Source organism: Silene latifolia, chromosome 2 (assembly GCF_048544455.1).
Source record: "Silene latifolia isolate original U9 population chromosome 2, ASM4854445v1, whole genome shotgun sequence".
Taxonomy (NCBI): Eukaryota; Viridiplantae; Streptophyta; class Magnoliopsida; order Caryophyllales; family Caryophyllaceae; genus Silene; species Silene latifolia.
This window is the reverse complement of record NC_133527.1, coordinates 47,697,744-47,769,832: the sequence shown is the minus strand read 5'-3', so window position 1 is coordinate 47,769,832 and position 72,089 is coordinate 47,697,744. Positions and strand designations below refer to the sequence as shown.

The 72,089-nt window shown below is 38.6% G+C and overlaps 1 protein-coding gene and 1 long non-coding RNA gene across 2 annotated transcripts in view; one reads left to right on the top strand and one right to left on the bottom strand.

Moving 5' to 3' along the window:
* Nucleotides 1–59,509: 59,509 nt before the first annotated feature.
* On the bottom strand, nt 59,510–60,636 carry LOC141640738 (uncharacterized). Its single transcript, XM_074449421.1, has 2 exons — nt 60,091–60,636; nt 59,510–59,992 (listed from the first exon to the last, which is right to left on the bottom strand). The coding sequence occupies exons 1-2, from the start codon at nt 60,634–60,636 to the stop codon at nt 59,510–59,512; spliced, it is 1,029 nt and encodes a 342-aa protein (XP_074305522.1).
* Nucleotides 60,637–70,595: 9,959 nt separating this feature from the next.
* The window catches only part of LOC141642700 (uncharacterized), an 8,883-nt gene continuing 7,389 nt past the window's right edge, over nt 70,596–72,089 (top strand). The window contains exons 1-2 of the long non-coding RNA XR_012543393.1: nt 70,596–70,756; nt 70,854–70,961. This is a non-coding gene — a long non-coding RNA (uncharacterized LOC141642700). The remainder of the gene's footprint in view (nt 70,757–70,853; nt 70,962–72,089) is intronic.

The following is a 72,089-nucleotide window of genomic DNA, read 5'->3' as shown; positions in this document are numbered from 1 at the left end:
GTAGTCCTCACCAGGAAGAAGGAGGGCGTCGCCGTCGACGCCAGCCAAGTCAGCCTCCCTCTCAGCCTCAGAAGGCTCCCTAAACATCGTCCAAGGAGGATCGATGGGAACCGTCAAAACGTTCCGAGAGCACTGCCGAGTCAGGCGCTCGCCTAAGTACCACACAGGACCCATCGACGTCCTCAGCAGCAGCCGGCTCGAGCTCCTAGGTCGAAGGTCCTCAGCCACGAAAGGAGGAGCGCCAGCGTACTCCTCCCAAGGCCTAGGCACCCACTAGAAAAGCAAACGAAGGGTCATTCTTATGATCAGTTCTAAAAGTAGTAGAAAGAAACACAGACAAATGTAAGGTGAAATACTCATGCCGTCCAGCTGAAGAGCGTTCACCTCCCGCCGACAGACGTCGTGGAAGGAACGCCGACTCCTCGGGCGGACTTCTCGTGTGGCACATCACCCAATCTCTCACAATGGGATATGTCTTCTCCACCGGCTCCGTCCTCTTGGGCGCGAGGCCTGGAAAGTAGGAGTACACCCACGCCTGTAAATCAAGATAATCAACAACGATCTTTCGTGATTTGACAAGTAAAGGTAAAGATCTTTCATGAGAAGAAGCGAAGGTTCATACCTCCAGCAGTAGTCCTGGGCCGACAGCAGCAGGAGAAGTCCTCTTCTCCATCAACTCCGGACGAATTATGGCCCTCATAAAGCGGATGAGGACCGCAAAACCAGCAGTGACCCAATCCCAACGGCCTAGGGAGCTCAGGTCAGAAAGAAAGGGAAGAAGCTTTGTCGAAAGCCTTTCTCCCTTGTCTCCGAGGTAAATCGAAGACAAGAAACACCAGAGCCACAAGCGGACTCTCTACTCTGCAGTGCAGGGAGGAGGAACCGTCTCCCTCCCCTCGATCACCACCAACGCTGGGGTCTTTCCCGCGAAGTAGTCTCGAACGTAAGAACTAGGCACCAAGCCAGGTACCGCAGCCGCCTTCGGCGCTAAGTTCCAGCCGATCAACCTCCTAGCCTCCACTGAGTCAATCCTCATGGCTATCTTCGGCCACTCCACCACCTCAGTCCCACACGACAGACCAGAAATCATGCCGTAGTCCTCCAAAGTGGCCCCCACCTCACCAAAAGGCATGTGAAACATGGAGGTCGTGTCCCAAAACCAAGAAATGAGTGAGTTATGACCGTTTTATGAAAACTGGACAGTGCTGAGAAATGCGTAGGGTACTCGATCAAGTGGCCCTTACTCGATCGAGTGCACCTTGGTACTCGATCGAGTACCCCTTACTCGATCGAGTAGCCCTGGTAATTTTTATGTACGTGTCTCTGACTTTCACCTACTCGATCGAGTAAGTCATTTACTCGATCGAGTGGCCTGTACTCGATCTAGTGACCCCTGTTTTGAGTTATATGCTTACCTTTTGACTTTGTTGCATATTATGTTTAATTCAAAGTTGTTATATTGTTTCTTTATGCATTGTTTTATATTATCCTGATACGTAAGTTACCCAATCCTATGATGTAAGGAGTGGCACCTGTGGTGAGTATGAGTTCGGTGGGAGGACTTGAGTTATATGTGGTTGTGATAGATAGTGGAAAAAGAAAAGGAAGATCGTTATGGCTTAATTGAGACATAGAGCATGTTTTCTGAGATGAGATGAGTGATATGATTATGTGTTAAGTAACGTAAAAGCAAGTGAATATGGGCAAGGGATGATGTGAGTCTAAGGAGCATGAGAATGAAAAGATTGAAAGTAAGGATGTGGATAGTGGCAGCTTGAGATGTGTAAAGAATTATGGAGGGAGATGGTTAGGAGTCGTGTGGGTTAAGGATATATGTAGTGAAAGTTCGTTTTAAAGGGGTTGAGAAGAGTGGTATATAGTGAACTTAATGGAGATATGAAGCGACGTGGATTTGCAGATAGTGAGTGAGTTTGGGAATCTATGTTATCAAGAGGTGAAACTAATGTGTGATTTCCTTGGAAAATTTTGATTTCTAGAGATGTAAAAAGGAGATGTAATTGTTTGAACTTTAAACGTTGATTCTATGGACAGATTAGTGGCAAGGGTGAGTGATAGCATAATAAGAGAATATCTATGGTAAAAAAAAAGTGAGATGATATCGATATAAAATAATGGGATTTGAGTTTTGGAGCGATGAGAAGGTAATTGGAGCACTAAAGGGTTAGGTAGAAGTAATAAGGAGTTGAGCTATTAAATGGTATTGTTGAGTATAAAGAGAAAAGAAGGATAAAAGTAAGCTGAGAAAAATATTCACCGGAGTTATGTGACATAAAAGTAAGGAATCGTCGAGATGTATGATACTATTAAGAGTAAGTAATTTAATGGTTATACAGAAGTTTCAGGACAACATGATTAATTATGAGTTTCGAGGAATTAAGGGAGTATGAAGTTGGTGGAGTATTTGCACGATACGAGATTTTTGGTGGAGAGTTAGATGACGATACAAGTAAGGATAGTATTGGGAATAATGTTGAGGTAATTTTGGTTGATGGATCTGATGTTCGTTATTTGGGATGTTAACCAAAGATAGGAAAGAAACCGTGATGTTTAGAGATGAGTGTAAGAGGCTTGATGTCCGAACAATGGTGGTGTTGAGGTGTTGTCACTAGTGGTTAAGGGCGATGATGAGCAGGAAAGATAGCCATTCTAAAGAGGTTGATTTTGTAGAGACCAGATTGTTAGGTATGGTTGTGAGGAAGTATAAGATGTGGTTATTGGAGGCGGTTGCTAGTAGTTGAGTAGTAATGGTATGGTTATACTTGGGATGAGGTGATGGTTATTCAAATGGGAAATATGTTATGAGGGGCATATGAGTTAAGCTCGGAAGACAAGTAACCTTGATCGAATGGTAACTTACATGACCAGGATTGACTAGTTGGATGTGATTACGGGTCTATGATGTGTATTAATGTTTGTGTGAGGTTCTGACCTCACAAGAAGTGGTATGGTATGATAATTATAAAGTTGTTATCTGAATGTTCTATATGTTGAGTACGGTAACCAAATTGAATAATATTCAAAAGGTAATAGTTTGATTGATCTGGCATGAATAGTTAAAATCGTATGTGTATTGATGATACATGTTTATTCCGTAAAAAGGTATGGATGATATGCATGAGATTCTTGTATGTTTATTCCGTATAATATGTTGTATTATGATCTAGTAAAGCAGTTTTGAGTAAAATTTCTTGTCCGGATAGTTATTCCAAGTCAGTGTTTATGGGAAGTGTATGTGTTTGTGATGTCTATCGATGTGGTTGTTTTGCCTCGGGTGGTGATCCGGGCACGATACTTCGTGTTGTGATGCAGGTGTTTTCGCGCTGCGGTACGGCTGTTGGTGGCGGTGTTGCGATGCCGTCACCGGTTGTGGTGGAGTAGGTGGGATGATTATGATACGAGTTTTCAAAAGTACATACCAGCTATACATAGATTGTTGTTTTGTTTGCTGTTGTTCCTTGTGAGTTCGGTTGGACATGTAGACTGTTGTTTTGTTTGTTGATGTTTCTTACCAGTTTCAGCTTGGGTGTGAGGGTACAGTATGATATGGAAGGGAGTGGTATATGTTTTTGTTGGCGGCATGGTATAACGATATTCTGTTGATGGGACACCGTATGAGTGGTTGTTACAGTAATTTTGATCTTGTTTTAAGATGAGGCATTGGTAGACATAGTCATGGTAAGTGATTTGTGGAACATGTGTTGTACTGATATGGACGCTGCAGGTGGTTCATAATCAGATTTTGGGACAGTGAGTCTAGGGTGTTGGGAATTAATGTCATGATAAGTTATGTATGAGTTTTGCGGTAATGAAAGAAAAGAACTTGAGGATCTAGAATGAGTGTAAGTAACAAGTGTGAATCGTGAGCTACGCTTTTGACGATAGGAGTTTATATAGTTTATATAGAGAGGTATGCCGTGTTACGGTAATGTGGAAGAGTTGGAGTATTGGTTATGTTAAAGATTTTGTGGTATAGGTTAGGTGGTGTGCCGAGTGAGTTGAGGTGGGAGAACTATTTAAGTAAGAGAGCCTTTAAAATAGGAATGGTTATAGGTGTTGAGGTCTTAGGCGGTTATCCTTGACGTGTGGTGGCGATGAAGATAATGAGAAGATATAGCTAAGGATCTAGTATTAGTGAGTTACGATGATGTAACATTTATCTTAAGAGGAGTAGGATGCGACAAAGAGAGTTTAATAGTTGTACAGGTTGTAGTAGGTTTGGAAGTTTGAGTCTTGATGTAGAATAAAAGATTGATTCGTGTTGTGGTTGATTTTGTTAAAGGTCATGGTCGTGCTTGTAGTAGTGTGATGTTTAGGAGTGTGAGAATATTTCACTAGTGTTGATAGTTGGATGATGAGGTTATGAGTGTGAGTAAACTTCGAGGACGAAGTTCCTTTTAAGGGTGGTAGAATGTAACATTCCGTTTGATGGTTGTGAATGTCTTGATATTGGATTTTCTAATGGATAATATGTTACGGAGCTAGCAGCGCTTGTGGATAATAGTTGGTGGTGTTGGGAGTTGGTGTCGAGAGAGAATATGATGTAGTTGATACGATATCGTGAGCGATGTGTGGAGGTAGGAATAGTTGGTGGAGTTGGTATTAAGAGTTCATGGTTTCATGTTTTATAGGTTGGGGTTTTGTTTTGAGTTCTTAGTAGCCTTGTTGTGTCTTGACCGAGTTAGTATGTTTGTTTTTATGTATGGGTTGAACTTCGGGGACGAAGTTCTTTTTAAGGAGGGAAGACTGTAATACTACGGTTTTATGAGTCTCTGGGTACTCTATCGAGTGGGCCTTACTCTGTCGAGTAAGGGTGTGTTGCGATTTAAAATAGTTTCTGACCTGTTGAGTACTCGATCGAGTAGCCTTGGTACTCGATCGAGTAGGCGGCACTCGATCGAGTATGTCAGTTACTCGATCGAGTAGCCGGTTTACGGGGGGATGATTTGTCGAGTTTTGTTAATAATGCGAATTAATATATAAACACTTCCGTCACTTTCATAATACGCTTTTACAAACCTAATCACTTTCAAAAGATAAATCAATCTACGTACTTCGCATTCATCGCATTATTGACAAATCCCGGTGCTTGGAAGGTCGGAATTCATCTTTCTTTACATCTTTGTGATCCTTGCGTCGAGGGTAAGATCTACGTACTGTTTTTATAGTATTTTGTTTAAGTTGGTTAAACCCTAATTTGGGGATTTGGGGGTTTTGTTGTCCTTCTTGATTGGTAGTAATTGTATGATCATATGTTAGGAGGAGGATTCGTAGAAGAGGCCTTTTGATAACAGCTGTTGAGATCGTCTGATCAGTATTGCATTCCGGTAGGGTTTCCCTACTCGCATTAGTCCCATAATGTGTTGGTGGTGATTTGTGATTGTTGATTGTTATCATACAAGTATTGTGACGGTTGTTGGTTTTGATTCTTTGTTTAATAGTTGTGATTGTTTGTATCTGTCTGTGTTCTTCGGGGCGCGTCCCTGGCTGAGTGGAGTCACTTGCGGGAGTGGCTTCACGCTCATTATTCGCCTTCTGTGGAACCCGCCACAGAAGGGATGTGCACATTAATGAATTTGTGTTTATCGGTCGACGGAGATGAGCAGGGATTATGTGGGAACGGCTGCGGTCCCCCACTGGCGGCGTGGAGTGACCTGTTGCGATGGGCACTCTGGCAGGGCTACACACTTTAGTGTGTAGTCAGTATTGTGGAGTTGGTGATGGAGTTTGGAGTATATCTGTGACGATTGAGCTGTGTTGTTTGTTGTGTTGTTGGATTATATAAATTGTGTGATTAGTACTGACCCCGTTTAAATGTTTTAAAAACTGTGGTGATCCATTCGGGGGTGGTGAGCAATTATTGAGCATGTATGATTGATGCGCATGGGATAGCTGGGATGAGTCATCACGTGGCAGTTAAAAGTCTTCCGCTGTGTCAGACGATGTCTAGTAGCTTTGATAGTTTTATCAGTGGACAGCTTGAGTACTTTGTATTTCATTTAACAGTTTTGTTTGAGACATGTAATCAATTAAATTATATTTACTTTTAAAGTACGTTTCTTTATTGTCTTATGATTAACATTGCCTCGGGTAACCGAGATGGTAGCACTTCCATGCCTTAAGTGGTCCTGGTAAGGCACTTGGAGTATGGGGGTGTTACATGTTGAGTCGGCAATTGTGTGCCTAATGTGTGTAGTGGTCATACTAGAATTGTTCATGGTAAAGTTTCTGTTGAAGTTAGCATGTGTGTAATGATTATGCTAGAATCGTATATGATGAAGTTCCTAATGGAGCTAATATGCGTGGGATGGTAATGAGAAACGTGAAAGCTCGTACACGAATGGAAGTGTGTGTGAAAGGGTAGAGGTGCGAGGTAGTGTATAGAATGTGGTGATGGTCGTGGTTGCTTCAAATAGTTGGTAATGGTTGTTCCTATAAGAGTTTATGAGTCTTATAATAGTAATAATAATGATAGTTAAAGAGTTGTGAATTTATGATGATAATTATCAAAATAATGATGGATGAATGTGATGTATGAATGGTTGAAAGCTTTCGCTTGTGACATGATTAATTTGAGTAGACTAATTTGTTTATGCTGAGAAACAGTTGCATTGCTAATAGACTCGGATGATACATGATAATTTAATGTTAAATGAGTGCTTACAGCAGTAAGATTATAAGTTCATTAGTGAAGTTATAGACAAAGGATTAAACATGAAATAATGTGTTAATGGTATGTGTGAATGGTTTAATAGTATGGTAAATCGTTTTGTACAATGGTTGCTATAGAATAGAGTGAAATATATCGTGGTTGGGTAAAACCGTTGCGTTACATTTGAATGGTAATAACGTGTTGTGAATGGTTATAGTAACCTGTGACGATTTCCGAATTTGGTTTGGAATCGACACGTGTTGTTGTTTTGCAGGAATCTTAGTAAATCTCGTATTTCCGACCACGTACCTAACCTTGCTTGACCGTGTAGAAGTGCCTACTAGACTGAGTAGACCTTATTCGATCTAGTTAGGAAGCTATAACGTCGAGGAAGTAGGAGTTTCCTACGGAAACTCGACCGAGTAGCTCCTACTCGATCGAGTAGAGGCCACTCGATCGAGTACCCTACTTACTCGATCAAGTAAGGCTACAGTACCGAAAAATTTCACGGGTTCAAAAACCCTTTCCTTTGCTTATTTCCTTACTTTTCCTCTTATTTCCGCAAACCCTAATCACTTTCTCCCTCTCAAATCCTTTGATTCTTGTGTGTGTAATACTTCAATTTAGTGAATCTCTTGTTTGGATTCGTTCTTCTTGCTTCCTAATTGCTAAAGGTATGAATTTTCTTTCTATTTTAATGCTTTTAATCAATTAGAAATATAAATAGGGTGATAGAAAAATTTGAAAAGTCGATTTATATGTGAGAAAATTTGCTTTTAATTGTTGTAATGTGATCTAGATGCTTCCCTTAATGATTATTGTTGTTAAGAATGCAAAAATCAAATTGGAATTGCATGTAAGTGTGACCGAAATTTTTAGGGTTTGATAAATTGAATTGATTTTTGGTCGTCTATTACATGAAAAAGGATAAAAATTGAGTAATGTATGTGGTATGTATCATGTATAGGGCTGATTTTTGTGATTTTCACCCCTAAATTTGTCTTAAAACACCATTCTAAAAGTGTCCCAAACTGAAATTCGTCCCATATATTTGCAGATTTGGGTGGTATATGAACATGTTTTGAATCCTAAAAATAGTAGTGGATGAGTTAATTCATGTTAATTATGTCAAAATTTTCACAGCTGTAATGACCGTCTGAGCTATAAGAATTGGAATTTTTACTTGTAAATTGGGAATTGTTGGTGATGGTATGTACTTAGATGATTCTTACATGATCAAATATGTGTATTTTGTACGTTTTGGTGCATATGCGTTGCTATATTTAAATTGTATGTTAAAACAGATGCCGAGACTTAACATAGGAACCCGACAGAGTAAGAGGGGTAGGGATTCCGCGCCCGAAATAGGGGAAGGGAGTGGTCCGATAGTTCCAGCTGTACCAGAGTACCCGTCTGTGGTATTTGCAGACTTCATACAACGGGGAAAGTTTGTAGCCTTACAATCCCGTAAGATAAGACCGACCCGCTGTACTGACACGACCCACTTGGATGATCTGGGTATTGAGACTGACGTCTGACACATCTTTGAGACCTTGGGGTTCACCGGACTTTATCGCCTACGAAAGCATTCATATGCCTTTCTGACCCTCGAGTGCATGAGCTCGTTCAAATACGAGCCGGTGGAACAATCTGGGCAGTTCCGCCTCATGAACACCAGCTTTGTCTTGACCATGGACCTGTTTGCTTCCCACCTTGGCTTGGCTAAGCTTGTCGAGGGAGCCCTTCTTGACATACCGTCTGAGTGTGGGGTTTGCCGCCTTATGCCTTGTATCACCGGGAAATCAGCTCGCACTGCTAGTAACATGTTGATCAATGATGTGCAACATATTACCTTAAGGATCTTACTTTGAGCTGTGACGTGTCTTTTCTACGAGAGGTCTGATATGAGTAAGTTAAACTCGCATGAGTTGATGCTTCTGATGGCATACTTTACCCTGAGCGGACTGAGAGAGTGACCTTCAGTTCTCCCGCTATGGTGCGTGCCAGCCTTGCTTTGATGGCCTCCTTTAGCACTAGGATTCTGAGTTGTGGTGCCATTACCACACGTTTAGCTGAGAAGCTAACTTCTTTTTAGGTTTCCTCGGAGTACATCCCTTTGGCCACCCCGGTACCTACCATGGACAGAGCTTATTTCCTCGACCTGAAATGGTTGAGAACTTTGGAGGACGGTAGTTTAGCATGGAAGGTGTGGGGGCATGAGTTGGATGAAGATACCCAATCCTGAGCATCTCCCACCAACGGAGCCTTTACCCGCGACAGTGGTAGCTGCCGATTCTGATGAGGAGGAGGATGAGGGTGCACGTCTTGCGAGGCAGACGTACTTCATCGACCCGGAGATCCTCCGAGTCATGCCTGAGCCGAGGAAGGGGGAGAATGTGAGAGCTGAGGAGGACTGAGTAGCACTGTTACAGGCACTTTTCGAAAATTAAATTGTTTGAATGATTTTATTTTTGCATATTTTGATATCTATCATGGTTATTGAAGGTTAGTAACATGTTTGGATCGACTTATTAGTTATGCTTGGATGCGTGCTTGACTTATAAATGATGTTTTGTGAAAAATATTAGTTGGTTCTTTATGCATTCATTTTACATCCTCAACGTCTACAAGAGAGTCTCACTTATTTATTACCAAAAAGAATTGTTAGTTACTTCATGGACTTTCCATAGTAAGGTTTGCATGTGCTTCATGGCTATTGATAATCATTCTCATAATGTAACAGATGTATATAAGTCAATGTTAGTCGTGATTAGTGAGTAATATCGGTAAGGTGCAAGATGTGTCAGGTTAAGTGAGTAAGTTGTTTGATGGTGAACTTCGGGGACGAAGTTCCTTTTTAGAGGGGAAGAGTAATGTCGCAAAAGAAAAGCCGAAATTATAAAAATTTTTACCGTATGTTTGTAATGTTTTATAATGTCGCTGTTACATTTCAAGTACCAGGTTATAATCGTTTTAATCGTTTTGATGAGTAAATTGTATGTCTAAGTAAAACATGAGTAATTTACAATGAGAAGATGTTCATAAAGAGAAAGGGATGTCAAGAACAGTAGCGGAGTTGTCATCGGTAGTTTGCGTTATGTGGCTATGAATCATACTTTGTTGTGAATCTATAATAGGATCGTTGTGTGACATGTTTTGTGTTAGTAGTTGTTGGCCAGTGAAAGTATAGTTTCGTGGTTGCGTTAATGCGTGTCTGAAGAGTTCGACGCAGTAGTATAGTCGTTAGTTGAATTGGTCGTGTTGGTGCATGTTGTGAGTTTGGTAATTCAAGTAGTGGTTTGCAGAAGCTTGAGTATGTGGTGTGTGTTGGATAGTTGATGATGATGACATAGTGGGATAATATGCCTCTAGAGAGAAGTGGACTGCGTCGGGAGAACGGTGGTGTCGACCTTGGGTTTCTTGTCGTGTAGTTTGGGGGAGGATGAGTCGAACTTCGGGGACGATTAGGACAACCACCTAATCAATATGAACAACCTGAGAATGGGGGTCGACAATCAGTCGGGAGTAACTAGATGCTCTCCCAGTCGTGTTTACAACAATTGAATATAATCAACAATCATTACCAATTGAAATGCACAATTGGTAAACATGTGAGACCATCTATACTCATGAAGACTCAACACCAACTTACCATTAAACCAAGACAGATTAGGACAACCACCTAATCAATAACTCCAAATTAAATCAAATGAGATGACACATGACAACAATCCACGTTACGACACCATGTAGAAACTTAAGACAATCAAACTCGATGTAACAACAACAAAACCAAACAACCCTCAGAGCGTATAACGAACTGCCTCTGACTAATGGAGCGTATAACGAACTGCCTCCAACCACTAGAGCGTATAACGAACTGCCCCTAGCTACCAACACAGTGTGTAGAATGAACGCCGTTAGAGCATATAACGAAATGCCTCTAACCACTAGAGCGTATAACGAACTGCCTCTAGACATGGAGCGTATAACGAACTGCCTCCATAGTCGGTATGGACCGTATAACGAACTGCATCCACTGTGGACCGTATAACGAACTGCATCCACACTATGTGTAGCGTATATCCACTGCCTACATGCCTAAGACCTGGCCAGACCTCCCGATGAAACACAGAGCGTATAACGAACTACCTCTGCTACACCGAACGACACACGGGGACCAGAGCGTATAACGAACTGCCTCTGACCAATCCCGAACATAGACCTTAATAATCCTCTAAGGGTAGCGTTTGTTCATTCCGATAGTATATAACTGATACTATCGTCATCTATACAGCCAACCTAATAACAAGTACACAGTATAACAGATAGTACTAACAATGCATGATTAACATCACGACTCAACTTATATAACAGTATAACCGACTGTACTACTTATCATATAAATCGAGTAACCAAAGACATAAGCAAACATAATGTCATATAACAACTAAACACAATACAACACGTGAGCTAGTATTAATAACTAATGTTATAGTAACTCTAGTTATAACGTTAAAAATAACCATTCAATGTTATAGTACTCCAGCTATAACTTTAACAATACCCTTACCTCGTAACTCAACGTTATATTAGCTCAGCTATAACATTGACTTCATTAGCCCAATGTTACATTAGCATTAGCTATAACATCGACATGTGACTTAAGTTTTAGTAGCCCAGCTATATCATTGAGCTATAATCTCAAAGTTACACGGCTTCACCTATAACTTTATCACAACCTCAGAGTTGTACCAACCCAGCTATAACATTGAGCCATAATCTCAAGGTTGTACTAGTTTAGCTATAACTCCAGGTCTTCTCCCGTGCCACCCCCAAGCCGCAACTAGGGTTTCCATTGGAAATCCTAGCCGCACGCCCCAAACACCCAAACGGTGCATAAGCAAAATACGTTATGCAATCTATATAAAACTATAAAACAAAAACCACTATACACGTGTCTTCACCACGTTGATCTATTTCCCGCCCGACTTCAACAAGCATCTCAAACAAAAAAAGTGCAATTTACAACAACGCTGTCCTCCTCGCTCCATCCTAATCCTTAACCCTAAAACTGGGCTTCAAATTCCTCCATTTGGAGCAACCTAATCATATTTTCATCGCCATATTTCTATCTCCCTCTTTGTACTCGATTTTTTATCGGTCATACCTACGTAAGTTGAATAATAAAATCTACTACATCCTTCAGGAAAGAAAAGTTACTTTCCTTGAAATCTACGTCATCATTCCGATAATTATTTGTATGTTGGTTTGCAGTAAATTTGCATTTATCGTAAGGTTAGTTTCACATATTTTTCTGTCATCCATCTTATTTGCTCACTGCCTCACTTTAACAAATTATTTGTCATGAGTTTTGTCATAGTGAATGACTTAGATTGCACTAAAGGTGTTCGATGAAATGCCACTTCATTTTGAACATGGACATTCTTCATAGGCACAGACATATTAATCAAGTGTTATTATGAATGATAATCTAATGGAGAAATAATCTTCTTTATTCTTTAGTTGAACCATGGAGTCAGTCAAGTATGATGACACTCACCATTTTGGTGACTTTGTTTTCCATCCTTTCCTCAATTCTCATGTCACTTATTAAGATACTGGGTTAATGTTATAGTAGTTGTTACACCGTCTTTGAAATTCTAATTTGCGAGGTCGAATAGAGAATTAGGGATTGGTGAGTAAGTTGCTAAATTGATCATATTACTCTATAACTTCTGATTTTAATATCAATAGTACTTTGTTAAATGGGTTTTGTAAGAACGGAAACCTAAACAAGGTTTATGTTATATACTCCTTTGATGTACTCCGTGGTCATTTCATTTCATATTTCAGCAATCCAACACCAATACTTGCGTCATATTGTTAATGCTCATGATCTGATCCATGTTGGAATTCCTTTGTCACATAGGACTATAATTGTCGATTATTATTGTCCTTATAGATGTTTTTTGATTGATTGTTAGTCGGCTTTTAGATTGATCATTGAATGTATATGGATTAAATCCATTACTGGCAGATTAAGAAGGTTTTCTTATCTTTCGTTAGGTCTACTCTAAAACACACAACAACACAACAATTACCTGTGAACATGTCATACATTAAATTATTCTTATTCTGTTCAAGTAAATAATAATTTCAAGTGCTCATTCTCACTATTTCTTGCAGTCTTATAATGTTAAACTTTCAGTCGTATTTGAGAATGCAGTCAAGGATGAATAATCAAGTAGCCTCAGTTGATTATTTTGAGTCCAAAGAAGGAAGGGGGAGATAAAAGAAAATTGGAAGGAGTATTAAAAGTGTTCTACAAACTTTTCACTTCATTAAAACTAAGGGTCGAGTTATTGTATTACGTAGTTGCTCATTCATGGACGAGTTTTACTCTTTCATGGACTTTTTTTCATTATTTTTCCATAGCATACCCTTTGCCTAGAAACAAAACATAAAACTCTCTAATTTTCTCCCTCACAAATTTAATCGAATCCACAAAATTAGTCAAATCCGTCAAATTACACAATTATGGATGGTAATTCTCGTATCGATCGAGTAATAATTCTAATTCTTAATTTTATCAATTATATTATAAAAGTATCAAATTAAAGAATTGATTTACCCTAATTAATTTAGAGTTTGTTTAAACTGTTCCGACATTGGCGTGAGGGACGGCCATGAACGAGTATAGAGTATACTTTCCGGCGGCATTACATGAATAGATTGAACACAATGTTACTGCGTTACTCTTTTTGCTTGTTTGTTTTTTTGTTTTTCGTTTTTCATTTTTTTTTTAAATGTTTTGTATTTCTTTTTTTAATTGTCTGAGGAGGTTGTCAAGACGGCTGGTGGTACAATGGAGGCAGCAGTGAGGGTGGTGAATGGTGGCTAACGGGTTGTGGTGGTTGGATGGTGGTAGTTAAAGTGAGAAAAGAGTAGATGAAAGAGATAGAGAGAGAATGCGGAAAGGGTATTAAAATGAAAATCATTAAAATAAAAAGGGTATTATGGTCATTTATGTCTATGAAAGAGCAAAACTCGTACATGAATGAGCATAACCCTTGTATTAAGCTATTCACCTAATGGCTTTTTAATATTGCAATGTACTTTGTATAATACATAAGCTATATACGTCCGTCTTGACAGGTACTTACACCGCTTGGTTCCAATATTACATATCGAACACACGCCTTTATCTTGAGAGCCTCTCACCGAAAGCGTATTGAATTGTTCATTAAGCTTATATAATATAATATTTATATAAATTGTAAGAGATCGTCTAAAAATTGTTTTTATGCATGCCCGTGCAACTTTGCACGGGTCCTAAACTAGTTTAAACAATAAAACACATACGTAAACACACAAAAACAATTAAACATGATAATAAACAATCAAACACGTACCAATTTACACAAATCAATTATTAAATCATGTAAGTTACATCAATTGGCATAAACACAATTAAGGAAAACACCTAGTTACCTTTTTAGCAATTAAAAACCGCAATAAAGAAAACCTCCATGAATGACACGATCATCAAAACTTGTCTCCAACATGTGACATCATCCCGAAATCGACATTAAAGATGCACGAATCCAAATCCATGAAAACACCATAAAAGACTATTCTTCTTCTTGACCCATTAAAAATAAGAGACCTTAAAGGCAGGTCTAAAGGTCCATACAAATAATTCCAATAAAATTATTTGGGGAATTAATTATTGTAAAGGTAAGAGCAAGGATTGTGAAAATATAATTTGTGTATGAGTTTGGAAGAAGGAAAGATATTCAACAATGGAGTTAAAGGGAGAAAAGAGAACAAAAGAGAGAAAAGGAGGGAGAATCGTGCGGCACTTTACGTGGAAAAAAACAAGTAAATTGACCTAGTTGCCTGCTAGGTTAATTCTATTTATAAGAGATTAACTAATGGGCTTTGGGTTCATTAGCTCATACAACGGATTATTTGATTCGAAAACGGATTGGACCATATTAAATCGCAAGGAGAGCTTATTATAGAAAATAAATTATTAAATTATAATAGTCAAATCGTGCACGGACATTTTAACCCATCCAAAATAGATTAAAACTTGAAATAATAAAATAGTGAACGAAGACGATAAATATAATTATTTTCAAAATACATTAATACACTTCGAAATAATTAATTTAATAAAATACTTTTATAATAAAATATTATTATAAAATACGGGGTGTTACAGGGCTGTCATTCATCCTCCTATGGTGGTCACCACGGTCCATCGCGCACCATGGCTAAGGTACTTCAGTCTGGTTTCTACTGGCCTACTTTGTTTGCTGATGCTAAAGTGTTTGTTTCAGCTTGTGATGCTTTCCAACGCTCTGGGAATATTTCTAAGAGACATAAGATGCCACAAAATGATATCTTAGAGGTCGAGGTTTTTGACGTCTGGGGCATTGATTTCCAGGGACCCTTCCCGTCTAGCAAAGGTAACAGGTATATCTTGGTAGCTGAAGATTATGTGTCTAAATGGGTGGAAGTGATTGCTTCGCCTAACTTTGATGCCAAGACCGTGATTAAAATGTTCAAAAAGAATATCTTTCCCCGGTTTGGTGTCCCTAGGGTCGTCATTAGTGACGGGGGAATGCACTTTAAAGAAAATAAACTTACCTCTATTTTGTCTAAGGTTGGTGTCCAACACCGTCGTGGTTTGGGGTATCATCCCCAAACTAGTGGGCAAGTTGAAGTCTCTAACAGGGAAATAAATGAGATTTTGGCTAAGGTAGTTTCTAAATAACGGAGGATTGGAGTCTAAAACTTGATGACACATTATGGGCTTATCAGACTGCTTTTAAAACACCGATTGGTGCATCTCCATATCGGCTGGTTTATGGGAAGTCCTGTCATTTACCTGTTGAGTTAGAGTGTAAGGCTTGGTGGGCTATCCGTGAACTAAACTTTGATCCTAAGTTGTGTGGTCAGAACCGTTTATTGCAGCTAGATGGGTTGGAAGAGTTTAGGCTAAATGCCTATGATAGCTCACACATCTACAAAGAAAAGACGAAGAGATGGCACGACAAACGGATCATACCTCGAGAATTTCATGTCAGGCAAAAGATGTTGCTGTTTAATGCCCGACTGCGTTTATTTCCTGGCAAGCTGAAGTCCAGGTGGAGTGGCCCTTATACAGTGACTGTTGTCACTAAATTTGGGTCCGTTGAACTAGAAAGTTCCAAGGGCAACAGGTTCAAGGTAAATGGCCAATATGTGAAGCATTACCAAGAAGCAAATGATGTAGATAGCCAAGTTGAAGTCTTGTACTTCGACAATCCTGATGCGCCAGCTAATTGAAAGCAAAAAGGTTGTGCGGGACCTCTTAAACCTGCGCTATCCGGGAGGCAACCCAGACTGTTTTGTTGTACTTTCGTTTAAACTTGTTGTTTTATTTTATGTTGTGTGTGTTTAGACTTTAGTTACGAACAAACGTTGAACTTGTGCGTACTCTTGTTAGTCTCGTAGTCCTTTTGTTGCGATTTTGTAGGTGATTGGCTCGATCGAGTAGTTTTCTTACTCTATCGAGCACTTTTGCTGACATTTCTACTCGATCGAACATATGCTGCCTTCGATCGAGTACCTGCAAATTCACACTTCTCGATCGAGTCCCTCTTTTTCTTGATCGAGCACTTCTGGCACCCAATCCACTCGATCGAACCCCTCTGCCCTTTTCAATCGAGTCCTGCTTTTATATCTCGCGTGCTATGATGATATTTCACCACTAATGACCTCCGACGTTCATGGTCGGTTTGAGGAGGTCCCTCCCTTACGTCGTCTTATAAGTTTTCCGACTCCCGCTCTCCGTTTTTCTTCAGTTTGCATTTCTTTCCCTATTTTTGGTACAATGAGGCATTGTACGGTTTGGTTTGGGGAGGTATGCATCCATATCCGTGTCTGCATGTTTTGTTGCATTTCTATTTACGCGTTTATTTATTTTCGCATGCATTGTTGTTTATTTTTATAAAATTCCAAAATCCTATAAAAATAGAATAACTTAAAAAAAAATTCAAATTTCACGTTTATTTCTGCATTTAGGTTGAGTCGGAACATTGAACTTTTACGCTACTTTGAGTCCTTTTACCCTTACCTTACATATTCTTAACATTTTGTTGGCATGGTAATGTGAAAAATCTATGAGTTTTTGTTTGTAACTTATCTGAACGAATAGACTTGACTCTTACATTGGCAAGCTACATTTACATTATAAGATTTAGAGCTTAATAAACTGGTGACATACATGACCAGTTTCATGTAGGATGTGAGTAGTACTCTCTATAAGACATGTAACATCAAATTGCATAAACATGAATTTAGTCTACTTGGTTCCTGTTGTGGACATGGGCCACAGGCCGGTCTGTGGATTTGGGCCACCTACCGGTCCGTGGTCACGGGCCACCTGCACGCCAAGCCAATCTGTGGACAAGCAGCGGTCTAGAAAGCCACGCTCGGCGGCGTAAAAATGCTTTCGACCGGATCGCTTTAGATCGGTCGGTTTCGTCTCGGCAAAGGTCTCGAAATGATTAGAGATGTTCGGAGTCGCCACCAAGCATTTGTGGGATGCTTGGAACCCGTTCGAATCCACTTTATACCTTGGTCAAATGAAGCACAAAGCAGGGTTTGACATAGGTAATAAAGATAAGGACTCGTCCCCCTTTTAACATTCTATGCCTAAAATGACTCTTGTACGCCCTGGATAAGGCCATCCACTATCCAAAGGTTCTGAGTAAGGGGTGAGGGTACGTATTGGGAAGCCCTTTAATCGGACACCCAATCCCGCCCGCGTTAACAGCCTCTACTGATCGATCGTGGTTGTTTAAGTGCAAAAGTTGATAAAACGGTGTAAATGCATGAATGCACATCCAAAAGTGTTAACCTAACATGTGAGCTTTCTAAGTCGGTTTGTTAATCCAACTCTCAAGCAGAAGATGTCAAGTTGGATTTAGATTGATTTACATGTGAAAACGGAAATTAAACATCCATTTACCAAGTTCGGGTTATGATGCGTAACACGATCCATTTATTGAAAAAGGGTGTCAAATGACAAAGTGTAAAAAAATGTAAACTTATCAATCTGATCCGTCACGCATTCGGATAAACCGTAATCGGGATCGTCCTAGACAAGTGCCAAAATGGGACAGAACAGTGCCAGGCAGCCCTGTTAAGGCGCGAGCCTATTGTCGAGATAAAGGGCTCTGCCCTGGTTTTGAAAGATGGAAACAGACGGCCGCTTGGGGCGCGAGCCATGGGCCGACCTAAGGGGGCCGTCTCCTTGTACTTGAAAAGGTAATTTAAAACCGTTTTTTGTAATTAATGATTTGCAAGTATGATTTGCATGACTCGGAATAATTACTATTGTGTTAGTAACATCCGTTGTCGGATTTGCGTAAAATGTGTAAAAGAAAAATGTTTGATTTAGTAGACACTCTCATTACTCAAGTTTAGAACTATTAGAAAGAGAAAGATAAAAAAAAGAAAAAAAAGAAAGAGGAATTAGGGTTTATCATCTGCAGAAATTATGGTAACTGCACACAATTCTCGTTCAAATTTATCCCCAAAACAAAATCAAAAAACAAATAGCAATAAGTTTGATCTTCTGTCGTCTACATCTCAGGAAGAATTCCCAGTTCTCTCCCGGAATGAAGGTCCGTCGAGTGCGGATGTGCGTAAAGAGAAAACTATGGGTTCAATTGTTGGAATTCCCCCATTGCAATTAGAACCTCTAGTTGAAGATGTATCTGAGGAAGAATTGGAAGTTGATAGTCATCTTCAACCTCCTATCCTGGAAGTTATCGAAGAAGAACCTGATTTGCTACAATTTACTGAAGCTGAAGTCCAGGCGGAATTAAATTACTGGCGCAACTCAGTTTATTGTTTCATCTTGGGTGCAAATCCTCCCTGGGAGATTGTGGAAGGCTTCATTCGTCGTCTATGGGTTAATCATCAGGTAGACAAGTTGTCGTTCCTTCCTAATGGTGTTTTTATTGTTCGTTTTAAATCTAAAGCTGCTATGGATGCTGTTCTGAAACAAGGGCATTTCTTATTTGATAATAAACCATTAATTGTTAAACCATGGTCAGCTGATGTCGACTTAGTTAAGCATGATGTTTCATCTGTTCCTGTCTGGGTCAGATTTCATAGGCTCCCTTTGAAATTCTGGGGAAAAGGGATTCCTCGTATTTCTGGACTTCTAGGTGAGTTTGTTAAATGTGACCAAGCTACTGAGGAAAAGACCAGAATTGGGTATGCTCGTGTCATGATTGAATTGTTGTTTGGGAAAACCTTGCCTGATAAAGTTAAATTCTTAGATGAGCATGGTGAGGTGGTTGAGATTGATGTTGAGTATGAGTGGAAACCTGTGGCCTGTAATGTTTGTAAGGGGGTTGGACATAGTGATGCAGATTGTAGGAAGCAGAAAAAGCAGCCTGCTACCAAGCCTGCACCTAAGCCTGTCACCCAAATTTGGAGGCCTAAACCTAGTGTGAAAGGTCCAATACTGCAGAGTAAAGGGAAAGGGAAGTCCCCTTCTACTCCTGTCATTGTGACTCATGCTGGGACTCAGATGGAAGTTCAGTTGAAAACCCCGGTTGTGTGGCAAAGGAATGGACAGTATACCTCAGGTCCCACCCCTATCAGGCCTATTGTCAGGATGAGTAGGCAGGAGGTAACTGAGGGAGCTTGGAGTGTTCATACCTTTGGTCAACAATCTTTTTTGGAAGCTCTAAACAATTCCAAAGCACCCAAGGTAGGAGTTGGGACAAGTGGTAGTGAAATCCCCTCCCTTGTGGGGGATGTATAACCTTGGGTTTTGGAATGTAAGGGGGCTAAATAATCCTACTAAGCAAAGGCACGTGAAATGGTTTATGTATACTAATAAAGTAGGTTTGTTTGGTCTCCTGGAGACTAAGGTTAAATCCTTGTCTCTAAAGTGTCTTAATAGTATTCTCATGGATGGTTGGAGTGTTTCAACAAACAATGGTTGGCATAAAGGAGGGAGGATTTGGGTTTTGTGGAATTCTTCTATTTATCAAGTTGATTTCTTGGACTATTCTGCACAATGTATAAACATGAGGGTGCTGGAAATTGCTACTAGTAAGAAGTTTAACCTGTCTATGGTGTATGGATTTAATGATATTCAAGGCAGGAATGAGTTATGGGAGCAGTTGATTAGTTTTGCATCTAATGTTCAAGGACCTTGGCTTGTTTGTGGGGACTTCAATACAGTCTTGGCACATTCTGAGAGGCTAGGTGGCAATAGTACAGATGCTGAAATTGAGGATTTTCATGCTTGTGTGACAAAGTGTGAGTTGTTTGATAGCCCTGCCATAGGGTCTCTTTTCACTTGGAACAACAAGCAAGATGCTGCTACTAGGGTGTATAGTAGGCTGGATAGAGCTCTTATTAATAGAGAATGGAGTATGGATATGGAAGAGATGTATGCCCATTTTTTGCCTGAAGGAGACTTTGATCATACTCCCTGCATTATCAAGAATAAAAATCAGCTAACTCATCATAAGAAGCCTTTTAAGTACTATAATATGTGGGGGAAGGCTTCTATTTATCTTGCTTCCCTTAGCAGCTGGTGGAATATGGAATATCATGGTACAAAGATGTTTTGTTTGGTATCCAAGCTTAAAGCTCTGAAGTCTAAGTTCAGAATTTATAACAAGGAGCATTTTTGTGATATTGAGAATAGCTCCCTGATGGCATTGAAGAATCTGGAATACATCCAAACTCAGGTTGCCTTTCATCCTGGGGACATGGTTTGGATTGATAAAGAACAGGCTGCCACTAAGGAGTATAAAGAGTTGAAGGAGGCCTGTACTCAGTTTCTCAGACAGAAAGCAAAGGAGAATTGGCTCAAGGATGGTGATAGCAACTCCAAATATTTCCATGGTGTTATTAAGAGTCATTTTCTGAGAAATCAAGTATTGGCTATTAAAGATAAAGATGGAGTGAAGCATGATGACCCTCAGCATATTCAGGAGGCCTTTTTACTTTATTATAAAAGTCTTTTAGGGGAATCAGTGCCTACTGCTAAGGTTAATTCAAAAATTATCAGGAAGGGTGCTATCTGCAATTCTGCTCATTGTGACATTCTTTGCAAGCCTGTTACTGATGAAGAAATAAAGGCAGCTATCTTCTCTATTCCTGACCATAAGTCACCTGGACCTGATGGTTATTCAAGTGCTTTTTACAAGGATTCTTGGAGTATTATAGGTGAGGAGGTATGTCTTGCTGTTAAGGATGTGTTTAGGTCTGGAAAGCTTCTCAGGCAATTGAACTCTACCGTTCTTACACTTATCCCAAAGTGTAAGAGTCCTACTCATGTCACTCAGTTTCGTCCTATAGCTTGTTGCAATGTCCTCTACAAGTGTGTTTCTAAGCTAATATGTAACAGGCTAGCTGAGGTGTTACCTGAGATCATTAGTCTTAATCAAGGGGGTTTCATCAAGGGTAGGAGTATCATTGAAAATATCTTGGTGTGTCAAGACCTTGTTAGGCTCTACAATAGACAAGCTTGCTCCCCTCGTTGTATGTTTAAGATGGACTTGATGAAGGCCTATGATTCTGTGAGTTGGGAATTTTTAAGGGACCTGTTGACTGCTTTTAAGTTCCCTAATCAGTTTAGAGATTTGGTAATGGAATGTGTGACAAGTGCTTCATTCACTATCTCTTTAAATGGAGAAAACTTTGGGTTCTTTCCTGGTAAGAGGGGCCTTAGACAGGGAGACCCCATGTCACCTCTTCTTTTTACTTTGAGTATGGAGTATCTAAGTAGGATTCTGAAGTGTGCTACTGAGAAATTGCCTTTTCAATATCATCCTCTTTGCAAATCTCATAAACTGACTCACTTAATGTTTGCTGATGATTTGCTGTTATTTTGTAAAGGGAATGCACACTCTATAATGCTATTGTTGAAGGCCTATTATGCTTTCTCTGAGGCTTCTGGGCTTAGGATGAATGCTCAGAAGTCTAGTGTGTATTTTAATGGTGTTAAGGCTCAGCTCAAGCATGATATTTTGTCCATTTTTGGGTTTATAGAAGGCACCCTGCCTTTTAAATACCTGGGAGTGCCTATTACTGCTGGAAGGCTTCTGAAGAAAGATTGTGCTTTGTTGATTGAGAAGATAGTGGCCAGGATTAGACATATTGGAGCTAAAAATCTTTCATATGCTGGAAGGCTTGTGTTAGTCTCCTCTGTTCTTTCTACTATGCATAGTTATTGGGCTGCTATGTTTGTCCTTCCTAAGAGTGTTCTAAAGAGAGTGGATGATATTTGTAGAAACTTTCTTTGGGAAGGTAATTCTGAATATGGTAAGCCTCCCTCTGTTGCTTGGCATAAAGTCTGTGTACCAAAACAGGAGGGGGGGGTCTAGGTCTCAAACAATCTCAGGTTTGGAATATTGCTTTGGTTGGAAAGTTAGTTTGGTGGATTGCAGTGCAGCCTGATAGGCTATGGGTTCAATGGGTGAACCATGTCTATTTAAAAGATTCATCCTGGCTTCAGTATAAACCTCCTTCAGACTGCTGTTGGTACTGGAGGAAAATTTGTGGTGTCAAAGATATCATAAGTGGTGGTTTTGTTGAGGGTCAGTGGTGTCAGAATGCTGGTTTGTATACTGTTAAAAGTTGTTATCAGTGGTTAAGAGTAAGGAGGGATCAGGTAGACTGGCATAGGGTTGTCTGGTGCCCTGTGGCTGTCCCAAAGCACACCTTCATTGCCTGGATAATTCTCCATCAGGCCTTGAAGCTGAAGGATAAATTGGTACAGTATGATGTTTGTGATGATGATCTCTGCTGCATCTGTCAAATGCACACTGAAACTCATCATCATTTATTCTCGTGTTGCCAATACAGTCATGAGATTCTAACCATTGTTGGGAGCTGGGTGGGTGCTGACATTACTACTGATGGATGTCTGCTCAACTTTGCCCGCAGAAGATGGAGTAAACTGAGGAAGAATATCACTACTGCTGCTGTTTTAGCTTGTTGGTATCTTATCTGGATGCAGAGGAATGATGCACGGCTAAAGCTTTGTATCACTAGACCTTGTATTGTTGCTGCTCATGTTAAGGAGGTCATTAGAGGACGGTTTAGTCAATGTAAACCTGATAGTATCACTCATAAAGATGCTAAATGGTTGTCTAAGGTGCAATTACCGTAATATTTGTACTCAAATTTGTGTCTTTGTATCCAAAAAATGATGTGATGTAATTTGCGATTATTAATGAGAAGCTTACCTTTTAGCAAAAAAAAATGTTTGATTTGAACTAATTATGTTAAATTCAATTATTTTTAATTAGTCAAGTTTGTCATCGTACTCGGATTAAAACGACATGGTATAAAGAACCAAGGATGATTATGGATTATGACTAATATATTTACAAATGTAAACAAATGAGAAAAATGGTAAATAAAATAAAAGGGGGTTAAAATACCCATTAAAATGTAATTAACCAATAATATCATCGAGTCATGAAATAAGCTGTCATGGTATAAGGAACCAAGGATGATTTTTATAATGGTCAAAATATGTTTATCATAAAAATGAATTAAAATGGTAAAGAAAAGAATTTCTTTTAAAATGTAATTAACCAATTAATATCACCGAGTCACGGAGTAAACCGTCATGGTATATGGAACAAAGGGTGATTATAATTTATGGCTAAAAAGTTTGTCATAAAAATGAATTAAAATGGTAAAAACCGATTACAAATAAGAAATGAAATAAAGAGGAAAGACGAGAACAAACACGGATGAGTCTGACCTGGACACCTACAAGAGGCGCGAGCCTCCCTGCATAGCAAGGAGCTTCTGTCTCAGGCCAAAACTCGGTTTTGGCTCGTCTAACCTATATTTGAATCATGTTATGTATTGTACATGCATATAAACTCATAAAAACAGTAAAGACATGAAATAAATGAGATATTTACACCCTAAAACTTACGTGTATTGATGTTTGCGAAGTAGACGACTTTAGAGACGGTTTTCTCGTTGTGACTAGTCGCGATCAAAGAAGTTTAAAAGAGTGCCTTAAAAAAGGATTTTGTTTTGAAACTATGTTGAAAATATGTTAATTAAAATATGTTGATTGATGTTGAGTTGGTCGAATGGGTCGGTCGAATGCACGGCGACGGTACCAAACAAAATGTGTTAGGCCTGTGTTTACGATCATTAGGTCGTAAACACGTGTCGATTTTGTGACTTAGGAAATCGGGTCTAGAAGTTTAAGGGAGAAGGAGGGGGTGGACTATCGCGTAAGAATTGTGTTGTATGATGGTTGGTATTTATAGAGAAATGTGGGGAGGTAGGTCGGTTAAATTTGCTTAGAGGCTAAGCAGATGGCCTAAAGAGGCGCGAGCCACCTCGTGATGGAAATGGGTGTATTGTCCCTTTCAATTTGGACGTGGCCAATTCTCCATCCATTGTTGATATGTGGCATTCATATAAGATGTCGTGTAACAATATGAGCATCTAATAAGATGATTTTGGTGTGCTTGACTCGGGTTTGATCCGTGTGAGTCGGGATTTGAATTTTGAGTCAGTTTTTGGCCCGGTGTCGGTTTTGACTCTAATTAGGGTCATTTTAATGAAAATGGCATGATAAAAACATTCATGGCATTATTTTTGACATTCGAGATTTGGTTTGACTCGGGTTGACTCAGCTTGACTCGAGTTGTGGGTTTTTTAGTCGGTTTTGGGTCCGAAGACGGTTTTAACTCTAAATAGTGTTATTTTAATGCAAATGAAGTTAGAAAACTTTTGAAATCATTTTTCATATTCGAGTAGTGCATTAAACCGTCTCACGTATAGCCAATCCATGCACGCATATCAAAAACACGTTACAGTCCGATCATCATCGGGTGGTTTTTGGAAGGTGCAGATACTGGGTATCTATAGAGCCCCCACTTTGACTGAGGCTTGGACGAGGCGAAAGTAAAAGTATGGCCTCAGGTCAATCGAAGATTACAACCTGAAGACCATTGCGACGTCGAGGCGACTCAAAAGGGTTTGAGCCAAGGACCTGCCGTCGGGAAGGGCGACATCGAGGCGACTCGGGGATTCAAGTCAAGGACCTGCCGTCGGGAACATTTTAGAATCTGTTGACTTCCGATTCAGGTCGTTTAAAGTCCATTAGACTACGTATAAAGGCTCGCCAGCCATAAGAAGGAGTTATACCTGAGGCATCTTCGGGATATGTCCTTGAGCTGTGTCTTTTTTGTGGATAAAGGCTTGGCAGCTGTGTGGAGGAGTCATGCCCGAGGCATCTTCAGGATACGTCCTCGAGTTGTAACTTTTTTGCGGATAAAGGCTCGCCAGCTGTGTGGAGGATTCGTGCCCGAAGCATCTTCGGGATACGTCCTCGAGTTGTGTCTTGTTTGCGGAAAAAGGCTCGCCAGCTGGGTTGCGGATATGAAGAGGGCTCGCCAGCCGCGGTGCGTTTTAAGGCTCGCCAGCCATGGTGCGTTGTAAGGCTCCCCAGCCATAGGAAGGAGTCATACCTGAGGCATCTTCGGGATATGTCCTTGAATTGCTTCTCGTGTGCGTGCAAAGGCTCGTCAGCTATGTTGATGGTGCGTTTTGAGGCTCGCTAGCCATCGATGGTCGAATGATCGACTCTGGGAAATAGCCTGAAACATTGGGCTTATTTCAAGATATTGTCCGGTAATGACTTCCAACCAGGTTGACGTTGATAGGTTTGGCTAGGGAGCCACGATCTCCAACTTTCTGGAGTCCTAAATGAACTCCGTGGGGATAAATCATCCGAGCAAGGCTCTATGGAAAACCATTTAGGGAGAGAGCTGCGTCGGGATCATGATGTTGTGAGGACCTTTGAAAGACCTATGTGACATCCATTTGAAAATAGGCACTCGCTGGGGAGTTAGAAACTTCTCAGGACTCGCCGGGGATATGAGTTGTTTCTTATTGGAAGCTTGCGTATGCCATTTAATTGATGCGGCTGAAGCCGTCGGACTTGACGGGTCGCCGTTTATTGGGAAGAACTCTGTACTCTGTTGAAGTGTGTTTGTCTTGTCAAGATTACCTACATGGTTAGTGACCACACAAATCTGTAGTCGCATAGACAAGCACGACGTTGAATGCAATCATACAAGTACGTAAGCACATAAGCATGTGAGCAATTAGCATAAAAGCAACTAGCATGTAATATCTCACGCGAAGGGAGATAGAAGTTTTAAATGTTGTGAAGCTTGAAGATGAGTCTTGTTACTCGTAGATCTTTGATTTGATAGATTGGAGACACGTGACCATTGCGATATTGACTCACATGGACGCATACCGACAGACTGATATAGAATATGTCGTGAACGTGATGCAAATTCAGTGTCGACACGACGAAAGGGTGACTCTGACATACTTTGTTTATGTACGTGCAAATCCTAGCCTAGAAAGGGTGACAACGCATATCAAATCCTTGAGTTAGAAGGTTTGCTCGGCTGGGGAACATGAATTGATTATCTTCTCCAGACATCTTTGCCCCTGTTTGCTTACTTGAGATCCCTTCTCGAGGTATGTTGATTCGGAGAGCGGAACCAAGACCTTGTCATCGTACGAACCGAGCACTAGACTATGGGCGGTTTATATTTTGGACTGTAGTTGAGACTCAAAAGATTTTTGAGGATAAAGGATTGGTGGCGTCTTGAAAGAGAAGCCCCCAGAGTGAGAAGGTGGGAATTTGACAAAATAAGGAATGGGTGACGTTTTAAGGAAGAAGCCCCCAGTAAAGAGGTATAAGATTATTTTTTGCGGCTGGGTGGGCTGCTTTTGAGGATTGATGTTAATGGTTGAGAATGAAAGGGGTATGCGGTTGCGTCCTTGTTGGGGGACTGCCTACGTATTTGCGTGTTTGCGAAATCAAACCAGATTGTAGTTCTGAGATGGTTATTAAGGATTGAAAATTAGAGATGTTGTGAAAGGAGTATACGGTTGTGCCCTTGTAATAGGACTGCCTACGTATTCGCGTGTTTGCAAAATCAAACCAGATCGTAGTTCTGCATGTGTGTACAATGGGTTGCAAATTGAAGGTTTGTAAATTGAATGTGTGTGGGGGTGTGGTTGTGCCTTTGTAATAAGACTGCCTACGTATTCGCGTGTCTGCGAAATCAAACCAGATCGTAGTTCTGCATGTGTTTGTGTGCCTAAGCTAGCTGTTAGGACCTTGAAGTGATTCTGAGGTGTATGGTTGTGTCCTTGAGGGACTTCCTACGTATTCACGTGACGTGAAATCAAATCAGATCGTAGTTCTGAATGTGTGCGTGCCTAAGCGAGTTGTTAGGACCTTGAAGTGATTTTGAGGGCTATGGTTGTGTCCTTGAAGGACTGCCTACGTATTCACGTGAAGTGAAATCAAACCAGATCGTAGTTCTGAATGTGTGTGCCTAAGCGAGATGTTAGGACCTTTAAGTGTGGGGGTCACGACGGTAAAGGCCGTTTGGTGACTCGAAAATTGATTTGAGAGAATTCCTCCTTGATTGTGAATCGAAGAGGTCTAATTCGTGAAAATTTTCCTTATCATGTGAGCACACTAAAAAGTGGACCCGAAGGGTAGATTAGGTATGTCCCGTTCTCGGTAGCAAAGCATTTGAGGACTCCGTATCTGGGTCAGGGAGAAAATGGCTTCGACATTATGTAATGTGAAGCTTGGTAATAAAAGGTTTGTTTGACAGATAAAAATCTGGAGTTGAGGGTCACGACGGTAAATTCCGTTTGGTGACTCGAAAGTTGATTGGAGAGAATTTCCTCTTGATCATGAATCAAAGAGGCATAGTTTGTGAAAATATTTCTTGTTGTGTGAGCACACTAAAAAGTGGACCCCAAGAATGAAATGGACATGTCCCGTTCCGGGGAGCAATGTTTTTTGAAGACTCCGTATCTGGGTCAAGGTGGAAATGGCTTCGACATTATGAAATGTGGAGCCTTGTAATAAAAGGTTTGTTTGACAGATAAAAATCTGGAGCTTGTATTTGTGGTGTTTAGGCCGATGGGTTACGGCTTGTAATGTTGAGCGGAATGGGGTCTCAACCTTGATGTGGCCTGAGCACGAAATGGTTGGTAAATAAAGTGGGATCAGATTCCCATGTCTGGACCTTAAAGGTTAAGGTGTGATATTACGAGCTTGAGAGGAATCCTCAAAAGCCTAGATAGTTCTCCCTATAATAATCTCTAGAAGGACTTAGGGGTGAAGCAATGTTGGTTATGATCTTGAGGGGAATCGCCAGGATCCTAGATAGGTCTCCCTGTAACAGTCTGTAACACCCCGGTTTATTAAGGAGCCTTTAGCAAGACATTCCCTAATGAACCGGACTGTTACCCTCTCGGTTTCCCGAGGTAGTGAATAACAAAGTACAACAATACCAAAGTACTTTAAATTAAAACTTAACGATTACGTGTTTATTACAAATTATCCAACTAATACTTAATATAAGATAAATACAACCCGCAGCGGAAATAAATTAAGTGATAAAATCTTCTATGTGGTCTAGACGTCTAGGTAGATCAGCCAAGTCCTCACGCAACCCATAGCTCCCAAGTCAGCTAATCTTTAGTACCTGTCAAATCTGCTCCCCATTATGGTTCATCACAGGTGTTCACGAATACACAGGGTCAACCACAAGGTTGAGTATGGAAAACAATAAACAATAAAATATGATATGCATGATTCTCCGCCACCTCCATCCACATCTCAACTCATCACAACATCTCATACCCCGGAACGCCCAGCCATACCGATCCCCGGTAGACTATAAATATCGACCGAAGTCGATCTGCCAGCTCAACAGCTGAGGACACCAGGGCAAGTCCTGCAGAACCCGCCTGGGCCTTATCACAACATCACATCGTATCTCAACATCGCCACCACCACATCATCCTCCAACTCCAATGCATATGAAATGCTCAACAGTAATTAATGCAATGCAATATGTATATAATTCACTGAACTGATAAATCATAAAGTCATGCCAGTTACCCGATGTTGTGATATCATACTCAATACGATCAAATCAGTCAATCACCTTTCCGAATATAAATGATAACGTAAATCAACAACCAGGAATCAAGTCAACACAATTCAACAATGACGATAATAAGACAAGTGTATTTCCCTACCTCAAGTGCCAAAATCCAATTAAGCGATTAAGCGATCCGAGAAAGTAAGCAATGAATTTGGTTACCGATCCTTCACGAATTCGTCACCTAGAATAATTATAATAATTATAATTACTAACTACTAAATATAGAAATCTCCCAAAATAGAAACTTTCCCGATATAGTAACTTTTCTCTTTTAACAAACCCGACTTTAATAATTAATATGATTAATTATTATTTTATCTTAACAACTCGGAACTAAAACCCAAAATGGTAATTAAAGGATTAACGAATTATGTGATTTAATTAAAACCCGAATCAATCATTTGAATAACCCGACATCCGACTCGAAATATGTCTTTAATTATTTTAATACACTCGGGAATCAACTAAATAAATTATTTAATTAATTAAGAGTACGACCAATTACGAAATACAACGATTAACTATGAAAACCCGTTTCAAAAACAACTCGAATAACCCGTCATCACCCCCGTCCCTTCACACACGCTCACCCGCCACCACAGGCCACCACGTGGCCGTGTCAACCGCCAGCCCACACCCCCACTCTGCCCCAGCCACCGACCGCCACCCCCATCAAGGTCGACTACCGCCGGCGAGTCAAACCCAGGCCGCCATTTGGCCTGGTTCACCACCACGGCTCACCAACACCCCCTGTTCTCCCTTTACCACCACCGCAGCCCAACATGTGTCCCCTGCCAAACAACCACCGTCCTACTCTCCATCAACCCACGAACACCGACACCACAAAGACCACCGTCTCGACCTCCCCTAGTCCACGGTGGTGCCACCCAAAACCCACCTGTCTAAACTCCCCGAAAACCCATGTAATAACCCGTTTCTACCACCCCGCCGATGCCGCCAATCTCTGCCCCTACAACCACCTATGACCACCCTAACCACCACCACTATACTCGCCCTATACTACCCATTATCATTACCCCGACACCAACCACCAAAGAACCTCACCAAGACACGAACAACCCTCCCAAAAACCCGACGTACGTAAATGAAAACAGAGAAGGGAGGTGAACGCTTACCTTTCCGCCACCACAACGGCCACCTATAGCCACCTATGAACGTCGACAAGCTTCCCTAGCTCTTCCTTGCAGTGCCCTCAATCACCCACGGCCACTCTCTCTCTCTCTATATGTGTGAGGTTTGATGTGGAGGCTGATGAAGGGAGGGAGGCGGCTGAGGGAAGAGGGAGGCGGGTTGGAGGGGTTACTATTAGGTTTAGGTTTTTGGTTTAGGTTTAGGGTTATGGTTAGAGTTAATTAGGGTTAATTGGGCCTTAGTGTTTAATTGGGCTGGACAGTTATTGGGCCAGCTCACATGTGTCAGCTCACATTTCGAATTCCATATAAAACAGTCTCAATTAACTTATATCGATATAACGCGGTTAAATAAAATAACTTAATGAAATTATCGACTCAATAATTTACCCGACTTAATTAGTAATATGAATTGTATAATAATTAATATATACTAATATCCATTTAATTTATTATATAAAATACGGAGTATTACAGTCTTCCCCCCTTAAAATGAACTTCGTCCCGAAGTTCGCTCCCGTACCCAAACCTCAAAATGGTATTGTATATCGTACCTACTGAAGTCACGCATTTCTAACTTGGTTAACACACCCTTTTGACACATCAATTACACATAACAAATACGAAATGTTACATTCTGCCCTCCTAAAAATAAACTTCGTCCCGAAGTTTAACTCATTTTTACTTACCCAACTAACTACAACTAATAACTACCTGAGAACACAAATGCATAACAACTAAATAATCGTCTGAGAACACCGTCGTCTTCCATCTAAATTCCGATCTCGAACTCAAGTAACTCAATAACCATGATCACACTGGACTGTAAACATAACTCGGCACAAAGGCCCCACAACTCATAACTCAATACCAGTAGTTTGACTTATATTCCCCTTTTTCACCTCAACCAACTAACAGAAGTATGAATAAAACGTATAGAACTCATTTGTATAGATACCCCACAACGATACCCCACAACGAAACATCTACTTGGTCAAAACTACCATCTACAAACAAGTGTAACATAAACATTAAGATTTTACAATCCTACCCGACTAGAAACATGGTTACGTCCTCGTAACCTCTTTTCAATTTTCATATACGTATACAACAAAATCATTATCAACCACATGTGACAGGAAAGAATACATGATAAGAGATTGCGCATCAACATTAAGGTCGAAACGAGGTTTTATTAAGGAATTAACTGATTGTCAACAAGTAGCATTTATTACTAGCTCATGCTTAACTTAAAACACAACATCAAACTAAAAGAACAACAAGAAAGGAACCAAGGTTTACACGGTTTCACAACTAAACAAATTTGATGATCAATTATAGACTATGAACGAGCGAGAGCAAAATCAACAAAACAATTTAAGAACTTCTCACATTTGTAAACATATCACAGAAATAGATCTACCACTATTATCTATCACAATCACAGGATCTTATTGACACGTCCATTCAACCCTTTACTCACTCACTGGTTTAGGTCACGAATTAGGTCGATGAATTTAAGCAATCAACAACATACCCATAATTCATACTTTAAATTATAAAAATTGTTTGCACGATATCAATTCTGAAAACACGTTTCCCAATAAAAGTAACTACGTATGATCTATGACAACGACAACATTACTTCCATATCACACCTATGTTTCACATTTTAGCAACCACATCACTCAATTGTGTCCAGCAACTTAGTATAATTCATTCTCAGCAAAACAAGAGATATTGTATAAATAGTTTAAACATATACATTTGCCATCATATACTTTGTAGAACACTAGCTATGATAAAAGATTAGCAACTTGAACAACTCCTCCGATTTGCATGATTGAATAATTAGGCAACTCGTAGGCTCAATTAAATGTAACTATAATGACTATCACTTAAACCAATGCATATCATGTGAATCATCCCATTATAATTGCCAACATAGTTATCATAAACAATCTTTATTAGAATATAATTGATAGTAACGACTCGAGAATATAGATATGTCTGATGTCGTGTTACGATTGCAAGAATCACCTTAGCATTTTATGACAATATAATAACGAACATATCCAATAAGAAATAATTCACTTTTTATTATCATGTTATAGGTGTAGGTCCAATCAAATAATTTAATGCGATGAAGATAATAAATATAATTATGGGCACACAACTCATATAAAAGACATTAGAACTCAGATGCATCCTACATATGTGAACATTTAGACATACTCACTACTACCATCTATGTGTAAACATTTAGACATAATTATTATAATTATCCATGCGAGTATATTAGAACAATCAATTAACTTTTAACGCCATCAACTTATCAGATATGACAATATAGTTTTATATCTACATATATCCGACCACTATGCAAACATGATGCACACACCAGAGACATTACAACATGCCAAATGTATATAAAATATGCAACAACTGGACTCGTATAAAATATTTCACCCTTGATTAAGAATCAATTTAAGCTATTCAATTTCACTCATACTATCATGCCAACAGTGTTATCAACTAGACTTTAATTTTATCACTTGTTAAGATACACAACTACTGATCATGCGTGCTACTATCGTCATATAAAGCATTATAAATTCACATTACTAAGGCTCATGAATTAATCAAACAACTGTATGAAACTCAACCTAGAACACACATTTTACAAGTCATGTTTCACGTTGTAACTTTCAAAGATCACGAATAAATAACCGTTCTATTAAAACTTGATTCATATTATTTTTATAAAACACGGAGAGTTAAAAACACATGGGAAAAAGAATTAGGTCTAAAGCACAAGAATTCCATTTTTAAAGCATTTTACAACTCAGTTGCTCCAAATAAGCATGTGACAGCAATTGGTCCGAAACTTGGGTCAGTTTTCAAAACGTACCATTTAATATAGAGACATCAAGAATTTTCGTGGCTTAACAATTTGAAAACATATGCGAATCTTCTGATCGATGGAGTTGGAATTATGCAAAAATTATCAGTACAATTTAAATGAGGATTTTTACAAAATCATTGGTCAAAACATCACTGCACAGGAACTTCCTGACCACAACCCACTAAAATATTTATTACTACTAATCCGTATATCATATAAGCATGAAACCAACGCCAAATGAACACTAACTCACGAGGCTATCTCTCACAAAATTTTCATCCATAGGGAATTAACAGAAACGAAATGACAGCAAGATCAATTAGGGAGTAAAATCAAACAAACGTGTTTCAGCACTAGGTCATTCATCTACTATGTTCCAAGCTCTTACAACCACAATATCGATACTAACTCATCCTAACTTAAATCCCACACTGTATACCTTCGTAACATCTACCCCATAGAATCCCGTTGCATCTCGATCTACTCCTTAAATCTAATCATGATTGCTATGACTAGAAACATGCAATTCAATAGTGTTTCTTATTACTATCACAAGACTATACTAGCATGGCTTTGGGATCACATAACCGCATATCACTAGACATAATAGTACTATCAGCACATCATTCAACATCCACCTAGGTAAATATCATAATTTCGTAATTATTTTCACGCTCACGATTACCACATTCCAACACTTCATTGATTGTCAATCTGAACACGAAGATTTATTTCTCATTTCCACAACATCATATGATCACATCATCATTCATACAAAATACTTACCGTAACGTTGTCCTGTAGAATGGTTAGAACATATGGGTCTCAAGGTGTACATCCACTCGATTATATCCAAGGTTTTCCTTCTAACTACCCCATTCACTCAATTCTCTCGGGTTACCTGGTTCAAAACCGAGAGGGCAAAAGAGCACGTATTAAGGGCGCCTTCTTAACCGCACCGTGAGCTCCTATCGCTTTATTCCCGTGGGTTCATTTTATTTAGACACATCCTATGTTCATTGGGCTCATTGGTTTAGGCCGAGGATCGTTCGCTCTGATACCACTTTGTAACACCCCGGTTTATTAAGGAGCCTTTAGCAAGACATTCCCTAATGAACCGGATCACATTACCCTCTCGGTTTCCCGAGGTAGTGAATAACAAAGTACAACAATACCAAAGTACTTTAAATTAAAACTTAACGATTACGTGTTTATTACAAATTATCCAACTAATACTTAATATAAGATAAATACAACCCGCAGCGGAAATAAATTAAGTGATAAAATCTTCTATGTGGTCTAGACGTCTAGGTAGATCGGCCCAAGTCCTCACGCAACCCATAGCTCCCAAGTCGGCTAATCTTTAGTACACACAAATCTGCTCCCCATTATGGTTCATCACAGGTGTTCACGAATACACAGGGTCAACCACAAGGTTGAGTATGGAAAACAATAAACAATAAAATATGATATGCATGATTCTCCGCCACCTCCATCCACATCTCAACTCATCACAACATCTCATACCCCGAACGCCCAAATGACCATACCGATCCCCAGAGACTATAAATATCGACCGAAGTCGATCCGCCACTCAACAATGAGGACACCAGGCAAGTCCTGCAGAACCCGCCTGGGCCTTATCACAACATCACATCGTATCTCAACATCGCCACCACCACATCATCCTCCAACTCCAATGCATATGAAATGCTCAACAAGAATTAATGCAATGCAATATGTATATAATTCAATCAACGATAAATCATAAAGTCATGCCGCTTACCCGATGTTGTGATATCATACTCAATACGATCAAATCAGTCAATCACCTTTCCGAATATAAATGATAACGTAAATCAACAACCAGGAATCAAGTCAACACAATTCAACAATGACGATAATAAGACAAGTGTATTTCCCTACCTCAAGTGCCAGCAAATCCAATTAAGCAGTTAAGCAGTCCAGAAAGTAAGCAATGAATTTGGTTACCGATCCTTCACGAATTCGTCACCTAGAATAATTATAATAATTATAATTACTAACTACTAAATATAGAAATCTCCCAAAATAGAAACTTTCCCGATATAGTAACTTTTCTCTTTTAACAAACCCGACTCAGAATAATTAATATGATTAATTATTATTTTATCTTAACAACTCGGAACTAAAACCCAAAATGGTAATTAAAGGATTAACGAATTATGTGATTTAATTAAAACCCGAATCAATCATTTGAATAACCCGACATCCGACTCAAAATATGTCTTTAATTATTTTAATACACTCGGGAATCAACTAAATAAATTATTTAATTAATTAAGAGTACGACCAATTACGAAATACAACGATTAACTATGAAAACCCGTTTCAAAAACAACTCGAATAACCCGTCATCACCCCCGTCCCTTCACACACGCTCACCCGCCACCACAGGCCACCACGTGGCCGTGTCAACCGCCAGCCCACACCCCCACTCTGCCCCAGCCACCGACCGCCACCCCCACTGGGGTCGACTACCGCCGGCGAGTCAAACCCAGGCCGCCATTTGGCCTGGTTCACCACCACGGCTCACCAACACCCCCTGTTCTCCCTTTACCACCACCGCAGCCCAACATGTGTCCCCTGCCAAACAACCACCGTCCTACTCTCCATCAACCCACGAACACCGACACCACAGCACCACCGTCTCGACCTCCCCCTAGTCCACGGTGGTGCCACCCAAAACCCACCTGTCTAAACTCCCCTGAAAACCCATGTAATAACCCGTTTCTACCACCCTGTCGATGCCGCCAATCTCTGCCCCTACAACCACCTATGACCACCCTAACCACCACCACTATACTCGCCCTATACTACCCATTATCATTACCCCGACACCAACCACCAGCAACCTCACCAAGACACGAACAACCCTCCCAAAACCCGACGTACGTAAATGAAAACAGAGAAGGGAGGTGAACGCTTACCTTTCCGCCACCACAACGGCCACCTATAGCCACCTATGAACGTCGACAAGCTTCCCTAGCTCTTCCTTGCAGTGCCCTCAATCACCCACGGCCACTCTCTCTCTCTATATGTGTGAGGTTTGATGTGGAGGCGATGAAGGAGGGAGGCGGGCCGAGGGAAGAGGGAGGCGGGTTGGAGGGGTTACTATTAGGTTTAGGTTTTTGGTTTAGGTTTAGGGTTATGGTTAGAGTTAATTAGGGTTAATTGGGCCTTAGTGTTTAATTGGGCTGGATGTTTATTGGGCCACTCACATGTGTCAGCTCACATTTCGAATTCCATATAAAACAGTCTCAATTAACTTATATCGATATAACGCGGTTAAATAAAATAACTTAATGAAATTATCGACTCAATAATTTACCCGACTTAATTAGTAATATGAATTGTATAATAATTAATATATACTAATATCCATTTAATTTATTATATAAAATACGGAGTATTACACAGTCTCTAGAAGGACTTAGGGGTAAAGCAGTTTTGGTTGAGGTTTTAGTGTTTGGTGTTTTGGACCTGTCGGTCCGGGATTTGGTGTGTTGGACTTGTTGGTCTTAGGCTTTGGGCTTGTTGGTCCTGGACTTGGTGTTTTGGACTCATGGGTCCTGGGCTTTGGACTTGTTGGTCCTGGACTTGGTGTTTTTGACTCATGGGTCCTGGGCTTTGGACTTGTTGGTCCTGGACTTGGTGTTTTAGACTCATGGGTCCTGGGCTTTGGACTTGTTGGTCCTGGACTTGTTGTTTTAGTGTTGGACTCGTTGGTCTGAATTTTGAAAGGTGACGGTTTTTAAATCCGTCATTTGAGTCTTTGTGAAGATAACGAATTTGAATTTCGTTATTTCATTTTCTTGAGAAGTGACGGTTTTCAATTACGTCATTTGAAATTGTGGGAAAATAGCGAATTTGAATTTCACTATCTCGTTTTTTTTATTTGAAAATGACGGTTTTAATTTCTGTCGTTTGAAATTTGTGAAAATAGTGAACTTGAATTTCACTATCTTGTTTTTTGAATTGAAAATGACGGCTTTAATTTCCATCGTTTGAAATTTGTGAAAATAGTGAACTTGAATTTCACTATTTTGTTGTTTGATTTGGCTTTAGCCTTGGCTTTTGCATTGGCTTTGGTTTTCGCCTTTGTTTTGGCTTTGATCTATTGGTTATTTGCCGTCTGTCGTTCGAGGAAGGTAAAGGTGCAGACGGGGATGTACCCGTTGGTGAAAGGTTAATACTTGGTGATGGGATATTTTGTGGGGAATGGGCTTGCCTTCCGTCATTGATCATGAACAAGGAGATGTTCTGGTTTGTTATCTAGGTTCTTCGTAGGATCCCTTTGATTGAGAGCTCGTTCTAGATCGGGTGCTATTGAAAGGTTTCTATTGCCAGACATGGAATAGGTAAAGAGAATGGACACGGAGTTTTGAGTCCTCCGCTTACTCGGTACGGAATGTCACTCGAATGTACTCACATTGAATTGGAACATATTGTTTGTTTTAAATCAATTCTCAAATCAATTCTCGTTGTTAACGGGAAATGGTAAAGGGGAGAATATATGATAGTTGAAAATTGTGCTTTTATTTAGATAAATAAGAGGTTAGCACAGACTCGATGAATACATGTGATTCATGGGGACAGCCCCCAATTGTCATTTAGGAATAAAAGGACAGACGATAGGATAGATATGAGAAAGCCTAAGACTCGGACTAGAACTCAATCGTAGATACGAACTCCTAATCATCATGCTCCTCCTTGAAGGTCTCTTTCGCAGCATCCAACGGCTTGAATGTCTGGTCTTGAGCATTGACTCACTTCAGCACTTCACTCTCGTTGTTGGGAATGATATGACGATAATAGTCCATGAGGCTTTTATCTCGTTGCAGAATGAGATGTTCATTAGGGTTGTTTTCATCACTTGGTTTGCATAGGGATGAAGCAATCAGTTTATGGTTGTCGACCAAATTTTGAATAGCATGTTTCAGTTTGAAGCATGTTTCAGTGTCATGACCTTTTCCTTGATGAGATTGGCAATAGGCACTGCCGTCCCAGAAATGGGTTTTCCTCTGTTCAGACGGGTCCGGAGTGGGCCCGATTAGTTCTAGCTTCCCTTCAGTCACAAGCTTTTGAAGAGCTGCGGCATAGGTTGTGTTGATTTTGGTGAATGTCCTTTGAGAACGTTCAACCTTACTGTTTGACTTGAGACATCCGAGAGGATTGTCTTGACTGAGAGGTTCAATTATGATTTTGCCAGCCTCGATCATATCTTGAATGGAATTCTTGAGTTTGAAGCAGGATTAGGGTTCCAGAAACGGGATTTCTTAGCCTCAGATGGATCCGGAGTTGGTCCAATCGGTTGTAGTAATCCTTCTGAAGTAATTATCCCCAGAGCGGTGCCATATGTTCCCAGATCTGTGAATACCCTTTGATGTTTTCCCACGATTCCAACATTGGTGTTTTTTGGGATGTTTTTGTGAGTTTTGTTTTTGTTTTTGTTTTTGTCAATCCTGGGCGGAAGCAGGATTTGGTCATTGTCAATGGGAAGTTTTTGGGATGTTGCTTGATATTTTGAATGGGATTTTGGTGAGGTGATTTCTTTGTTGGTAGGTTCGTGGATGTGGGAACCATCAGATGACTCCTCATTTTCAACAGTTGTTGGTTGGTGAACGGAGGGTCGGTTTTCTCCTTGGTGGTCAGGTTCATTTTTGGTACTACCAAACCCCTTCTCCAAATTAGCTACCCGAGTGTTCAAGTCATCGATAGCAACTTGCAGCGTTGAGAATATGTTGTTGATGGAGACAGAGAGCATCATTATAACACTTTGTATGCCATCCTCATCAATTGCATGAATTTTCTCATCGTTAGGAAAGATGAGATGAGAGCAGTCTAGGGAAAATTCCTGACTGTGTCCAATAGGGTTTTCTGGAGGGTTGTTTTTGTTGTTTGCTGAGGGAGGTAATGGTAATTCTCCCTTTTCGATCATATCAAGGATGGCGCCTTTTAGGAGGAGACGCATTTTAGTGTCATGTCCGCGACCTTGGTGATATTGACAAAACAGTGTTCCGTCCCATCTACGTCCTCGCTTGTTTGGTAGAGGGTCTGAAGTTGGACCAATCAGTTTGAGCTTTCCTTTGGAGATTAGCCTTTCCAAAGCTATGGCATAAGGCATACCCAGATCAGGGAAGGACCTCTGAGGTCCCCTGGTTTTGGTTGGTGGCGCGCCTAAGGAACTGGTTTTAGTGGTTTTGGTAGCCTTCCAATTAGGGTTGGTTTTGTCGTTGGCAAGTAGTCGGCTTTCAAGGAGCTTAACCCTTTGGTCAATTTCAGAAGAGGGGAAATTCCCAGTTACCAGTTTGTCCTCAACTTGGGAGAGGCGAGTGCTCAAGTCTTCCACGGTAGCTAGGAGTCGAAGGACCATGTTGTTGGTTTTAGCAGAAGTCATGACGGATGAAGGTTGATCAGCTTCTTGAGTTTCTGGTTGGCAATCGATGGCACCCAAGGGGTTCCTATTTGACATAACGGTAGGCGTTATAACTTGTCTTGGTAAGGTATTTCATAAACAAAGGCAAGTGTGACACATATGTATAAAAGGTAGTTTTGTCGTGAAGACGCGACGATGTGACTAGGTTATGAGTTCATTAAAGATCGTGAATGACCTTTTGTGTTTGAACTCTTGGTGCATGACTTTAATTTAGACTCGAGTGCCGACTTGGCATAGTGATGCCTAGACAGACAACTTATGACGAGATTTGGAGGTTTGTTGATGGCGAGACGCCACTTAGACAAGACATATACACAAACTTGACCTTTGATCCGTAATGTAGGGGAAATAAGGGTTTAATATCCGAGAGGCTTTGACTCTGCTAACGCTATTGAATATGTCTCGACAATTAGGCGACACGACCTAGACCAGAAGGTAGGTACTAACTTCGGCAGAGACTCGACGTTATTTAGACGACTTGACTTGAAATCGACTAGACTCTAATCGACTCGGGGCTGAATCGGAAAGGTGGACTGAAATTTTCAAAAATAGAAATTTTCAAAAAGATTCATTTGTCGTTTTATGGACGGCTTCCAAAAATAGGGATCTTTAGAAGGTCGGTCATTGAAAGGGTTGTCTTAGGTTTGTTTTCAAAAGACGGTTTGAGTTGAAACTGCGGCGGCTCTGAAGACAATGTGTTGTTTCCGAAGACAGTTTTTGAAATTCCGAATCACGGATTTGAAAATCATATTTGGAATCGTCATCACAATGGCCATGAAAAAGGTTAAATTTGTTTCAAAGATTTGATTTTCAACTGAAATTTGAAAACGGTTAAATTCGTTTTCGAAGACTTGATTTTGAATTGAAATTTGAAAACGGTTAAATTTGTTTTCAAAGATTCGATTTTGAATTGAAATTCGAAAACAATTGAATTTGTTTTCAAATGGTTTGAAATTGAATTAAAATTTGAAAACGTTTAAATTTGTTTTCAAGCATTTGATTTTGAATTGAAATTTGAAAACGTTTAAATTTGTTTTCAAAGATTTGAAATTGGATTTGAAATCTGAAAACGGTTAAATTTGTTTTCAAAGATTTGATTTTGAATTGAAATTTGAAAACGGTTAAATTTATTTTCAAAGATTTGAAATTGGATTTGAATTTTGAAAACGGTTAAATTGGTTTTCAAAGATTTGATTTTGAATTGAAATTTAAAAACGGTTAAATTGGTTTTCAAATGATCTGAAATTGGATTTGAAATTTGAAAACGGTTAAATTTATTTTCAAAGATTTGATTTTGAATTTGAATTTTGAAAACGGTTAAATTGGTTTTCAAAGATTTGATTTTGAATTTGAATTTTGAAAACTGTTAAATTGGTTTTCAAAGATTTGATTTTGAATTGAAATTTGAAAACGGTTAAATTTGTTTCCAAATATTTGAAATTGGATTTGAGGATTGAATTCGTCATCACGACGGGTTAGAAAACCGTTTTAACCTTTGAAAGACGGTATGCAAATCGAAAATTGTGAGAATTGAAATCGTCATTAGGAAGACTTAGAAAAGCCAGATTTGATTTCGAAAACGAGATTTGAAATTTGGAAAGTTGCATGGGTTGAAATCGTCATTACGACGGTTTGAAAAACGTTTTTATTTGAAAACTGATTTCGAATTTTTGAAAATTCAAGGGTAGAATTCGTCATTACGACTGCATAAAAGCGCGCTTTGAGAAAGCAACGATCGGCGAGGGACCGAGGTTTGAAACGGCCATTACGACGACGTAAAAAGGGTATTTTGAAATGGTTTGTGAAAACTAAGGTTTGAAATCGTCATTACAACGGTATGAAAAGGTGCATTTGAAATTGGTTATAAAAACCGGGTTTTGAAATGGCCATTATAACGGCATAAAAAGGTGTATTTGAAACGGTTGTAAAAAACTGAGTTTTGAAAATCATCATTACAACGGCCTAGAAAGGCGTGCAACGGTCGGCGAAAGACCGAGGTTTGAAATGGTTGTAGAAAACCGGGTTTGAAAATCGTCATTACGACGGTATAAAAAGGGGTGTTGTTTGAAATGCAACGGTCGGTGAAAGACCGAGTTTTGAAATGGCCATTATAACGGCGCGAAAGGGGTTTTTGAAACGGTTGTAGAAAACCGGTTTTGAAAGTCGTCATTAGGACGACCTAAAAAGGCGTGTTTTTCGAAATGCAACGGTCGGTGAAGGACCGAGGTTTGAAACGACCATTATAACGGCGCAAAAAGGTGTTTTTGAAAATTTTAAAATGACACGGAAGGACTTATGAGCACAAAACACATAAGCACTCACAGTTCATTATATTATGCATAATGCTGACACGGGTTTTGGCTTAAAAGGGTGGGTTACACACCAAGCAATCAAACCTCGATTTTCGAGAGGGATACCAAATAAAACAAAATGTGTAAGGAGGGTGCCCTAGCCTCGTGCTCGAGGGTGATGAAAGCTCTTTGATGAAACAGAAATGTGTAACGTCAACGGTATGCTTGACTCAATCGGGATTCAAAACGCGGGGATGAGAAAACACACGCCGACGGGACAAGCCAATTGGTCGAAAAAGGTTAGGTTGTAGGCCCGGACAAGAACCCGATTTATGACCGTAATATCAATTAATGCAGTTTAACCATGACCTCGTTCGAGTTTCACCTCTAAGGATCACAAAGACATAAGTGTCCTAGTTTTCCCCAGCGGAGTCGCCAAATCTGTGGACATGGGCCACAGGCCGGTATGTGGATTTGGGCCAGCTACCGGTCCGTGGTCATGGGCCACCAGCACGCCAAGCCAATCTGTGGACATGCAGCGGTCTAGAAAGCCACGGTCGGTGGCGTAAAAATGCTTCCGACCAGATCGCTTTAGATCGGTCGGTTTCGTCTCGGCAAAGGTCTCGAAACGATTAGAGATGTTCGGAGTCGCCACCAAGCATTTGTGGGATGCTTGGAATCTGTTCGAATCCACTTTATACCTCGATCAAATGAAGCACAAAGCAGGGTTTGACATTAGTACTAAAGATAAGGACTCGTCCCCATTTTAGCATTCTATGCTTAAAATGACTCTCGTACGCCCTGGATAAGGCCATCCACTATCCAAAGGTTCTGACTAAGGGGTGAGGGTACGTATTGGGAAGCCCTTTAATCGAACACCCAATCTCGCCCGCGTTAACGGCCTCTACTGATCGATCGTGGTTGTTTAAGTGCAAAAGTAGATAAAACGGTGTAAATGCATGAATGCAAATCCAAAAGTGTTAACCTAACATGTGAGCTTTCTAAGTTGGTTTGTTAATCCAAATATCAAGCATAAGATGTCAAGTTGGATTTAGATTGATTTACATGTGAAAACGGAAATTAAAGCTCCATTTACTAAGTTCGGATTATGATGCTTAACACGATCCATTTATTGAAAAAGGGTGTCAAATGACAAAGTGTAAAAAATGTAAACTTATCAATCTGATCCATCACGCATTCGGATAAACCGTAATCGGGATCGTCCTAGACAAGTACCAAAATGGGACAGAACAGTGCCAGGCAGCCCTTTTAAGGCGCGAGCCTATTGGCGAGATAAAAGGCTCTACCCTGGTTTTGAAAGATGGAAACAGACGGCCGCTTGGGGCGCAAGCCATGAGCCGACCTAAGGGGGCGTCTCTTGGTACTTGAAAACGTTATTTAAAACCGTTTTTTGTAATTAATGATTTGCAAGTTTGATTTGCATGACTCGGAATAATTACTATTGTGTTAGTAACATTCGTTGTAGGATTTGCAAGTTTGAAAAGCATAGTAAAATGTGTAAAAGAAAAATGTTTGATTTGAACTAATTATGTTAAGTTCAATTATTTTTAATTAGTCAAGTTTGTCATCGTACTCGGATTAAAACGACATGGTATAAAGAACCAAGGATGATTATGGATTATGACTAATATATTTACAAATGTAAACAAATGAGAAAAATGGTAAATAAAATAAAAGGGGGTTAAAATACCCATTAAAATGTAATTAACCAATAATATCATCGAGTCACGGAATAAGCTGTCATGGTATAAAGAACCAAGGATGATTTTTGTAATGGTCAAAATATATTTATCATAAAAATGAATTAAAATGGTAAAGAAAATAATTTCTTTTAAAATGTAATTAACTAATTAATATCACCGAGTCACGGATTAAACCGTCATGGTATATGAAACCAAGGGTGATTATAATTTATGGCTAAAAAGTTTGTCATAAAAATGAATTAAAATGGTAAAAACCGATTACAAACAAGAAATGAAATAAAGAGGAAAGACGAGAACAAACACGGATGAGTCTGACCTGGACACCTACAAGAGGCGTGAGCCTCCCTGCATAGCAAGGAGCTCCTGTCTCAGGCCAAAACTCGGTTTTGGCTCGTCTAACCTATATTTTAATCGTGTTATGCATTGTTCATGCATATAAACTCATAAAACGTTAAAGACATGAAATAAATGAGATATTTACACCCTCAAACTTACGTGTATTGATGTTTGCGAAGTAGACGACTTTAGAGACGATTTTCTCGTTGTGACTAATCGCGATCAAAGAAGTTTAAAAGAGTGCCTTAAAAAAGGATTTTGTTTTGAAAATATGTTGAAAATATGTTATTTAAAACATGTTGATTGATGTTGAGTTGGTTGAATGGGTCGGTCGAATGCACTGCGACGGTACCAAACAAAAAGTGTAAGGCTTGTGTTTACGATCGGTAGGTCGTAAACACGTGTCGATTTTGTGACTTAGGAAGTCGGGTCTAGAAGTTTAAGGGAGAAGTCGTAAACACGTGTCGGTATTTATAGAGAAATGTGGGGAGGTAGGTCGGTTGAATTTTCTTAGAGGCTAAGCAGATGGCCTAAAGAGGCGCGAGCCACCTCGTGATGGAAAGGGGTGTATTGTCCCTTTCAATTTGGACGTGGCCAATTCTCCATCCATTGTTGATATGTGGCATTCATATAAGATGTCGTGTAAAAATATGGGCATCTAATAATATGATTTTGGTGTTACTTGAAGTAGGTGTTTTGTGTGCTTGACTCGGGTTTGACCCGTGTGAGTCGGGATTTGAATTTCGAGTCGGTTTTTGGCCCGGTGTCGGTTTTGACTCTAATTATGGCCATTTTAATAAAAATGGCATAATAAAAATATTCATTGCATTATTTTTGACATTCGAGATTTGGTTTGATTCGGGTTGACTCAACTTGACTCGAGTTGCGGGTTTCTGAGTCGGTTTTGGGTCCGAAGACGGTTTTAACTCTAAATAGTGTTATTTTAATGCAAATGAAGTTAGAAAACTTTTGAAATCATTTTTCATATTCGAGTAGTGCATCAAACTGTCTCATGTATAGCCAATCCACGAACGCATATCAAAAACACGTTACAGTCCGATCATCATCGGGTGGTTTTTGGAAGGTGCAGATACTGGGTATCTACACCTGTATGCATTCGGTCTATGGTTGGTGACACATGTTAGGAGAGGCGATTCCCTTTATTTCATTCTACCCATGAGCTCTACATAACTAAATTGCCCATTTTGTCCCATTTAGCTACAGTCTATAATTTTGCCTACCCTAGCCGAGCTAGTAACGATAGTTGTTGGGAATATTCTATTGCAATATGGTTATATCTATTTTGAGAAGTTGGTGGAATTGTTGAAGGGAATGATGAAAAAAAATGAAAAGAAAAAGTTGTGAAAAACGAAAGAAAAATAAGACATGAAAAATAAGAAAAAAAGAAAGATTATGAAAAATCATGAGCCAAAAGTATTCTATGTTGTGATTTTCGCTCCCATGTTATATTTATATCTTATGGGGAGTTGACGATGTTATGATGGTTAGTGAGTTGTGTGCTGCAATTTAGCACCATTTTGCATTGATATATTGAGTCTGAAGTTGGGAAGTGTTTCTAATTTGGATCCGTTGTTGCTAGTCTGGCTATTAACTCCACATCTCCAAATTCATTATAGCCCCTTCTTACCCATTATCTCACTTACCCAAATGTAAGTCTTCGGCATGTGTCTTGGTCATTAGTTGGTTGGAATGCATATGTACGGTTGTAGAGACTCTAATCATGTTAGACTGCATGCATGTTCTCATAGATCGAGTTAGGTGAGTGTCTTTACTTATTTCTATCTCTTACTTATATACTCGCCCTGTGCTTTATTTGTGCGATGAGTGACCCATGAGAGTCCGATATCAATGAGTCTTGCAAGGTCGATGGTTCAGCAGTTTGAAACATTGATTTAATTCGTTTGCACTTATCAATTGCCACTTTGTTAGTTGTTGCATTAAATTGGTTTGGGTGGATAATTTGTAGCTGATGAGATGGTCTTGTTCCGTTAGTTATCTTTAGTTGCATTCATAGTTTGCTTGGGGAAAAGCAAATGTTTGGTTTGGGGAGATTTGATGCGTGTATTTTAAATAAGGTTTTTACCTCGTTTTACCACGCATTTCTATGTTATTTACGTGGCATCTAGCTACAAATTCCCCCGAGTAGTCTACTTTGGTTTATCTTGTATAAATTGCAGGTATGAACCGGAAAAGGGGCGAAATCAAGCCTAAGCTTGTCCTAATCGCATGCATTTTGGAGAATAAGGAATCGGAGGCCAGAATCTGTCGCTTAGGGATGCGTGAGATGGCTTCAGAAGGTGCCAAGGAGTTCGCACGTGATTATATAGCTCGATCGACCAATTTTGCTACTCATTATGGTCGATCGAATGCTTTATCCCTGAAGAATCACTCGATCGAAATCTTCTTTCACTCGATCGAGTTAGCCATTATCTGAAGTGGTCGATTGAAGTCCACCTTAACTCGATTGAAAGGAATTTCAAACTTTCTCCTCGATCGAGTGGTTTAACTTTACTCGATCGAGGGATTATATGTTTTATACGGGCTTTGGGCTATTTTCGAGTTTGGTTTTTGTAATTTAGAATATAAGGTTATGACGGCAGTCAGAATATTTTCTTCCTCTCGCCCTTCCTTCGATTCTTCCTCATAGACTCTCTTAGAAACTTTTACTCTTGAACCCTAATTCTTGGATTTTCCCATTCCTCCTTGTAATTGGTACTCTTATTATACTCTTTATTCTTAATCTATTATTGCAATCTACTGCTTTCCTCTTTTTAATTTCCATTATTGTTATCAATTTCTCTTTATCCTTTTACTATGTTGAATTTCTGCGGTTTATGTATTGTTGTTGCTTGTTCAATGATTATGCATAACTAATTCTCCCTTGTTAAGACATAGGGGAGCCATGATTTAAAGGAATTATAAAATAGGTAATTAGGTTTGATGTGAATTAGGTCTATGTTGTTAATCCCTGCATATAACTGTTCTTGTCTAATTGAGTCGACGCAATTAGGTAATTAATCACGGTACGCCTTGACCTAGATCGGAAGATTGGAAAAGGAAAGACCTGTAGCGAACATTAGGGCACTTTAGTGAGGGCGGAAGCTAAGCTAATAGTGTCTTAGGGTGAATTGAGACCGGAAGGAGATATTCATTACCCTGTAGATCGTATTTTCATTGATCTGAGATACTAGATTACACTTCCTATGAATCGTGGTGAACCGACTGTCTTAGCTACCCTCTCTCTGTTTATTGTTATTGACTTCTTCCTTTATTTCTCTTGGTCTATTCCTCTATTCTAACCATATTAGATTAGAACAACCATTTAAAACCCCCAAGAAATTGTGACTCAGGTGGACTTAGTTTAGCAGACATTTTCCCATCTCCATGTGGAGATCGACCCTACTTGCCGATGACTTCTGTTAGTAGTACTTAGGTATTTATTTTTGGTACTAAACGACGGTATCAGAGATCATGCCGTAATCCTCTAAGGTGACTCCGATCTCTCCTAAAGGCATATGGAAAGTCGAGGTCGTGTCCCAGAACCGATCAAGAAAGGCTTGAATCATACTGAGGTTGGCCCGAATCTTCCTTTCCTTCATCTCCCTCAAGCCTCGTACCAAGGCACCAAAGGCTCCCTGCTCGATGATAGCCTTATCCTCCTCCATCAGCTTCCCGAAGGCGTCCATCATCGTCGTGTAACCGGAGAAGGACCTCATGTTCCCAGCCTCCTGCATCAATTCAAAAGAAAGATTTCTTAAGCATATCAAATGACAAGAAAGAAATAAAAGAATAGGAAATGACAAGTGAAAGCTTACCATACTCCTCGCCGTCCTGTACGACAAGTGGCTCTCTGCTGCCCAAATGAGATGTCTCTCATCTCATTTCTCGGCCCACTCAGGCGCTCCTGTGAGCTGACGACCACCTCGTCATAGGTTGGCCCTCCGCGCGGCTTCCTCCTCTATGTACTCCTCCATTTCCTGGACGGTAGAAGACTCAACATTAGTGTCCATAAGGTCTCTCCCCGACGTAGAAGAAACGTCCTCTGCAAATCAAAGTAAACAAAGCAATGTTAAGCATACTTTCAAGCTTTTTCAAGCGTTTAAAGCGGCATTTCTGGCCATCTTTGGCCATGCTTCTCTAAGTCCAACCACACATGTGGTAGTATGAGTCAAGACAAGCCTAAGTTCAAGCCTAGTTTCGGGTTTGAGTCGGAAATTCGGCAGCATTTCGCTACAATAGCAATTATGCCACACAAAAGTATCCCGGAGAAGCTGTCACAAATAAAAAATCTGGCATGATAGCAAGTTTACCCATTACTCAAGGGTTCCAAAACATCAAGTTTCATAAAAAAATGGACTAGCATAGTGCCATTTTCGAAGGGTTTTACGGTTTAGCAGAGAGACCTGAAAGGATTCAATAACCGTGGCCTCTAATTAAACTCTTTTAATTATGGATCTAAATTATTCACTAAAATAGATGTTGATCTAGTGCATGCATTACTAAATATAAAATAGAGAAGTAAGAACAAAATTCCTTACATTAATAAAAACGGTTTTGGGCACAAGTGAGGACTCCTTCCCACACTTGTTCTTGAGCTACAAGTTTATGGATGATCCTCCAAAACCCTAATAGTAGAGATTCTCCTCTTGATGGCACCAAGACTACCTCTTAATTCTAACTATTTATTAACTAGATATATTAATTAGAAACCTTAAAATATGATCTAATAATATTTCTTATTACTACTTTTAGTAATCTAAATAAATTAGATTTTTGAACAATATTATTCTAAAACTTATTTTAGAGAGAGGATGAGAGAAGTGAGAATAATGAATAATGTTAGAATGAAATATGTATGAGAATAAGAACAATTCTTATTCTCTAAAAGGGGGTGGAAAAGCCGGTGGAGGGGAGAGGCCAAAGGGAGCCAATGCATGCCTCTTTTCATTTTAGAGTTGTTCTTATCAAAACGCATTAGGGTGTAGTATAGGTTATAATTGTAATCATTGAGTTTTCCACAATTAAAAACAATTTAACCATTTTACCCTAATACCCTCTAAAAAACCGGTCCACATAGATAATATGGACTCCATTTTTTTTTCAATTGTCATTTTGTCATGTAATGTGTGACATGTAACACGTAACATGTTGTTAATAATATTAATGCATATTTAACAATTAAATATCATTACATATATTAATACAAATATATATAACAATTGACTAGTAATTTACAATCACAAGTGTATAAAATGGGCCATGTTAATATAATCTACAACACATTGTAATTATGCACTACTACAAATCCGGGCAACTACAACGCCCCTTTAACAACGATTATTCACGAAAATCACAATAGACGTTGTAGAATGCATGGCGCGAATTTTACTAAACTTAATTACAACGGGTATGGTTATAAAAACCGTTGTTATTAGTTTTAACAAAGGGTCACACATGCACAACCATTATTAATAATTTGGCGCAAAATTGGCGCAAAGTTTATGAAAAGTAATCACAACGGTTACTTTTGTAACCCGTTGTTAAAACATATTTGACAACGGGTGTTTTTTAAAACCGTTGTTAAAACTTATTTGACGACGGTTGTTGTTTTACAACCGTTGTCAATACCTTCCATACTATAAACCACACAAAAATAAGTCTGCTGCAGCCACAAAACACAACCCTTAATACACAAACACAAACACAAACACAAACACAAACACAAACACAAACACAAACACAAACACAAACACAAACACAAACACAAACACAAACACAAACACAAACACAAACACAAACACAAACACAAACACAAACACAACAGACAAACAAACACAAAACACACACTTTCTCTTTCTCTCTTTCTCTCTTTCTCATCGTCGCTTTATCTTCTCGCCGTCACTGTTGATTTCATCGTCTCTTACGTTCTGTATTTATCAGGTAAATCTCGCCGTCACTGTTAGTTTCATCTTCATTATTTTCTTTTTCTATTTATTTCTTTTGCATGTATGTGTTTTTATCGACCATTATGTTATTTGTTTAAGTATCGTTCGCATAATTAGTTAGTAAAACAATGAAGAAGCAAGATGAAGAAGCAAGATAAACATAATTAATATATATATTTATAAATACATAAATTAAAAAAAAAAATTACATATATAAAAATGCAATTCTTATATTTTCATAGAGGATCTTTTTCTGCTCTATCGTATCCGTCCTCTCCTCCTTGGCTATTTGGAGGTTCTGTTCAGCAGCTGTTATATCGTCATATAGCTGCAACTGCTGCTGCTCCGTCAAGCCATCTTCTTTGACGTGCTTCAGTGCGGATCGAGCATCCGCAAGGTAGCTCCTGAAACTTTCCTCAATATGGAGGAACCGGCGGATGAAGCTGTTGTTGTTCTCGATCATAGTAAGAGTCTTAAGGATGAAATCATTCATTTTGTTGGAGTTTGGAGTTTGTTTTGAAAGATTAAGTAGAGTTATTTATTTGGAGTTTGTTTTAGCAGTTAGGGTTTGGAGATGTATATATTGAGATAATGGAAATGTTAGTTGAGATAATGCAATGTATTTATACTAAGCAATGTGTGGGTTGAGTTGTTTTTTAATTAATATATATGTTAGATAGTTGTGCCATAATCATCATCATATCTCTCAATGCTACTTCAAATCTTATTACGCTAACCCTTCTCATTCCATATTGTCCGTTCATATGCACAGTGATGTCAGTAATAATGCATGCATCGGAATTCTAACGGGCCGTAATTATGCATGCATCTAGTAATATTTAATTTAATTTTTTTTTTTATTTTTTAAGAACAAACAACAACGGTTATTTACAAACAACCCGTTGTCTTTAGTTATAACAACGGTTTTGTATATTAAAACCCGTTGTTATAACTTTCCCACCAAAATTGAGTCACACTTTCCACAACGGGTTTTGATACTTAAAACCGTTGTTAATAGTTTTAACAACGGGTTGCTTAAGAAAACCAACCGTTGTTAAAACCTTTTACAACGGACGCTTTAACAACGTCCGCTTTTTTATATAACAACGGTTTTTGACCGTTGTTATAGCCTGTATTTGTAGTAGTGATGATTAACCGATCATTCTTAATTTAATTGTTTCATAAACAAAATTTTAGTAATATAACATTTTAATTACTAAAACGAATCTCATTTAATCGAATTACAATAAGATTCATATTCTAACTTACATATGTATATTGTTCAATTTTAAGGAATTAATTAATCTGTATCAACATACAATTAATTAATTAATTTATCTATTAAGGGAATCATCCTTTAGGTGTGACCTTAAGGGATCAACTGATCACCACCGTTAAACGACAGTAATGTCAAACTCTAGTAAGCCAATCATTACCGATTAATGTTGATCAGTTGACTTATAAAAATGAATCATCCCTTTGTGTATTCTTATCATGAGTTTTAATAATGTGATCGCACTATTGTTGAGGACAGATACTCCAACAATCTCCCACTTGTCCGAGACAAGTGTGCGTCACCAATTCTCTTGTCCGATTACAATCTCCCACTCAATGCAAGGTGTCTTGCAGGTCATTCTTGCAAGTGATCATATCGAGAGTGGTTTCCTCGATCTGGAGAGTAACTGTCTGACCGGAATTATCTACCGTAGATACCTTCCGAGCGTGGCCACGCATTTTAAGTTCACTATTCCTCGAGTGGCCCTGAGATTATTAAATAACCCTGACAAGGGGGTGGACAATTCCTATCGCACTTTTCCCTTTGTTTAGCCACAACTCATCATGACCCAAAAGATGCCCATTTGACCTCATTTACGAGAATCGTAGAGCATAATTAAAATTCACTCAGAAACTGTGCCAACTTGGGCGAATAGTCTTTAGTTAAAGAATTGACTCAAAAGAATATTATAGTAGCTCTCGCCATGACCAGGCTATATAAATTACCAGAACTCGATTAACGATCACTGCCCGACAGATTGTCCCTTACCGTCTGTCTATGTGATCGACTAGTCATCTCTTATGACCCTATGACACTCGAACTTTCCATCAATAGACTTACACTCTAGTCACTTAGAGACATCACCTCATATAAGTAGCTAGGGGCAATTACTATATTTATCCAGTTCACTTTAAATAGGGTTCAATATTGTCTCAACATCCTATTTGGATAAAACAAGGTAATAAAATAAAAATAAAAGAGTTTAAATAAAACTCAAACGATAAATGCGATTATCATATATGAATAATCAATACAATATTATTACTTCATATCTCATAATCTAATACAAATTAGGCATATGCTTAAGACCCATGGAAACTACATGTCGGTCATGGTAGCCTTCGATAGAGTCTTGGTTAGAGGATCAGCAATATTATCATCTGTCCCAATCTTACAAATCTCTATTTCCTTACTTTCAATATAATCCCTAATCATATGAAATTTTCTGGGTACATGTCGAGACTTGTTGCTAGACTTGGGTTCTTTAGCTTGAAAGATGGCCGCTTTATTATCACAATATAGTGTGATAGGATCTTTAGCGCAAGGGACTACCCTTAGTCCTTCTAAGAATTGCCTAATCCACACAGCTTCCTTGGCAGCTTCAGATGCTGCAATGTACTCAGCCTTCATTGTAGAATCCATAACAACTGGTTCTTTGAAACTTCTCCAACTAACGACACCACCATTGATCATGAAAACGAAGCCAGCCTGAGACTTCAAGTCATACTTGTCAGTTTTGAAGCTCGAGTCAGTGTAACCCTTCACACTTTGCTCGGTGTCACCTCCAAACACCAAGAATAAATCCTTAGTCCTTCTCATGTACTTAAGGATATTCTCGACGGCTATCCAGTGACTTTCACCTGGATTGGCTTGATATCTACTTGTCATACTCAAAGCATACGAAACGTCGGGACGAGTGCATATCATGGCATACATGATTGATCCAATATCGGAAGCATAAGGGATCAATTTCATGTGTTCAATATCTTCAGGTTCAGTGGGTGACTGAGACTTGCTCAAAGTAATTCCACTGCCTATTAGAATCAAACCCCTTTTGGATTTTTCCATGTTGAAACGTTGAAGAATCTTATCAACATAAGATTCTTGACTTAATGCCAACATCCTTTTAGATCTATCTCTATAGATTCAGATACCTAATATGTGTTGTGCTTCTCCTAAATTTTTCATCTGGAAATGATTTCCTATCCACCCCTTGACAGAGGTAAGCATAGGTACATTAATTCCAAGGAGTAGTATGTCATCCACATACAAGATAAGGAAGACGACATTGCTCCCACTGAATTTCATGTATAAACATGGTTTCTCTTTTATCACATGATTGAAACAATGATTCCAACTTCTTGATACTTGCTTAAGACCATAAATGGATCGCTTAAGCTTGCATACCTTGTTACGATTTTTCGGATTTAAAAAACCCTCTGGTTGCGATATGTACACTTCCTCCTCTAAATACCCATTTAGGAAGGCGGTTTTGACATTCATTTGCCATATTTCATAATCATGAAATGTGGCAATCGCTAACATAATCCGAATAGATCTAAGCATGGCCACGGGGGCAAAAGTTTCATCATAGTGTAAGCAATGAATTTGGGTAAAACCTTTTGCCACTAACCTTCCTTTGTAGACATCAACATGCCCTTCTATGCCATTATTTATCTTGAAGATCCATTTGCATTGGAGAGGTTTTACACCTTGAGGCAAATCAACCAAGTCCCAAACTTGATTTTCATGAATAGAATTTATTTCGGATTGCATGGCTTCTTACCATAAAGTTTGGACTAGAGATTGTGGCTTTGTAGGTTGCAGGTTCGTCACTTTCTAAACGTAACACGTCTAAGTTGCCATCTCCCTCGATAATACCTATGTATCTATCAGGTTGGCGACTGACTCTCCCTGACCTACTAGGTTCGGAAGGAACAACGTTCGTGTTAGACGAGGAAGGAACATCTTCTTGCGTCCTCTCTTCAGTTTGTGGCTCTTGAACTTCATCAAGTTCAAAATTTCTCCCACTTTGTCTTCTAGAAATAAACTCATTTTCTAAGAAGACAGCCTCACGAGCCACAAACACTTTGTTCTCGTGACGGATGTAGAAGTAAAAGCCACATGTTTCCTTCGAATAACCTACAAATGTACACTTTTGAGATCTTGGGGCTAGCTTATTGTCAGTTTTAACTTTGACATGAGCATCACAACCCTAAATCTTAAGGTAAGACAAATTAGGGACCTTACCTTTACACATCTCATATGGAGTCTTCTCGGTTGCTTTAGTCGGGCTACGATTGAGTGAGTGAATGGCCGATTGAAAAGCAAATCCCCAAAAGGAATCAGGTAAATAAGAATGACTCATCATAGATCGGATCATATTAAGTAAGGTCCGATTTCTTCTCTCGGCCACACCATTTAGCTGTGGCGTATCAGGTGGAGTGAGTTCCAACACAATGCCACATCCCTTTAAGTATGAATCAAATTCATTACTAAGATATTCATCACCACGATCGGATCTAAGTGCTTTAATCTTCTTGTTGAATTGGTTCTCTACTTCATTTTTAAATTCCTTGAATTTATCGAAAACTTCACTTTTAAACTTGATTAAGTAGACATACCCATATCTACTTAAGTCATCGGTAAAAGTGACGAAGTAGTCATAATTTTATCTAGCGGTGATCGTCATTGGTCCACATACATCGGTATGTATTAGAACCAATAAATCACTTGCTCGTGTGCCTTTACAACTAAAAGGATTACAAGTCATTTTCCCTAGAAGACATGATTCGCATATACCAAATGATTGGAAATCAAATGATTTAATTACACCAGTCGACACTAGTCTTTTAATCCGTTTTTCATTTATGTGACCTAATCGACTATGCCAAATGTATGATTCATTTGGGTCACTTATTTTGAGTCTTTTTTATTGTATGTTATAGATATCTTTGCTTGAGCTAGATGTTTCAAGAACATAAATGCCATTAATTGATGTGCCTTGGCCTATGGCCAAGTCATTTCTAGAAATTACACAACAACTGTTCTTAATAGCAAAAGAAAAACCCTCCATGTCTAACATGGAACGGAAATGATGTTCTTAGATAAAGAAGGTACAAAATAACAATTATGTAAGTAAAACTCAAAGCCATTAGCTAAAACAAGTACATAAGTCCCTCTTGAAGTGGCGGCTACCCTAGCTTCATTTCCAAGTCAGAGATCCACATCACCCTTGTTTAGCTTTTCCACGTCTCTAAGCCCATGTAAATGATTACAAAGGTGAGAACCACATCCGGTATCCAATACCCATGTTGAGGTGGAAGTAATATTTTTATCGATAACAAAGATTTCATAAGACATATTACCTATTGGAGTGATGAGTCCAGTTTTAATATCTCCCAAGTACTTGGGCCAATTGCGTTTCCAATGGCCTAGGTCATGACAATAATGACACATTTCGAATGGTTGGGCACCCTTCTTTGGTTTGGTGGTGGTAGTCCCACTAGCCACTTTCTCTCCAATTATGAACTTGGGTTCTTCGCCCTTCCTTTCTTTCTTTTTAAACTTCTCATTACTCCTTTTAGTTTTAAGGAGACTCTTCCTTGAACTCCCACTCAACTCTTCATAATCTTTTGTTTCATTAAATAAGGAAGCCATAGAAGTAATGATGTCATCTTCATGAGATTCATTATTTGAAGGCATAATTATTAGAGTGGGAGGAGTTGAAGTTGTGAGATAGCAAAGATTCCCATCTTCACCAATGCTAAAGCGTAATTCTCTAGTCGAATTGTGATCGTAGATGGAGCATTTTTCATCAAATGATTTAAGCCAAGTATCAATGCTAATAGGTGAAGGAGAATTAGATGAATCCATTGCGACAAATAACTACAAAACGGAGATGAAGAAAATAATTAACATTTATCGTTTTACTTTCAAATATTTTAACAAGGTTTAAAATATGCATTTATATAATGACCTCGCACTTAAATTATATAAATGATCCCAAGATCCATCTTTACACAAACATGGGCACGGGAAACCGATACATCCCATACTTGCATAAATTTGGTGAATTAACTCTTTAATTGATTCTAATATAGAATTCTCGGTCGATAATTTCATAAATTCCATCTCTAGCCCCGGAGCATAAGACTAGTCTTTATATCCTGTTGAGTCCAACCAAATTTCGCGTGTAATAACGTCTTATTGCCCCACTTACCCAATGAAAAATGAAAGTACCCCGAGAAACCGAATCTACCCCAAATGTCAAAGGGATTCACGAGTCCTACTATTTGGTAAAGCTAATCTCAATTTTAAATATGTGTGAGGTCTTGTCGATTTATTATCTATCATATTTAAGTGAACTAAGTCGATGAATACTCGATAATTATAATTGACAATAGTCGATAAGACGATAAAATATGCATGTGAAGTTATGACGATTTGGCAATGCACGCAAACATATAAAGCAAGCAAATAAATAAAAAAATAAATTTCCTAGTATGACCTTTCCTAAAATATAAAATCTTATATCCTATTAGGAATTTGGAAACCAACTCCTTTGGTCCCTTGAATCTTAATGTGACATGCCTCCCAAGGATAAACACCGTCTTGATTGGAACTCCATTCTGAATGGCACCGTCTTTAGGAAACTTCGGGATTACAAATAAATAAATAAATAAATAATAAAAAGTACATTGAATTTCCTATTATACATTTGTAATATAAAATTAAATCTATTAAATTAGAAAACGGTGATGCGAGATCACAATAAATTACAACTGATTCAATATTGCATTACATTACGGGTAATATCGAGTAAAACTAAGGCCATACTAAGATAAAATTACATAATTCAAAATTACATAAATAAAATATGACATTCATCAATGAAATATGCAGTATTATAATATGTATCTAACATGTCAAGTTATGTGCCAAATCGCCCTATTTAAACTTATATCGTAAATATAATCCAGTTTTATGGATATTCGTGATCTTTAACTTATTAAAATCACAAAATAATACTAAAATCAAATTTTAGTCCAAGTTAATTATCCTAACCTTTTAGAACTCAAAAATTAGTCATTACTCAAATTTTGACAATAATTCAACTTGATTTAACATTTATGCTCATTTTTGACCTAAAAATCATAACCTTTTATGAAATAAATCCAAATTTAATTACAATAATTTCAAAATTTGAATTTTAAATTTTTTAACATTTGGAATAAATCCATGACACTCATAATGTCAAAAATTAAGGCTAAAATTTTCAAATTTATTTCGAGAAAAATATAGTTTGCAATTTATCGGTTTTATCAAATAAAACATCTAAAGCATATGAAAATTAATCTAATCAACGTTCCAACTTTAGATCTGATATGAATGATAATAATGCAACCTAAAATAGTTTTCTCATGCCATGTAATTTGTTTTAGCTATTTTTGCTAAAATAGTCACTATTTATGTCATTTTTACACTAAAAAATTCATAAATTATGCAAAATGAATCAAGTTTATCTAATATTTTACACACAATGAGTAAAATGTCCATGTGACAACATATTAAAATTTCATGGCCTGTTTAGAATTTTAACTATTTTTAACCATTTTACCTCCATTTATTTCATTTTTATCACATAAAAATTATAAATCATCCAAAATAAATTAAATTTATACGAAGTTTTATATACAATAAGTAAAATATGCATATGAGGTCATATACAAATTTCAAGGTCAGAAACAAAGTTTAACTATTTTTAGCATTTTTTTTTGGTGAAGGGTAAGTATATATTAATCAAAAATAGGTATACAATGTTCTGAATACAAGCTCAACTCACTAGCTAAGGAAATTCAAGAAATTAAATAGATACACGAGACAGCCATTGTGTTTCTAATGGTCTCAAGGGAGATCTATTCCTTTTCTTCCATCTTTCTAATACCTCCTTCCAAACTTGATGCACTAGAACTTTAGGTTGGATAACTGAATGGTGAATCCTAGCATGATTCCTAGCCATCCATATAGCGTGAATGACACCAACATAGAAAGCACCTGCAAGTAACTTCTGCAGTACACTCTTACATCTACCAGCAGAGAACCACCTGATTATGTCATCTGTAGGGACAGGGAATTGAAGTTTCAGCTGCAGCAGACTCATACACCTTCTGGTAAAGACACAATCATGGAATAAGTGATCATGAGATTTAGGGGTAGAATCACACAAACAACAGTTGACATCACTGCAGATACCCATTTGGACCAATCTATCACGAGTAAGAAGTTTCTTATGGAGGGTTGCCCAATAGATAAAAGCAGTTTTAGGAATGTTGAGAGAATTCCAACAAATAAACCGCCAAGGGACCTTAGGAGAGGCAGTTCTTAACCAGTTGTAACCAGAAGCAATGGAGTAGCCAGAAACATTGTGAATCCAAGTGTTATCATGGTAGCCAGCCTTAAAAATATCCTTAACCTGCACAATTTTCTTCCAAGTCCAACTGCAGTCTAAAGGAGCAAAGATAATCACCCAAGCACTCCCTTTCATATAAACATGGTTCACCCATTTAACCCAAAGGTGATCCTTCTTAGTAGCTAACCAACTGGTATATTTTCCAAGGACAGCTTTATTCCAAATCTTAGCATTCATAAGACCCAATCCCCCTCCCTCTTTTGGAGTACAACACTTTGCCCAAGCTACATTAGGTGCTCTGAGGTAAGCATCTTTTCCTCCCTAAAGAAAATTCCTACAAATAGCTTCTACTTTGTTCATGACACCAGAAGGGATAAGAAAAATTGAAGCCCAATAGGAATGCATAGTGGACAAAACTGACTTAACAAGCACCATTCTACCAGCATAAGATAGTTGTCTAGCTCTTAAGGACCTGATCCTGCTGACAATCTTTTCAATGAGAATATGAGCATGAAATTTAGAAATCTTCTTAGATGAGATTGGAATACCTAGGTACTTAAAAGCTAGAGTACCAACTTTAAAACCAGAAATAGCAACAATCTCATCAATAAGCTCATTCTTGACTCCATTAAAATAAATGTCAGTCTTATCACGATTCAAACAAAGACCAGAAGCAGAGGAGAAGGTAGAGAACCCCCTAAGAAGCCACATGATAGAAGCAGGAGTACCTTTGCAAAACAAGAGCAGATCATCCGCAAATAATAGATGATTGAGCTTCAGACTGCCACACATAGGATGAAATCTAAAAGAAGACTGTTGGGCTACCACAGAGAGAATTCTAGACAAGTACTCCATGCAAAGGGTAAAGAGCAGAGGTGATAAAGGGTCACCTTGTCTTAAGCCTCTCTTGCCCTGGAATAAACCAAAAGAATTCCCATTGACATTAAGAGTATAAGAGGGAGTAGACACACAAACCATTATAAGATGAATGAATTGAGGAGGGAAATTCAAAGCCTTGAGCATTTGATGTAAGAAATCCCACTCAACAGTGTCATAAGCTTTCCTCAGATCAATTTTGATGATGCATCTAGGGGAGGCAATTTTCCTGTTATACAAACGAATATGATCCTGACAGATGAGCACATTCTCCACAATATTCCTTCCCTTTATAAAGCCACCTTGGCTCCTATTAATAATAGTAGGCAACACCTCACTTAGTCTAGCACAAAGAATCTTAGCAATGCATTTATAGAGGGTATTGCAACAAGCAATGGGTCTATATTCAAGGACAGAGGTAGGGTGTTTAACTTTAGGAATGAGGGTCAAAGTAGTAGTATTGATTTGTTTAAGCATCTGGCCATTAATAAGAAAATCCTTAATAGCACCTACAACATCATTACCAATGATATCCCAGGAATCCTTATAGAATTGGCTTGTAAACCCATCAGGCCCAGGGGGATTTAGCAAACAGAATAGAAAACATAGTAGCTTTGATCTCATCCTTAGTAATAGGTTTAAGGAGAAGAGTTTTGAGGTCATCAGTAATAACAGGCCCCAAATTAACAGTGGCAACATGAACAGGAAGAGTAGAAGCCTTAGTCCCCAGGAGATCCATATAGTAAGACAGGAAGGCATGCTCAATATCCTTGGGGTCAGAATGTAAACTGCCATTCATATCCTTGATTTGCAAAACTTTATTATGAATCTGTCTGGCACGAATTTGATTGTGGAAATATCTAGAGTTTTCATCACCTTCACTAACCCAGTCCACTTTAGCTTTTTGGCTGAGAAAACTAAAGTGAGCTTTAGCTAAACTTCTGTAAGCATTAGCAGCAGAAGCTTCAGAATTCATCAGACTGGTATTAGTAGGGTCCCCATGAAGTTGACATTGGATGTTATCCAGATTCACTTTAGCAACCCCAACAACCTTCTCAAATCAGAGAACCTGTTCCTATTAAGCTCCTTTAGAGGTTGTTTCAAGTTTCTAAGTTTGGTAGCCACTTGATACATCCAGGAACCAGAAACCTTCTTACTCCAATGGTGCTTAATAAGCTCATTAAAATGAGGATCCTGACCCCACATGTTAAAATATCTAAAGTGAGGTCTTCTCTGATTAACAACTCTCCTATAACACAAACAAGGATTGTGATCAAAAAGACCTTCAGGTAAAAAATATGCATAAGACTCAGGAAACAACTGCAACCAATCACCATTAATCATAAACCTATCCAGTCTAGAGTAAACTCTAGTACTAGACTCTTGCTTGTTATTCCAAGTGAAAAAGGCACCCTGAGCTTTGATATCTACAACCTCACAATAATCAACACAGTCCCTGAAATCAGTGATATCACTCCAATGAACATGCCTGCCAATTCTCTCATTAAAATCAAGGAGATTATTAAAGTCTCCACAGATGCACCAAGGGCCAACCCAAGAATCCTTAATGTGCTTGAGATCATTCCATAAATTAAGACGTTCCTCCTCATCATTAGAGCCATAAACCACAGTGAACATAAATTCATTACCACTAGCAACTTCCTTAACTTTAGCAGAGATGAGCTGGTCAGACATTGTAATTATATTGACAGTAAAACATTGTTCAATCCAAATAAGCAGAATTCTACCCCCTGGATGGCACTGGATGTTGCTAACCCCACTCCAATGTTGACCAAGATTATTTAAAACCCCAGAACAGTCAATATCCTTTATTTTATGTTCAACTAACCCAAATAAGCCTACATTATTTTGATAAAGGAATCTCTTAATTTCTAATTGCTTAGTAAGCTTATTCATACCCCTCACATTCCAACTTCCTATGTTATCCATTAATAACCTCTGGTGGCCTATCCAATCTCCCTTCCAGACTTTTTGTTGGACTATTCAGAACCTCAGCATAAGTAGGAGACTTAGGAGCCTCAAGAGATGAAGTAGAAGCATTTTGGTGTTCTTGTCTAATCTGTTGAGTGACCACCGTAACAGGGGAGAGAGTAGCAGGGGGTACAGTCACAACTACAGGGACTGTAGCAGATACCCTAGGCTGTCCTCTCACAGTAAGGGCAGGAACTACTACAGGACTAGCAGGTGCCCTAACTGGAACCCCAGATTTAACCACAGGTCGCCATTCTTGTCTCTGCTTAGGGATAGGTATTGATTCTTTCTGCTTCTTACACATATCATCAGTATGACCTATTCCTTTGCAAAGTGAGCATAGGTCAGGTTTCCATTCATATTCAATTGGCACACAAACTTCAGACCCTTTCTCATCTTTGAAAAAAATCCTCTCAGGAAATTTTTGACCAACTTCAACTTCAATCAGAATCCTGGCATATCCTAGTCTAGTTTTATCAATAGTAGCCTCATCACATCTCATATACTTGCCAACTAATGAAGCAAGTTTTCCCAGACTAGAAGTACCCCAGAACTTAAGCCCCAGACCACATAAACGAATCCAGATTGGCACAAATTTGACTCTTTCCTTAGCCAGGCTGCAGTTCTCAGTCCATGGTTTGACCACAATAGGTTTGTTGTCAAACATAGGAAACCCTAATTTCAGAACAAGGTTCCTGCACTCTAGAGTAGGAAAGTGAACAAGGAAAGCCCCATTAGGCAAAAACGAGATTTTATCATATTTGTAAGCACCCCAAATACGACTAATAAACCCAGACAACAACTCCTAAGGTGGATTTCCCCCTAAAACATAACAGACAACAGCAGTAGACCAAAATTCGACTTCAGGGAGAACATCCTCAGGTGATAGTTGAAGCATACCATCAGAAGAGTGTTAAGATTTAGGAGAAGAGGATGGTGACTTACCAGAAACCTTAGTCCATCCTTCCTCTTCATCATCACCCACCTCATCTTCAGATTCTGTCTGAGCATCTTCAACAAGGACCTCAAGGTTTAGGACTGGAATACCAACAATCTCACCCACAGATTTCGTCGTTTTAGCATCATCAGAACATGGGATTGCAGTTCCTGTAGGTGGAAGATCATCAGTACACGTATCGGCAGAATGATTAGAACCAGTAATCGCAGATGAAGATTCATTCTTTTCCATATCTAAGTTTAAATTAGGACAATTAGAGAAAGAAAGTCGTGTTTTTGCAGTAGATTTCCTAGGATTAAATTGATTTTTCGCAATTTTTTCCTTGCCATTTGCAGGAGAAAATCCCTAAAATCCTTAAAACCCTAGAGAGAAGGAAGAGCTTTATCTCTCATCATTTTTAGCATTTTAAATACCATTTTATACATTAAAATATAATAAAATCACTAAAAATCATTAAAATGAGCCAAAAAATACCATAAATCATCAAAATGACCTAAATATATTTTAGGACCAGAATATATAACATGCAAAAATTTTCGTCACTTTATAACATAAATTACAAAATCTCTAGTTTTATATGTTATACATTTAACTCGGAAAAACAATAAACCGATTATGCATGCAACAACCTAAGCTCATGATACCACTTGAAAGGATTCAATAACCCTCTAATTAAACTCTTTTAATTATGGATCTAAATTACTCATTAAAATAGATGTTGATCTAGTGCATGCATAACTAAATATAAAATAGAGAAGTAAGAACATAGTTCCTTACATTAATAAAAACGGTTTTGGGCACAAGTGAGGACTCCTTCCCACACTTGTTCTTGAGCTACAAGTTTATGGATGATCCTCCAAAACCCCAATAGTAGAGATTCTCCTCTTGATGGCACCAAGACTACCCCTTAATTCTAATTATATATTAACTAGATATATTAATTAGAAACCTTAAAATATGATCAAATAATATTTTTTATTGCTACTTTTAGTAATCTAAATAAATTAGATTTTTGAACAATATTATTCTAAAACTTATTTTAGAGAGAGGATGAGAGAAGTAAGAATAATGAATAATGTTAGAATGAAAAATGTATGAGAATAAGACAATTCTTATTCTCTAAAAGGAGGTGGAAAAACCGGTGGAGGGGAGAGGCCAAAGGGAGCCAATGCATGCCTCTTTTCTTTTTAGAGTTGTTCTTATCAAAAAGCATTAGGGTTTAGTATAGGTTATAATAGTAATCATTGTGTTTACCACAATTAAAAACAATTTAACCATTTCACCCTAATACCCTCTAAAAAATCGGTCCACATAGATAATATGGAGTCCATTTTTTTTTCAATTGTCATTTTTTCATGTAATATGTGACATGTAACATGTAACATGTTGTTAATAATATTAATGCATATTTAACAATTAAATATCATTACATATATTAATACAAATATATATAACAATTGACTAGTAATTCACAATCAGAAGTATATAAAATGGGTCATGTTAATATAATCTATAACATATTGTAATTATGATCAATCGATCATTCTTAATTTAATTGTTTCATAAACAAAATTTTAGTAATATAACATTTTAATTACTAAAATGAATCTCATTTAATCAAATTACAATAAGATTCATATTCTAACTCACATATGTATATTGTTCAATTTTAAGGAATTAATTTATCTGAGTCACACGATGAAGTTATGGGAGCGGATAATCGAGCAAAGGCTTAGGAGATGTGTAGTCATCTCGGATAACCAATTTGGATTTATGCCCGGGAGATTGACTATGGATGCGATTTTTATCATGAGACAGTTGATGGAACACTATCGGGACAAGAAGAAGGACTTGCATATGGTTTTTATTGACTTGGAAAAGGCATATGATAGGGTACCAAGAGAAGTACTTTGGTGGGCTTTGGCGAGAAAGGGTGTGTCTCAAAAATATATTGACCTCATAAAGGACATGTATGAAGGGGCTAGTGCAAGTGTTCGCACTTAGTCCTTTTCTCTTTGCTATAGTTATGGATGAGTTGACAAGGGATATTCAGGACGACATCCCTTGGTGTATGATGTTTGATGATGATATTGTGTTGATTGATGAGACGAAAGAGGGGGTGGAGAGAAAGTTGGAATTGTGGAGGCAGACTTTGGAGACTCGTGGGTTTAGGCTGAGCAAGAGTAAGACTGAGTATTTGAGGTGTCAGTTCACTAAGGTGGCGGGGTTGCGTCGATAGATGCGGGGAGTATTATTTTCGATGGGAATGTAGTTGAGGGGTCAGATTTCTTCAGATATCTAGGATCTATTATTAAAAAAGATGGGGAGTTAGACGGAGATGTGGCTCACAGGATTAAAGCGGGGTGGTTGAAATGGAAGAGTGCTTCAGGGTTTTTATGCGACAAAGATATGCCCCAAATATTAAAGGGAAAATTTTATCGCACGGTAATTAGGCCTACCTTACTTTACGGTTCCGAGTGTTGGGCCGTGAAACATTGTCATATTCAAAAGATGAGTCTGGCGGAGTTGCGTATGTTGAGGTGGATGTGCGGACATACAAGGAAAGATCGATTAAGGAATGAGGTGATTAAAGAAAAAGGTAAAAGTGGCGCCAATAGAGGACAAGATGATGGAAAACCGACTAAGATGGTTTGACCATGTGAGAAGGAGACCTATGGACGCACCAGTTAGGAGGCTGGAAACTTGGAGAACGGAAAAGGCCTCTAGAGGTAGAGGAAGACCGAGATAGACATAGTTGAGAGTGATAGAGCATGATATGAGATTTCTGGGGCTTGAGGAGAGTATGGTGACGGAGAGGGGACAATGGAGGGAAATGATACATGTGGATTTTTAGTATTTGATGTTTTTCTGACATATTTAGTGTTTTTATTTAATTTAAAAAAAATTAAATTATTTGTTCTTCTCTCCTTTATTACACTTTTTTACCAACCACTTTCTTATAGATTTTACTTGGTTTACTTTTAAGGCATTCCGGATCCTTAATTCTATTTCGGTTTTCAAAATCGTTTTAATCTTTTCTCTCGATTTAAATTTTTAGTTTTTATAAAAGAAATCCGGAATTCGATTTTTTAAACCTCTAAGTTCACCTTGACTTTCCATTAAATTTTCGCTCTCCCTTTTATTTTTCATTTTCCCTTTTCTATTTACATTTTGAGGTGTGCTTTCACCCATGGAAGGTTCTAAAGGATGATTCATGTCAGCTGACCCCAAACCATTTTGGGATTAAGACTCTGATATTGTTGTTGTAATTAATCTGTATCAACATACAATTAATTAATTAATTTATCTATTAAGGGAATCGTCCTTTAGGTGTGACCTTAAGAGATCAACTGATCACCACCGTCAAACGACATTAATGTCAAACTCTAGTCAGCCAATCATTACCGATTAATTTTGATCACTTGACTTACAAAAATGAATCATCCCTTTGTGTATTCTTATCATGAGTTTTAATAATGTGATCGTACTATTGTTGAGGACACATACTTCAACAAGACCGTCACATTTCGCCCTCAAATCCTTAATGCTTGACGAAAATTCGAAAGGGATACATGGTTATGTTCGTAACATGGTCAATTACTCATTTCTAATGCCAATTTCATGAGACAAATCCATTTGAGACGAAAGCCTCAAATTTTAGACATAAAGGGGTATATAAACCTTAATTTTCGACCTAAAATCAAGCTCAAATGCAAATTAAAGCAAGTACAACACACATACCTTGGTTAGTTATGATTTATGGCGAGATTTGATCAAATTTTGACAGAATTTGGTTGAGTTTTTGTAAGAAACGATGAAATGTTTGTGTTTTAAAATAAAAAAAAATACGACTTAAGTCGGGTTTTTACCCAGACAGGGACGAGCCCAGGAAAGGATGCAGCACCTGCCGCGCCTCTTCCAAAGGTCTTAGCTTTTTCTGCGCCTTTTCCCCAGCAAGTTTCCTCCAAAATTTGTTAAAATTCGTTATAAGTTCGTTATTCGTGGGCTCGGGCTTCATATGCCTCTTCCTCAACATCTTATCTTTTGCATATGGCTCCTTTTTTTTGGGCGTTCTCTTCGTCCGAATCAGAATTTTCTCTGCAACAGACTACAGATACCCACGACATTTTCGTTCCCTAGCAAGAATTCATGATCACTAAATACAGTTCATAGGCTTCTCCTCTTTATCGGAATTTCGCTCGCGATGAGCCGAGCATATTTTTTTTCTCAGAGGTGCGAAGGGCGTGCCGTTGTCGATTCGATACCTTTATTTTCCTCAGCGGTGCCAAGGGCGCGCCGTTGTCAATTAGATACCTTTCTTTTCCTCATCAATGCCAAGGGCGTGTCGTTGTTGATCCAACCCTCTTTTCCTCAGCAATGCCAAGGGTGTGTCGTTGTCGATCTATACCTTTATTTTCCTCAGTGATGCCAAGGGCGTGTCGTTGTTGATCCAACCCTGTTTTCCTCGGCGATGCCAAGGGCGTGTCATTGTCGATCCAACACTTTTCCTCAACGATGCTAAGGACGTGTCGTTCTCCTCAGCAGTGCCAAGGGCACGCCATTGTCGACTCAACATATGATTCTTCCCCAGTGGAGTCATCAATGTGTTCCCCAGCGAGAGGTCGTTGCCGCTTGCAGCCTACGTATTTCTCAGAAAACACGGTTCGCTTGAGACCGACGCAAGCAGATTCCCCAGCAGTTTCTACTAACGTCCTGCTACCCTAAATGATATTGTTTCCTCACGGAGTTCAGCAAAGGTGTCATTCTCCAGGAGTTCCCACACCCTAGAACAATCCTTAGATATCTTTTAGGTCTTACCCTCAGCTCCTACGCAACTCCGGAAACATCTCGAGAAAGAAGTCTCATGTATGATTTCTTCTTATGGCTGGTGATATAGGGATTTGTCGTCATTTCCCAATCAAAAACAATTTAATAAAATCCCAAATTAAGTAGTATAATAAGGGTGTCGAATCCACAAGGATGGCGGGGGTGTATACTTAGTCGGTTTAAATCCTAGTTTAGTCAAATAAAAATAAGATGTTGAATTAATTGTAAACTACTGTAAGATGCAAATGAGATATAAAATTAAGCTAAATGAAAATTGCTTCTAATCAAATGAAGAAAAGCTAAGGTCTTTGGGTTCACTTGGGTAAGTCGGGGAAGAGAAGATTGTTAACAAGAAATGGGTAATGATAAGGGCCTATGATTGATCCTAATTTCTTAGTCAATTAGAGCTAACCAACAAGCATTTACTTAGTTTGAAAAACTCATCTCGACCATGCCATATAGGCCTTCCATTGTCTTTCGACCTAGGATAGACTAAACATGATAATTAAAGACTCAAACTTTCATTTAAGCAATCCATCAAACATTTCATAGGCACGGGAGTAACGGTTTACAAACAAGCTTTCACTTAGTTGAGACAAACATGCATAAAGACTATCTAATAGCATAGGCACCAAGATGGATTAAATTTGTCTAAGAAAGGCTCCAACTTTCATTTTAAGCACCTCATTAAACACTTCTAAAACCATCTAATAACATAATGCACCAAGATAAGTTAAACATGCTAATGAAAGACTCAAACTTTCGTTCAAACATTTCATCGAGCACTTCATATGCACAAGAGTAAGATCCATTAATTGTCCAATTCAAAAGGTTAACAACCGAAATTCACCTCCCTTTAATCACCCAAGATCCCCCCATGACCTTAGATGAGACTACTCACACATGTTCATGGATGAGAAATTACCAACAATTTCCAACAAAATACAAACAAGCATGGTAAACATGATAAAATTGTAATTTTGAGTGAATAATAATTAAACAACATAAGAAATGTAAACTAATGAAAGTAATATAAACAATAGATGAGAATTGTACCAAGAAAGAGGAAAGTAGCAAGCTTGGATAATAATGGAAGAATGAATTTCTTCAAATTTTCAAAATACAAACCAAAATAACTAAGACAAGGACTAAATCTACACTAATTTGATGAGTAATTAAAGTCTAATTAAGGAAAGATTACAACTTTGATAAGAGGAAAATTGAGAGAGGAGAAATATTCTAACTAGGGTTCTAAAATATTTGAGAGGAAAAATAATCTAAGCTAAAATAATTCTATTCTAAAATGGTAGTGTCTAAAATAAGCTTACTAATACGAATAATCCTAATCTAAAACAAAAGACACAAATACGACTCAACCATTCAAGACCAAAAATGGGCGAAGGATACACGGGTTACTAAAACAAACAAAACAAAAGGGTAAAAGAGGAAAGCGGGGCACGAAATAAACGCAAAAGGGTCTGGGAGCCGGTCCACCGGCAGCCGGCTGTGCACCGGCACAAAACCCGCTGGAAAATTGAGGTGAAATTGATAGGATTTAGAGCCGGTTGACCGGCTGAGAGCCATCCTGAGATTTGTTGCGGAATGGGTGCCGGTAAGGCGGCAGCCGGTGGGCCAGCTCAGAAAACGATTCCTGATGAATTGATGATGCGCGGTGGTGATGACGATGGAACGATGATGGTGCGTGGTAGCTGCTTGTCGTTGGTGCGATTGGATTCGGGTTTCCGTCATGGTGCAGATTTGAATTGGTTGAATTGGTGATGACGGAGGGCAGTGGTATTGACACGAGAGTTACCGCTGCTATATCTTTGGTGATGGAGTTGGGTTTTGGCTAGAGCCGCTAGCTGCTGGGCTCGAGTTTTAATTCCGAGCTCGAATTGGGTGCCTGAACTTGCGAGTTACAACAGCTCAATGAGGATTATAATGTGTCATTGAATTGGGTTGATGGTGAATTGGACTAATTTGTTACATCAGGTTGACAGTAGAAAAGGAGTTGATGGGTTGTTGTGCTGCTGGTGCGAAAGGTGGAGGATGAATCGGTGGTTGATGTTGGTTGAATTGTAGTGATGGTGTTAAAAGAAGAGGGCAGCGAAGAAACAACAAGGTGATTTTGGTATTATGGAGTGATAATGGGGATTAAAAGGTAGGGTGTTGATTTTCGCAGTACATATTTTACTCAATGCAGTACATTTTGACAATTTTACCCCTCTCATTTCCTCCCCTAATTTTACCTCTCATCTCCTTTCTCCTCTCTTCTCCTCCCATTGAACAAAAGTCCTACACTAAATGATTCAGTACTACATCTAGGAAAATAAAATTAAACCAAAACATATTGCTGTATTCTATTGAGAAAAAAATGAAATCAAATGTATAATGTAGTACTGCATCCAAAGAAAATGAAATCAAATTCACAAAATTGTACTGCATAGTACATTTTCAATAAAAAAGGGAAGATGTACACGATCGTCCCCCACCCACCACCATCCTACCCACCTACTACCCCCAAGTCGCCCCGTAGATCCTTCGACGTTAATGCACCGGTATCAATCCAATCCAAACACCGGCTTCATCCCCTCGACCATCGCTGCCATCCACGAAGCCCTCGCAAACCTCACGCCGTCGACCGACTACTTGCTCATCAACCATAACTATAATTTACAAATCAAATATATGCTTCGATTAAATTGGGATCTATAATAGAATTTTTTTGATAGATTTTTGGGTTTGTAGAGTTGGAATTAGAGAGAATTTGATTAACACTCATTTTTATCAAAAGGGCATATTAATGGAAAATATTGTGCCAAAAGTACTGTATTGAATAAAATGTGTACTGCGAAAATAAATTACGAAAATGTATTGGATTAGATTAAGTTGTAATTTTAGTCATTTGAAATTGATGAAAGTCTTAGCAACAGTGGGTTTGGATTTTTACAAAAGTATTGGTCAACATGACTTGATTTGCATGATTTGTTCATTATGACTCCACCCTCATCTCTTTACCATTTGACTCCGTCTCATTATTCAGTCTCACCTACAAATCATAATTAATAAAATAATTAATATAATAATAAAATAATACTAATATTATATAAAACCCGACTAAATATTAAATATAACTACGAGGACTAATTATTATAAATTAGTAAATAAATGAGCTTATTAAATCTTTTAACGCACACAAAATCGAGTTGAATAAGAGTAAAAATATGGGTAAAACACGACTAAAATGCTACTTATCAGCTGGCGAGCTTCCTCACGTAGTTTAATGGACTTTAAACAACCCTCCCTGATAATCGACAGACTCTAAAATGTTCCCGGCGACATGTCCTTGATTCAGACTCCTTGAGCCATCTCGCGTCGCCATAGTTTTCAGGTTGTAATCTTCGATTGACATTGTGACACCTGTAACGCCCCGTAAATTTCGGACCGTTAATATATTTCAGAAATAATTTATTAATCAAAATAAAAGTGATAATTAAGTATTTAAAGTAAAAATAATTTAAAGAAATATAATTTTATTATATTTTGAAGAAAAGTATTTATTTTGATAGTTTTGAAAGGTTTAAAAATAGTTTAAACCGTGTAAAATCTTTTATTTTGAATTAAGGGCGTATCGGGGGGGGGGGAATGACAATTCGTTTGAACGTTGGGTAAACGAAATTGGAAATGGGTCGTATGAATACTCAATTTTATTGTAATCTCGTGTTTAAAGACTTTGGACTTGACGGAATTTGCATTTGACTTACTTGTTTAATTATTATTGAAACGAGTCAAAACCGACTCGTTAAAAATCCCGACTAAAAATTCCGCACGTACTTTTCCCTCCTTTCTTCTCTCACGCGCAGCTCCCCCTCCCCTTTCCTTTTATTTTTCTGAAATTTTTGGTGTTCATCCTCTAAAAACACCAAAACCTCATTTTCATACACATTCAAGCTCAAAATCGTCATAAAATCTTCGTTTCTTGTCCGTTTTTCGCATAATTTACCTTTCCGGAATCCCCTCGCCACGATCTACGACTTAGTATGTTCTAATTTCAATTTTCATTAAGTTCTTTTAAGACCAAATTTCGGTGATTTCGGTTTTGTGCTTAATTTTTGTGTTTTTATTGTTTAATTAGGTGAAGGATTGGAAGACGAGTTCGGGGACTCGTATATTGTAGAGGATAGCGGTTAGTTGTGGTTAGGGTTTCGATTTTGAGGACTAATTGCTCATTTTCTAGCTTAAGGTAACATATTTCGAGCTACTCGACGAATTATCGTCACATGTTTTTGATTTTTATATGTTTGGTGAATTTTAGTTTGGGTAGTAATTTTCACATGTTAAATTTAGTTGCATGCAAGCTTAATTTGTGCCTTTTGGTAGTTTAAATTATCAAAGTTGAATTGGGGACGATTAATTAATTTTCAGACGGTCTTATAATGTATAAAAATGAAAAAAAAAGAGAAGAAATGGTGCGGCAATGCCCGGCAGCAGCCGGCAGGCCCACGGCAGCCCCGGCCGGTCTTGGGGTTGGCCCGGGTCGGTCCGTTGCTTGTTTCGCGGTTTTCCATGCTTTGTCCGTCATTTTAGGTTCATCATGGATATAATTAGTATGAGTTTACATGGTTAAATTTGTTAAGAGAATCATAAAAGTAGCTAAAAGTTATGCTAATGGTAGAAAAATTATGTTATATTGACAATTATCACATGTTAGGATAATTTACAAAATGAAATGGTAATTAATAGGCTCAAAATGAATTTTATAGTGATAATTGTAATGTTTTGTTGATTGTGCCGAAAACTGAGCCTTAGTCCCTTTGACTGATGCGATGTCAGTTAATTGAGTGATTGGTCAGCCGCAATTTGACCCGTACCTGTCGCAGGGCTGGGGTTGCGGGTAAAAATTCGGTTGAATGATTTAGATAATCGGCCTTTTTCTTGTTTTAGGCCATTTATTATATCTCTATTTCACATGTGTAATTAGTTGAATTTAAATAGTTTCTTATTTAGTCAGTTGAATTTAAATAGCTTCTCATTTTGTAGTAATGGCCCTAGTTTGCCCTAAAGCCTTTTATATTGTTATATTTGCTAGGATTGGAAATTAGTATTGAATTCTTATTGAGGAACTGTTGGGATTGTATGCTGTAAATAGACATTTATATAGCTTTCACATGATAGAATGTTAGAATTTATGTTGGTAAGTAGGACTTTTTGCCCTCTTAAGGTTAAGTGGGTGTCTTACTTGACTTATGTGGTGAGTTTTGGGTGGTGTGGGCTAAAATATTCAAGCCGGGACTAGGCGTGACTAGGTCCTAGGTGAGTATTTCGGCCTTCATCATAGATAGGTCTTTATAGTCTTTGACGAGTATATGTT

What these genes read in the sequence shown, in the direction of transcription:
- LOC141640738 (XM_074449421.1), bottom strand. Translation starts at nt 60,636, where the DNA reads ATGTCTGACCAGCTCATCTCTGCTAAAGTTAAGGAAGTTGCTAGTGGT. An exon ending in AGCACCATTGGAGTAAGAAG is followed by an intron (nt 59,993 to 60,090) that starts GTTTCTGGTTCC and finishes TGATTTGAGAAG; the next exon opens with GTTGTTGGGGTTGCTAAAGT.